At 23.6% G+C, this 72,089-nt stretch overlaps 1 protein-coding gene across 1 annotated transcript; it reads left to right on the plus strand.

Annotated features, from left to right (window-relative positions):
• The first annotated feature begins 3,637 nt into the window (after window positions 1–3,637).
• Window positions 3,638–42,978, plus strand: LOC105359161 (lipoma HMGIC fusion partner). The gene is made up of 5 exons (XM_011495664.1): window positions 3,638–3,882; window positions 21,643–21,761; window positions 31,291–31,466; window positions 37,258–37,356; window positions 42,666–42,978. The coding sequence occupies exons 1-5, from the start codon at window positions 3,793–3,795 to the stop codon at window positions 42,797–42,799; spliced, it is 618 nt and encodes a 205-aa protein (XP_011493966.1). The 5' UTR covers window positions 3,638–3,792; the 3' UTR covers window positions 42,800–42,978.
• Window positions 42,979–72,089: the final 29,111 nt, after the last annotated feature.

Genomic DNA, 72,089 nt, shown 5'->3' on the forward strand with positions numbered 1-72,089 from the left:
TTTGTATTAGTCGATATTATTGAAATATCCATGCAAGTTCGACAAAAACAACAAAATTATTTGTGCTACAACCTTTAGTGGAGTTTCAGTACCATCATATGATTTATCATAAGATTTTATTATTTACTTTAATATTGAATAATTCATATATTTATATATTTACAATCATATTAAATTTTTCATCTTATACATAAGTTTATAAATTTCTATTAACTAAATTTAAGAATCAATAAAACCGAAATAGTCACTTTTTCATAGTGATAGTATAGGCTATATTTTATTACCCTTGGTTTTTTGTTCCAGTGGTTCATAAGTAACTTAAATTCAATTTTTCAATTTTATTTCTTGTAATATTTTCAAATCATATATATTTGGTATGATTTTTATAAAATATATAAATTAACATTTTATTGATTTCATAGTTTATTTTAATGATATTTGTAATTTACTTTATTTTCTTTATATTCATACTATTGTTTGAACAATTTTTACTATAAATATTATTTTCATATTACAAAAATCATTTAATGTAATATATGCTGTTAAATGGATAGAAATATAGTAAATACCAACATGTTTTTTTTTTTTTTATAAGAGTAGCCTGTACTTATTTAGTTCATTTAAAATTTATTTATTTCTGAGACTCAAATTTCTCTTCTTCAATCACACAAAATATATTTATATTTTTTAACTTTAATAAGTCTTTATTATATCTTTACTTTAAAAATTATTTCTTTATTATGTCTATTATTTTTAATTTCAAAATCCTTACTAACATTACCCTTATAAGCTTCATTTGGTAGGTTTTATTTACGTATAGTCAGTTCTAAAGTAGAATTTAAAAAGTTCTTTAATTTATTTTTAATTCATAATTGTACAATTACATTAATGAACTTTTTTTTTAAAAATTAAATAAATATACTACCTTGACATAGTTATTATAACTTGCTTTAATAAATACAAATCTACTCAATTTAAGAATTGAAATATGAATTTTATTTTTAAAAAAGAATGTATATTTGTAATTGTCAACGTCATATATATATATATATATATATATATATATAATAAAAATTAAGCATTCTATTCCGTAGTTTATATATTGTATTTCATTGTATTTCATGCGATTTTGGATGCAAGTAAAAATATTAACTTTATTTCGAGAAAATTGGTGGCATCATGATTTTATATGGTAAAAGAAATGTATCTTCTAAAGCTTATTTTATATTATTATCATTATGTTCTTTTGTAATAATGAATTTCAATGTGTGATATATTTACACTTTATAATTAATTTATTCTCTCAGAAAATGCTTAATTTCCTTTAAAATGTAAATAATCTATTTATATTTTATTAAAAGAAATTTATAAACAAATAGACATTATTAGCAAAATTACGAAATTTGTAACGTTATATTTAATGATTCTTTTTCATTACGTTCCCTTTGATGACTACTTGGAAGTCTCTGTAGCTCTTGGAAACTTTTGATAGAAATAATTTCATAAGAAAACAGTAAATTTAAAAATCTAGCTACTAAAAATCAGTCAAAAATACTATAGAAGAATGAAAGGATTTGATAAATCGGAGTTTGTTAAAACTATTTATTTCACATAAATTATATGTAATAGTAGTGTAGAAATGAAAAAATCGATCTCTATGAAGAATTTACAATGTTTGTTCATTTTACTGCAAACAGTATTGTTAAACGTTTAATGAATATTGCTAATTGATTTTGATGAAAATATAATAAATGCCCAAATTATAACAGACCATTTGTCAATAATCGTCGATTTTAGAACAAAGAACGGTGTTAAGTATCAGCCAATAAATAGTTCATCGTATAACAGGTTAAAATTAACGTATCAGATATTATTACATTTAAGCTGAGACACTTGGACAATTGTGACGAGTAAAAAAAAAGAGTTGGAGTACAAGTACTGAAGAGTGAGAAACAGAAAACGAATTGCGGGTGGGCTCGCGCATGTTCACCAGATGTGGCGCCCAGCGTTGGCTTTGCGTGAATCGCCGTTGTGCCACCGCCACCGCCGCCGCCGCCGCCGCCGCCGCCGCCGCTGCATGTATGTAGTACTTCTCCACCCCCGCCCCATCATCGTCCGCCGCCACCGCCGCTACCGTCTCCCCAAGTGCCAAGTCGCCCGGTTCAGTTGCCGTCCCGACGCGGTATCGCGCACGTCCAATATATATATATGTATATATATATATATATATATATATATGTATGTATGTATACATACATCTTCGCTTGAGCACAAACAGCCGATTCTTCAGCTTGAGTCCACGAGCTCTTGCAATCTGCATGCGGGTAACCATGCACAATGTCATGTGGTGCGGCAGCTTCGAGTGGAAAGAAAGAGAAATTTTTTAGAACGTTCAGTGGCCGAAAATGAATAGGAAAGAAAAAGAAACTACCGAGTTGTAAGTGCGAGAGTGGTAAAATTATTGTCGAGATACGAGTACTTTTGGGACGATTTCTATTTTTAATCGATGTATATAAAACACACAAGGGTTAAGTGCAATTTGCTCTACACTCGACGATATTTCCACGACGAGCATTCAAACTGCGATATTATAATTTTCCTCCACGTGCAGAGTATTGGTTCATCGACACAGTAGGCTTCGCGGTCTTCATTTATCGAAGAAAGGAATAACGTCAGGCGTACGCACTTGAGTTAAAAACACAAATGCGCAAACACGTACATGTATGAGCGAGTGTAGCATTGAGGCGGTCGTTTCGTTCCCCATCCAAGAAGTTTATTTTCGTCTTTCCCCACGATTCCCAAAGTGTATAGCTGTGTACGCACGCGACTCTGCGGATGTGCATCTAGCTCGACTTCTTTTAGTGAACCAAAGTCTTTAAACGTGAAGAATCGTGCTTTGAAGTGAACTTACCGAGTGCTCGTTTATACTTTTTCATTTCGTAAAAAAAAGTCATTATTATTATTATTATTATTATTATTATTATTATTATTATTATTATTATTATTATTATTAGTGGTAGGGATTCTAAGCGTGAACAATATTTTTATTTACATTTTGAAACATTTTTATAGTTTTAATACCTAATGGTAATTCATTATTATAATTTGTATTTATAAATTATATAACTATACGATGGATTGTGCATACCAATTTTTTTAGAACATGATTTATTAATTACATATTTTAGATTTGAGAATGAAATTATCGGTGCTTATAATATTTAATTTTTGCTAAGATATTATAAAGACATGTAGAAATGTACAACAAATTTTCATTAAATTTGTCAATCTATCATTTGAATAAAAGTTAATAATATATATATATATATATATATAGACATCAAAATTTAAGATTCTGATGTAAATTAAATTTGTAACTTTAAGAATTTTGTAAGGCCATATATAATGAGATGTTATTACTAAAAACCCTTAAGTACTCATTAACATTTATATAAATTCCTTCAATTAGAATCACTTGTATTTATATTTATCATCTTTGTTAAAGTCTCAAATTAGTTCTTACAAGCATGTAAATTATTTACACTATATAATTATATTTCATTTTGTATGTATCGATATAAAAATAGTTTTATTATATATCAATTTTTCTTACTCATATTTTATTTCTTAGTGAAATTTAAACGGATTAGAAGAAAGTAACGATGGGACAATGTTTAAAAAAAAATGGAATCCGAATAGTTACTAATAGCGCGAATAAAAAATGTATCTGAATATAAAAGGGGCGTAAGAAGAAAATCAGAGTTGCACATTAAGAGCGACAAAGTCGATGAAATGTCAGGGCTGTGCATCGTTTGGGTTATCCTATCCACTCTGGCATCGATACTCGCCTGCACTGGTTTTTATTTGCCTTACTGGATCCAGGTGAGATATTCATAACATTTCAATTCACTTTATTTATAAACAAAATCTATTTCTGATATCGTGAAATATACGTATATGCTCTTTCTTGATTACGATTTGAAGAAACTCTGAGTATATTTATTGTAAAATACATGTACAAAATATTGTAAAAAATTTTTCCAGTTTCAAATAAACAGAAATATAAATATTGCACGTAATCTGAATAATATGCTAATGACAATTCATTAATATTTTTTTTTAGAATTAATCAAATATTTTTATATGTGTCATTACTAGAATGATTGCTACTGTTCAATAATTTCTTCTTCAATTTATTCAATACTTATAATTTATTCTACAGTACAGTCGATTATTAAAAATTTGTATGCCTTGTAATGAATATATAAGATACTAAAGCAGACAACGTTATCTCTCGCTAACAGTTACATTGTAGCCATGAACTTTATTGTAAATATATTCCCTTATTTTAATGGATATGCAGCCCTGATATAAATTCAATAAATTATTAAATAAATAATCCATAAATAAGTGCTAAAAAATATCTGTAATACATAATAGAAATGAAATCAAGCAATAACAGAATAACTAAAAACATGAAAAATATGAAATATGAGGCTTAATAACTTTTAAATATTTCATTAAAACTTTGTATCTTCTATGAGTTATAAAGATTTTTAGTAATAAAATTCATAATAAATAGGAATATAATAACATTTACATAAAATTCAATCTAAAAAGTTAAAAGTTTGCAAAAATGAGTTAATTTTCAATTTCGTCTGTAATACAAAGATTTTTCATCGTGTACAAGTTGATCTGAGCTTATTTTAATTTTTCTTAATACTTGTTCAAAAATTATTTTAATTTATTACTTTTTACTAAACTGCCATTATAATTCTATTTTACCTTCTAGGCTGTCCAAATATCTAATTAACTTTTTATAACAATTTTTAATTTACCGAAAAGTACACCAAGGTTTCATGAAATAGTAGTAATTCCCTTTTTTTCATTAAAAACTACGTGTTTTAATAGTTTCTTCAACCAAAACGTAATATTTTTAATTGATTTTTTATACAAATATTTATAAAATTATCATAAAATTATTTCTGAAATTATTTTTGAAATCGCTAAGGTCAAATGAGTTAGTCGTAAAGATATTAATTAATTTTATCATATTTATTAATTAACATAAATATTTGTTTATGATTCAATATATTAATATAGATAATATTAATATATTAATAATATTTATAAGTCTTAACTATAAGTTAGCTAAGAGGTTGATTTACTTAATAACTAATATTAACCATGTTATTATTAATTGGGAAAACAGTGCTTGCATGTATGATTCGATGTTATATAAAAAATAAATAAATATAAAATTTACATTGACTAACTAAATTCTACGAAATATTATTTATTTTTAAATTAATTTATTTGTAAATAGGAATTTATTGTTTTTACTAATGTTATTGGAACATGCTTTTAATTTCAGTAATTTAATATTTAAAGAACTAAAATTTTACAGTTTATTAGTTCTTTAATTTATAAACATCAAATTGACCAATATAAAATGAATTGTAATTTTTATATTTATAAACTGAAATATACGAGCAAAATATTTGTAAAATTACTTAATAATTAGCTAAGATTGTACCGTGTAGCATTAATAAATCTAATTTTCAGGAATCAATACAGGAAATTTATTTATTAAAAATGCATATTGTTATAAGTTTTATAAAGTCATATTTTGAGTAATGAGAATTAATATATTAATGTAATATTTTTTTGATATATATTTTAAAAGTATATATATAATTGTAAAAAATGTGAGTAGAACATTATTATTATTATTATTATTATTATTATTATTATTATTATTATTATATACAGCTGTAAGTGTAAATTTTGAAATTGTGCATACTTTAGTATGTTAATATTTATAATATTGATATTCTTTTAATTTTTGTTATAATCTTATTAGTAGATATTAATTGTGGAATCCAAGGCCTTTAATTTCAAATATTGATGTACAAATTATAAATAATAATTTAAATGATAATTTTCAATGAAGAATATGGAAACCTTTACTATTTCAATTGATAAAATTAAATTTTTTATGTATTATTTAAACAATTTTTTGTTGAAATATATACTTAATATATATTTAATTTTTTCATGTAAAATTTTTTAAGGAAATTTCGTGTTTTAGAAAGTATAAGATATTATATTAGCAGATTAATACTTATTTAAACAGAAAAATCTGCGAATAACGGAATAGAAGAAAAATATAATAAAATTCATTCATTCAACATCCGTCAATCGGAAAATAATAAATTATTTACTATTTATAAATAAAAATATATTTAATTTTCATTCATTGTTGTTTTATAGGATACTAATTGTTTGTAAAAAATACATTTTTTTTTTGCAATTATAATGAATATTAATTTGATATTCATCGAGTTTTGAGGTAATCGTGATAATAAAATTTGGATTTAATATCATATCGTATAATAAACGTATAGTCTTTAAACTTAAAAGTTCATAAGTAATTTGTAGGAATGATAATTTATGTGTATGACATACAATATTTATACTTTACTAACATGCATTACATGATAATTATTTACAATTTAAAGAATAATCTACCTGCAAGACTATAATACTCGATTTTAGTATTAAGAATAAAATACATAAATAAAAATTAAGCTAATTTCATGATTTTTTTTTAAATTTGTAAATGATTCCATTTTGAATAATAAATTGCAGATATTTGCAAATATGCTTGTTCTATTTATTCAGCATTTTTATATTTCTGTTTAAAAATGTACATGTCTCTAAGAAAGTTATTTTACCAATTCCAACGAAAATATTTCCAATATATACCAAAACTTTGATCCTTTTATCATGTTAAAGTTAAAAATATGCTGCTAAACTTCTCGAATATAATGTGAAACTGTATTTGCATGCATATATGTAATAAAAGTCCATCTGACAATTCCGTCAGTATCAAGTTTTAGTGCGGGCATGAGTTTTGTGTGAACTATCGCTGTAGAACGCTTGTACTTTTCTTAATATTTTGCAAAATAACGAAATGTGATATAAACTTTATATGAAATAAAAATGCGAAATTATTTCTTACAAAGTATATACTACTAATATAGATGTTCTTTTAATAAATTAAAAGATAAAAAATTAGAAACAGGACAAAATTTTATTAAAAAATGAACTGCATAAGTAATTTAATAATGATCCAATACTATATTATGTAATAATTTAGAATATTTAGTTTCTCGTAAATTTTAATAGTAAATTTATGATTTAATATACGTCTTTTAAAATATCATATATATAATCAAAATTATATCTATTTAAATAAATAAAATAAAAATTTTCTTTACTATTGTATTTATACCCTCCCATTTCTTATATCAGTAAATTTTAAATTGATTAAATATTCTTTTGCAAGTCACATTTATTTATTATAATAATGTTTGTATAATAAACAAAATCATAATTTTTGCATCAATAAGTATTTATTTATTTTTTATAATTTATTAATTATTCAGTATTAATTTTTAATAAAGTATTATATATTTGTCTTTATTTACGTACTGTACTGTGAATAATTACTAATTTTCTTTTTCACTTGTATGTATGTGCAGGTATTTTATCATTAATTAAAATAAATTCAAACATATACTTTAAATTGAAATAATTATTTTTTTATGCTTTTTTATTCTTTTCATGCATCATGCAAATGTGTAATACATATTTCAATAGATGCATACACATAAAGAGATACAATTCTATACAACAGTAATATATATATTTATAAAAAAATGATTATATAAAATCTAAATAAATAAATTTATGAAAAGTGTGCGTAATTCTACGTTTATAAATCTTTTGAAATAATACTAATTTAATTCACGAATTAAGAAGAACACTTTTGTACATTTTAAAAGATACTACATTTACATGAATATAAAATATAATATAGGATAATATAACATATAATATGTGACTTGGATTATTTAATGCTATTATTCTATTATAATTATCTTCTTTAATAAGCTCTAGAATTATAGGAGATATTTAACTGACTACATTTAACTCGATTTAACTCAATCTCTAAATTTTTATAGACGATATATGCTTATATATGCTCTGTTAATATATTTATAAAATACATCAAAATATATTATATTTCAAATCTTATGTACTAATATTATTTTCATCCATTTTAATACAATTTTTATTATGAATTCTATTTATATGAAATATTGTATTGCGGTAAATATGAGATTAATAAATTAAATATGGATAGAAAAATATCGAAATAAAGTATAATTAAATACTAGAATAATATAAATACTTAATAATTTCGGTGTAATGCAATTAATAAATTTTACTTAAGAAATATATTTCAATCAATTATTTTTATTTATTTTTTTTTTTTTATATTCTATTATCATTTTATTATTACTTCATTAATATATTTCATTAATATATTAATCATTTATATTCTATATTCAAAATGAATATGTTTTATATTATTAAGTTCCTCTAATAATTTAATTAAGTAATTTTTCTAATTTAATTTTTAATAAAATTTTTATTTTTACAGCATCCGAAACAATTAGCAAAATATATTGAAAATTTAGATATACCATAAGAAGGCTAATAAAAGATTTTTTATATTAAATTCAGATATTAAAATAACAAATAAACAATAATAATCAATAAAAACAGTTATAAATGTAGCCTACCATATTTTTGTTTTGTTTTTTGTGAAATTAAATTATCAATACATAATATTTCAATAAATAAAATAAAAATTGTATTATCAGAAATTGATTAGACAATGCGATATATTTTCAAATAAAATAGTGTTAAATTAATGTATTGCAATTAATTAGGTGGATATATCAGCAGGATTTTTGTACAATTGTAAAAAATATAATAATTGTAATTATTGCTGCAATTTATTATTTATTATAAACGTTTTTTTTTTTTTTTGTAATGCCGAGTAGTTCACTTTTATTACATATCAATTAATTATTAATCATTAAGATCGTAAAAATAAGTCGAGTAATTAATTAAAATGTAATTATATTACACATATTTTGATATTGTAAAATATACTTATATTTCTGTTCAATAATAATATTTGTTACTATTAAATATTAAATTATTTTAGTTATATAATTACGTATTATTGCGTGTAAAATAAAACCGAACATATATTATCGTTTTGTAAGTATAAAGCTAATAAGTATAATTAGCTTTAATCGAAATATTTTCATATGAAAATTACACTGTAAATGTGAAAAATTTCTAGAATAAACCTAAAATTTATTAACAAATCTACAGATCTGTATGTAATTACCGTTTCATCGGAAAAATTATCTATATATAAAATTACGATCTATGGTATTTGTGGCTTTTAATAAAGAAGATGAAAGATCAATTGAACTTACATTAAATAGTGATTTTCCTACTCAATACTAGGAGATAAATTACGTGCTCTCATATACGAGATGACCAAATTGATTGAATTTAATGATGCTTTAAATCTAGTTTGAGTAATTAATCCCGACTATGTCATGCGAAGCGATAAGTGCAAATTAATGATCTCATTAATTACAAAGTCCGAGTATATAATTTAATGGAAAACAATCTAGGGTTAATATATACTTATTCTTTTATATCATCGTGTCTTCAATATTAACTGGGCCAATTTAAAGATATAATATAATACATATAACGTTTTAATCTCTCATCTTATTTGTCATTTTTATAATTTATTAGTTTTCATATTTATAAATACAACAATTGTATCACATGATAGTAGCTTTATCGATTGCAATTGTACTTGTTCAACTAAAGTTTGATAAAAAGTATATTTTATTATCAGCCCCAATTAAGAGACAAGTAACATTAATACACTTTTAATTTGTTCTTTATTAATTATTACATTAATAATTTTAAAAATTCGTTATTTGGTTCCATTTGCTAAATTACATTTGGCTTCCCATAAGGTAAGAAGAGCTTTTAAGAATACTTTAAGCGCGACAATCTAGCCTACAAACTTATAATTTCCTTTGCAAATCCTGCACTTAAGAACTCGAGAAATAATCCTAAATAAAGGGGAAGAGTCACACTATCGTAAAACTCCATCTTAGGGGAATACAAAATTCTGTCTAATTTTTCAGGGTATATAGCTAGGGTACGCATGTAGTATCACGATATTCTGAAACTCAACGTCCCAAATAAATGGTTATTAGCTATGGTGCAGAAACACAAATGAGAGTAGGAGGAGGCGCGTATAAGCTCTTCAGTCGGCGCACGCAACGTTATGCAAATTTTCAGGAGGCTGTTACAGTAAAGCCCAAGACATCATTCGTAATTAATATGTTCTTCGGCCTCCGGCTTAAACGAAGCTCGTATGCGCAAGCGTGATCGTTCAGTTTGCAGCTCACATGCCGCTACTGCAACCGCTGCGCCGCGTATAAGGATAACAGATGGCAGAGCGCAAGTATTTGCGAATTTTCACATCTCTGGAATAGAGCCGCTAAGGCTAAGATGCTGTCTGCGCTATGTATCTTGGATATTATTATGGTAATGAAGTTTTCATTGTTCGAAATTACGTAATTTTTTTCTCTTTCTTAACTCTTGAGCTTGAATTCGACTCAATCTTACGAGTACATTGTTGAGTATATATTATTGGTGCGAAAGAAATATTTGTAAGTACGTGTAATTTAAATTATGTGATTTTTTAGTCATTTGAATGAAATAATAATAACTAATCACTATATAGATAAGCAATATATAGATTAACACAATATAGATTACGAGCAGTAATATTCGTACTAATTATTGTACGTACTAGCAATATTAAAAGCTTGTTCATTTCTCTTTATGATCGTTAATATATACATATTAAAATATATTGTATCTTATATTTTTTATTTCTTTGAATTGAAGCCTTATACAATGGTAAGGGCAGAAAAAGAGAGGGGGAAAAAGGAAGAAAGAATAAAGAGGCGAGATATTAGGAAGGAAAGGCAGAACGAAGAGATTTCTACCGATTAGCTCAGCCTCGCATTGTACGTAAAAATATGAAGAAGCGTAATGAGCTTGTAAAATTGGATGATAAATTTGGTCTTGAATTAGGAATACTTGAATTAAGATTAAACAATTAGGAAGTAGTGATAGCAATAAAGCAATGGAGTAGCCGATAGAACTACTCATATAGTCATAGAAAAAAGCCTTTTACGGAACAACTACTACTACCTAAATGCCACAATAATTTTTTTTTAAATTCTCTAATGTTAAAATTATTATTATTTTAAAATTATAAATAAGTTTTTCAGTTTTCGAACTAATTAGAAGAAATATTATAAAAATCAAAACCAGCCATATACATTCTAAGCTACTTACGGTTATATACGATCATTAAACAAATAGATTAAGTTGCTTGTAGCAAAAGTACAAGCAACCAACGTATGATAATGTCTTCCATTTGCTACATAAACATTAGTTATCTCTTTAGTAGTATCTCTTTACAAGTGCGTCAAGTTATAATCAGATTTTGTCAGTAAGGATGAAGACAGGCCTAATGTAGCAATTGCGACGTGACGAGTCATTATAAGGTCGAAGAAAGCGATGTACTTGATTTAGTAACTTATTACGAATATTGCCATGTGCGTAACAAGCATGACCTCTTATGAATATAAGAAGTTTGCATCATTTGTCTTATTCAATGATCAAGTTCGTTTCAATTCAAAATGTATTTGCAGAATATTCTTATACACTTATTCTGATATTTTTGTTCGATCTTTCCGAAATCTGTAGTCAAGCACGTAAACTCTGTAACTGCATCAGGCGTCATCGACAACGCGTCATCCATACTCAACTGACGTTAACCGTACTCAAGCAATCTCATTACACGTATTAAACTAGATACAGCACTATCGCGATACTAGAATTGAATTTTATTACATAGCAACCCCAATGTTTTTCAAATTATTGACGAAACAACGTCATTCATATTTTTATAAAAATAATTTTAACCTTACTTAAATAAAGAGCATTTAAAGTATTCTATTCTAGAATTTGAGTTAAATATATGAGATAATTTTATGTTGTACAACTATTGAATAAATCTATAATAAATTATATTTTTTAATCATAATCAAATAAAAGCCGCTATTCTTTTATGTATAATTAAATAAAAAGTCTAATTATCATAGGTGACACTAATAATTTGTATTAGTAACATCAAAATGTAATGCACACTAATCAATTATAAAATACTACATTATGATATTATATTGAGTTCCTTAATATTGAAAGATATTCGCTCTCTCGCTCTCATTTTTTTTTCAGTTCTTTCAAACGCTATATAAAAAGACGACATAATACGGTGAATTAAGCTTAGGCGTTGTAACTAAAAATTCTAAAACAATATTGTTTTAGGATAAGAATATAGGCTTCAATTTACTATTTTTTTTTTTTTTTTTTTTGTAAAACTAAAAATTATTGTAATTCTATTTAATATTCACATTTGAAACTGACATATTTATATAGTAACTACTAAACAGTCAACAATTTTTTTGTTTTTGCTTTATGTATACTTAGTATATAAAGTAATTATGTTATACGTATTCTTATCTAAAAAAAAAATGTTATGTCTAATGTCAAACTACCAGTATCATCAAATATAAATTACAATAAAATTATTAATTTATTTAATTTTAATCTCCACCTATAGACAAGGGGTGTATTATACTACTAAAGCTTTCTTCGTTAACCTACATTTTAATATAAATATATTAAACTAAACTTGAATAACCTTTTGTTTTATTTTATTAAGTAATAAAAAAATATAGGAGTTTTATATGTCGTTTGTTATGGTTAGTATTCTTTTATTTGAAATATTTTAGTATCTCATCACAATGCAATTTAATCGAGAAAATTCTAAATTTTTAATTTATATGATATTTCTAAACATATATTCTATTAAAAATTCATCGTTTATTTATTTTTAAAATATAGATAGCATTTTGTTAAAAAAATATGCATTAATAATAATTATCAATAGTATTAAATACTAATTTAAATTAACATTAATTATTGCTAAATGACGTATGATGATTGACGAAATATTTTATTGTCACTTTCAGACAAATACAATATTTATGAATTGTATACATATTTATTCATAAAATGTGTATGTTTGTATTCTGAAATTATAAATATATATATGTGCATATAAATAATTTCAGCTTCCAACTTTATAAAAACGAAAAATAAACATTCAATTTTAGTAACTAAAATTCATCAAGGTCTGTCTTAGTTTTTCCGAAAGAATATATTTAAATTTTTTTTTACGAAAGTCAATTTAGTTTAGAAAATTTATTAATAGAATTAATGAGATCTCAATAAGAGACTCATAATTAGGTATACTAAATTTTCAATAGCTTTTATCTCTAGTCATGAGAAAATTTGTCTGACATAATTATTCGAAAATTGTTAAAGATGAGACAAAGAAATTTCAAGAAACTCAACAGCACTCATAACTGAGCAGGAAGCTAATGAAGATTCATAGAAACAGTAGAAATTGCAGAAATCAGAGGAAGTGAATCAAACTTGACAATAATTCCATGACAAGAGAGAAAATATAGATTAAAATTTATGGAAAGACGTAAATATGATGCAAACGTGAACAAAATTTTAAAAGTATTAACTTAATAACATTACTTTGAACAAACATGAGAAGTTTCAAGATTATTGTAAAACTCATACTGTATATAATATATTATATCTGGATGATTATTTGCATATTGACTCATAATTCTAGAAATAATATTTTTCAATACATAAATTTAAAAAAAAAAACTAATTATTTTATCCTATGAATAAATTTTTTTTTTTAATTATGAAATTACATTTTACTTGGGAATATAGTTTGAATTCCAAATTCTATAAAATAATATTCAGATATAAGTTTGCATCAATATCGCATAACAATATAATTTAATACAATATGAATATAATATTAATAATATAACGTAAAATCGAAATATTATGATAACAATATTTTAATGATTGCAATAAATAAAATATATTGCGATTAAATTTGTTTATAATACAATCAAATTTATAGTTCCGTTTACAATTTATGTTTATATTTAAAGCTACGGAACAAAAAAATAATAGAACTAAATGAAATGCAATATTGTCTCGGTTCAAAATAATATAAATTGATGTAAAATTAATATGACATGAAATATAATACATATAATATTAATACATATCATGAATTAAAAAAATTGTTTTAGTGATTGTTTTACTTTTCATGATTCCTGATCATTTTATGTTAAATGAGCTTCATATGTAATATTATAATTATAAGATTATTGTTTAATTAATGAATTGTGTATGCCTTTATTATGTAAATTTAATAGACAAATAACTTCATGCAATTTTATGTGAACATTAAAAAAAATAAAAATATTTTTTAAGTAAGCAAAAAGAGAAAAAAAATCATAGACATGAATTGAATGAGTTAATATGTTCATAAACCTCAATATACAATAAAAAGAAACAAGAAAGTTGCATGTAAGTGATATAAAATTAATTATGAGACGTAAACCAACGTGAAAAGAAGGAAATACAAGATTCATTATATTTGTTTTTTCACATTAATTTTAATGCTGATAAGAAATACTAAAGTCTCAGATTTTTCGAAACTATGAATAAAATCTATAAAAATAAAGTATCTATTACATACATATGACATATTAAAACAGAATTTTTGGGTTTTGTGTCGTTATTTACTTAAAGTTGTGTAATAGAAGATAATAACAATTATCTACAGAGTGTAAAAATCTTAAGATATTACAAATACAGTTTTCATTATAAAAGTCTTAAAAATTATAAGAATGTTAAAGATAATGCTGCAATAATATGATAATATCAACAATAAATACGTCATAAGTATGAATAAGTAAAATAAATTGTCAGCAACTGTTATATTTTAATATATATTATTTAAAAATAAAATTAAAGTAAAAAAAAAATTTCAAAACTTTTCACAGGCTTATAATAATAATAATATTATTATTAAGGACAAAATTAATGATTTGTATTTTATTATTACTTTTTGTGCTCTTTTTTTTATTGGATTCTTAATTAATTATACTTCTAACATATTTGTAAAATTAATGAACTTGTCTATTGATTAATTTTTTTATTTAAATTTTTTTCATTATATATTGGTTTATTTAATTTTTCTAATAACGGAATTAAAATATACAAGTAATAACAATTATAAATATAAAACTATTTGCATTCTATACTCATCATAAGTTATAAATCATAAGTTAGCGATATTTCAATAACTTAATTCAAAATTACAAGTTTGCAAAATAAAGGGCACGTAATACTTTTTATTCGACCTTGTACTAAGATATTTAAAGAGAGTCGCAAGGGTTTCCATAGACATTGGATTGGGGCCAAATCCAACATCGTTCAATAATTTTTATACTATTCTATATGAAAAATAAAAAAATATTGAATATTAAAGCTAAAATTGAAATTTATTAGTCTCAGCTATATATCAAAATTAACTATATATCATCCATCGACAATTTTTTAAAATATAATTTATATAAATATAATTTACTTATCTTAATTCGCAATACTGCACTACTAACTGCATATAAAATGCTATATTCTGTCTAAAGTAAAATCTATACATTTTTAAGAGATCTTTTATCTATCTATTGAAATCTCAGATATGAAACTGAAATAAGTTATTTATAAAAAATTTTATTTTTATTTAGCAGTATTTATGACATAAATACTATTTTTATTTATTAACTGAATAGAAAAGCAGAAATATATATATATATATATATATATATATATATATATATAGAGAGAGAGAGAGAGAGAGAGAGAGAGAGAGAGAGAGAAAGAGAGAATATTATAATTGTATGAAGAAAAAAAGAACCCTGTAGTAGTAGCTCTTCTACTTTTCTTAATTTACACCTAAGAATGTATACTTAAATTATAATTATAAATTATTTTGATATATTATAAAACAGAAAATTTACATAATTATATACTTAACTATTATATATCGAATGTATTGTATTACTTAATAAAGATAATAATGAATCAACAGAATAACACAAAAAGAGATAATATCCATGATTCAAAACTATATATCACTAATTATAAACTATATGAAAATATTAAAAAATATTTCAAAACCCAAATGAATGTCTTAAAATAAATGTAATTTTATAAGTAATATAATATTTTTTATTATTCCTTAAAATCAATGTATAATGATGAATTATATATTATCATACTATTGTTAATGCATCTTAAAATTTGAAAGCCATTAAAATATATATTATATAATGACTTATTGTATAATGGGTAATGAAAAAAATTATTATTTGCTTAAGGGTTAAGCATGAATATAATGAAGTTTTTCGCTTATTGATTGTTCAAAATTAATTTTCAATCCATATTTAAATTGAAATTTCCTTCATAAATTATTCTAAATGATAAAAATATTGTTACTTAAATTGTTACTTGAATCTATGCATTAACTATTATTGTATACGACTCGTATATGATTTGTAATTCAATTCTTTTAGTGCGTTAGCAATTGATGTTTAAAAATGTATTAAAATATTTATTATGTTTAAGAAAGAAATTTATGTATTGTATTCATAAGTAAATTAAATTTCATGTAAGGCAATAATATGAAATTATCCCAGTAATTTTTCATTAATTAAAGAATTAGTTTCTACAATTTCAAAATAACTTTAGAATTTTCATCATACGTGTTTAAATACAGATATATCTTAATTCCTCAAACTACAATTATATTATTCACTAAGCATTCCATGAAAAAGGTAAAACATGTTATAGTGTAATGAAAATATTACAATCATTACATTGAACATATTAAAATATATTAATTTAGGCAGAATAGATTATTATTATTATAATATATTTCAATGTGTTTTATAATATAGAAATTATTAACAAAATGTTGTGTAAGGAAATAATTTATATATTTTTTTTTACTGAAAATGGATAGGTATTAATTTATAGTAATTCTTAAAGTATGTATATATATATATATATATATATATATATATATATATATATATATATATATATATATACATCAATATTGACACAAATAGTGTTTGTACATTTATAAGAATATTCATTAATTTTATCATTTATATTTTTATTTTTTTTAATTTTTATATTTTTTATTATGTTATCAAGTAGTTTTATTTACAATTTATTTGAAATTATTCGTTAAAATATATTTTAAGATAAATAATAACCATTATAATAAATTATGATTGAAATAATAATAAAAATTAATTTATATAAATTTTTAACCTTTATACTTTTTTTCAGTATGCAAAAAATTTTATAACAATTCTATCTGTATTATAAGCGTTAGATGTGACAGATAAAATTTTTTTAAAAAGTACACATTGAACAAGTTTATCGTGCCTTTTTATACAATACAATAACAAACTAAAAATGTTTATATTTATTATCATACAAATGTATGTAAAAATTATGGTACTGGACAAAAATAATACTTTTAATAATACAAAATCCTTTGTTATGATTATTTATCATAAAAATTGCGCACATATATAATTAAAAATATAATTACCATATAGATTTATCAAAACAAAAATTTGATTAAATGTATAAACGAAAATTGAATATTTTTCAAATATAAGGATTTTCTTCTCTATAATTGTATTATGATTAAAAATCAATTTTTAAAAAGTATTACATTATATTGTAGTCCTATATTATAGAGCTTAATTTTTATTTTCAAATTAATAATAGTTATTTTAAATAAATTACAATTTTTAATCTATTTTACTTCGTTAATACTTAGTTTTAACAATTGAAAAGATTTCATTCTAACTTCTTGGAAATGATAAGATCTTTCATTTATACTTATCGTGTAACGGATGAAATAAATGAAATACTTAACTATAAATATAAATTTTAGTGTTAACGTTGATATTAAAAATGAATTTGTAATTTAATGTTAAAATAAACGTAGTTTTTTAATAAGTTTCTTATGTACTGAGCAGAGAATCGATTCAGAAAACATCTGAAAAAAAATCTAGCAGAAAAATCAAAAGAGAATCATAAAAGAAAACAAATTTAAAATTTTACATTTATATACGAATCTACATTTCTCTTTACAATTTCTTCACTAAGAAATAGAAAGAAATGAATGTATAAGCATGAAATTTACATTCTTCTTACCTTGCTGCACTATAAGAAATCGACTCATCCTTTCTTCTCGATCTTTATATACGCCTGCTTTTTCTTCATTTTTCTAACTTTTCTTGCTTTCTCTTGCTCTCAGGACTTTTAGTATTAATTGAAAATCTGATATATGCAATTGCCGACAATTATTGATATGAAAGCAAATAAACTAAATCACTTTATGAGAAATAGACAAAGACAAAGCATGTCAACATAGTCATAAACATAAAAGGTTTGACTCTGTTAGCATTCAATTTTTTATTCTATATATTTCATTTTCCCATTTTCATTCTATCGGCTTTCTTTCGTTCTCATTCTTTCTTCTTCACTACCTACTAACCACACTTCCTTCCTTTTTTATATATTCATTCTACCTTATTATACGTTGCATCAATTTGTTATTTAGATGCACAAGTTTTCAATAAAAAAGAACACAACTAAGTAAAAAAAAGTAAAGAAAATAGATTTTTAACTAAAAGAGAATTATTAATTAAGTCATATAAAGTATGAAGCGAAACAATATCTTTAATCAGTAGGTCAATGGGATGCAAATATTTGATTCAACGATTAATTTCACCTCAAAATTAATTATGTAAAATAATTCTTTTCATTCTTGAAAACATAATAATTAAAAAATAATTTATTAAATATTCCGATAGATTCAATAAGAAATAAATTAAAATTTAAAATACGAAATCTTATAGTGATTTACAATTTTAAATTACCTTCTGTGAAAAAATGCTAAATCAGTCATAAACGATCCAGAAAATAATAATAATAAAATTAATGGTGAACTCAAAATATCAATATTTTAAATGTTTGTTTAATATATCTTCTTTCACTTTCATTTAACACAATCGAATACAGCGTTTAATTATAAATGATAAGATAATGTTTAAACTTAATTTTAAGCGGTGACATTTAACGTTTCACTTAATTTTTTCTTAATTATGTGGAGTTAAAGTGTTATTATATTTATGTATTTGTAAGAATTTCATTAATTTAATTCGCTGGTATTATACCGAATAAAGTTTGACACATGTTAACAATTAGCAATTAACAATACAACACAAATGAATTCATAAAATGAATAAAAGATACACAGTCAGATTTACTCAGCTACAAAAACGAAAGCCCTAGTTAGATATAATAGAATATCGTATTACTTAGAGGATTTATTAGAAATTTGAACGAAATAAGTTTTTAGCTATTTATAAATAAGATATTAAATGAAGATAAATAATAAATTACGCTCTTGTGTTAAAACCACTTATTAAGATTCTATACGTGGATATACATTTTCTATATTAAAGAATAATATTAAAATAAGTTTTTCTCTAACTATGCAGTAAATGTACAATAAAAGATGACAAGTAATTCAATAGTATAGAAATAAACGATATCCATATACTCTAATAAAGTTTTATTGTATTAATAGGAAAGATACACAAAAATAATATATTTAAAATTTAGGACTACGAAATGCGTACGAATAAAATAATAATAAATTTAGATTGAAAGCAAATTAATAAATTGATGTTTGTAGGAGTTTGTTTTACTTTTAATAATGAATCTTACATCTAATAATGAATTTGACTTTCAGTAGACAGTTTAGTAGTGACTTTATGCGTGTAGTTGTGTATTTTAGTTTTCATAATTAGTTTAGTGATGAGTTGTAATAATAAATTTAGTAGTAGGTTTTGGTTTGAGTAGTGCTGTAGTAATTTAAAATTTAAATTTAACAAGCAGATGTATTGGTAGTGAATATATGGTATAAGGAACAATTTTATTTAACCGCGCAGTATAAGTTAACGAAATTATAATATAAAATAATTGTCAATTCATAAAATATATATATATATATATATATATATATATATATATATATATACAGAGGAAATTTGATATAAATCAATGCAAATGTTAAATAAGAAAACAATGCAATATAATTATATGTGAATTACTTTAGACAATTCTCGAAAAGAAAAAAAATTATTTACAAATAGGATAAAAATAAAGACATTGAAATTTCAGGCTTTGGATAATAAATAAGGAGACTATGATAATTGAATTTAAAGAATAACTATCATATATACTTTAATGAAACTAAAAAGTATTGTTTAAGAGGTTGGGAGGTATGAGTACTCCATTACATGAAGAATAAATCGATAATAAAATTTCTGATAGTTTATTATTACTTAAATCGGCAGTCTATCCATTCTAGTCTGTACTATAACGAAATTATTGAAAATTTGGATGCACTACAGCAGAAAACAAAAGTCTACTTATATTTGGTACATGGAGTATCATCATGACTAAGTTCATAAATATTGATATATAAATTATGCCAAAGTAGTGAATCTTGTCTAATATAGCAACGGCAGCATTGTAATTAACTGATTTAGAAGACGGTGGCTGCGTGAGTATTTGATTTTTTAATATCATTTTAATTAATTAATGCGAGAAAAAAATGCGTCTTGAGCCTGATCGCAGTTTTATAATTCGCGCATTTAACAGACAAGTTGCTCTTATGTTGAGGTATGAGCTTCAGTCTGGAAGTACTTTATTCATTTATAATACAGGTTAATCGTTTTGAAAATTTTGTTTGTTTTTTTTTAACACTATTTTGAATATATTCACAGAATAAGTTATTCCAACTTAAAAAGTAAAAAGATCTGTAACATAAAAAGTACAATTAATTTTGAGAAATTTGAAATCTAAATGGAAATATCATTAATTCTATTGTATATGTTATCTATAAATATTTAGCAATAAATATTATAAATTATGAAAATTTATCAATAGGTTATCGTTTACGTATTTAAATTTGATTAAAAATCTATATTAACCTTATTATTAAAAATGATTAAATAATTTAGTAAATAATAAAAAATTAGTAAAAATTATAAATAGTGCTAACAATTATCAATAAAGTCTTTTCTTTTACAAATTTATTTCACAATATAGAGCATTAATTTTTATATAATTTCAATATAACGAGTATTTTTTCATAATATATTAAATTGAATTATTTTTAAATTATAAGACGATGAATTATAACATGATGAAATATTTATTTTCACCTATCAGATATAAATTCTTCATTATGTCAACTTAACATATATGAAAATAGAAATAACATTTGCAACAATATTATATTTGATTATCATATAGAGAACTGAAATATTGCTTATTATATTAACGAATTGGTATAGAATACGTAACCTGCTTATAGTAACCGCACTGCGGTACTACCACAATCGCATTAGAATTTACGTATCCTCTCCTATCACTGCGTTTTAGCATAGCTCAATTACGACCAAGTGTGTATGAATGTTTGAAACTATTCGCGTAGACGTACGTAAATGTATAAAATATTAAACATCTCTTTATATTTCTGTATTGTAGGGAAGACTTCTCGGCAAAGCAGATGCATACTTTAGTTCCTTTCGACGCTGTAATTATCCAAGAATCAGGACACCCCATAATGCGCCGGAGATAGTTTACCAATGCGCTAGGTACTCTAGGTAAGTTTCATTTTATTTTAATAAAATTGCTTTATTGACTACGTTGATTGCTTACCGATCTTCCTCCTTCTCAATAAAAATGAAAAATATATAATTATGACTATTTATTTATCATTATACAATTTGCCAAATACGTATCTATAACCATCTGTATATACATGCAGCAACACACAACCTAAGGAAACTGCGCTTGTTCATTCACATTTTTTATTTTGTACATACGTATTCAATTACATTCAACTATACTTGACTGAGAAAAAGAGATAATCTTTTTAGATTTTCGAACTTTAACCTGTTATTTAATAGTCTGTAATTATGAATAAACAAAAATGTAAAAGTATATTTATTTACAATACTACTTTGAAATAATTTTTTAAGCAACTGTCTATATTAAAATAAAACTTGCCTTTCGAAATTTTAAATTTTAATCAAGATATATTCATACACAGAAAATTCACTATTATATACCAGCAATACATAGATAATATATTACTTTCATACAAAGCAAAAATATTAAAATTTTCGATCATACGCGGATATGTATCGATCAAAATTAATAATAATAATAATTAATCACAAAATCAACAAAATATCTAGTTCGTACGCTACCTCATTGCATTCTGATTATTTTTTAACTTCTATTCAACTCAAAATAATCTAATCAGTTAAATGTTTAATAAGGAATATGTATGACTGAATTTATGCCCATTTACGCATACATACACATATATAATGATCTAAAATACAACTTGTAATTGTATAATTCAAACGAAATAATTGTTTGACAGGGTAAAATTAGAAGAAGAAAAAATAGTATAAATATCAAATTTTTAGAAATATTAGAAAGCTATTAGAAAGCCAATCTGAAAAATGTGACTGCTAACGAGGTTTGCAAAATATAATGTGCATCCTTTAATAAGCAATCATGTACATATTTGGTAGTGACGAATAAATAAACTTATTCGTAAACATTATATTGTAATTTTAATAGTATAAAATTGACTAAACAATGCTTTAATAATAATAATAATAATAATCAATAATAATAATAATCAATAATAATAATAATCAATAATAATAATAATCATCAATAATAATAATAAAAAATAATAATAATAATAATAATAATAAATACATTTGTGTTCTAAATGTAATAACGTTTCCGGTATTACTCAAATGAATACAAAAAAAAATATGAAAAATACTGGCATCATGCGAATACACATATTTATTAACAACGATTTGTATATTATATACTTTTGACAGTATAAGTTAATGAATGATAACTTTGCTAACGATAGCTTGAAAAAGTTAGTTAAATAATATCTATCTCGATGCAACAAAGAGGGCTTTCAATAACCACTTCGTCTCTTGAACACGGGGTGTGCGCTTGTATCCGGTTACAGAATTTCTTTCTATCCCTATAGATTTAGTGTCTCATTTTTCGGTCGTCGTGCATTCCAAGCGAGATTCTCCAACGATAAATCGTTTATTGTTGTCGTTCGTGGCGCTATTTATGCTCCTTTTCTCACACAAATCCAATCTTCTACTTCCCCCCCCCCGCCCCACCACACACACACAAACACACGCGCAAGCACACGCGCAAGCACACGCACAAGCGCACGCACAAACAAACGTACTCACACATCTTTCCCCATCACGTTCTACGCATTTTCTCTTGATTCTTTTCTTTATACACATAATAATTCTTTTTGATTAATATACATATCATGATTACACTGAACAGAATGTCTCAGTGATCATGAAAATTCGTCAGTCAATGATTTTAAACGTCTGTAGAATCGATTTATAATATATGATCTTCTTTTTTTGCAATATCTAGATAGTTTCTTATTATTATGACGCATCACTCAAATCTTACTATTCTTTTTCTAAAATAAGTAATAGTAGAGTATTATAATTAAATTTTATTTTTTCATGAATTAATTTACAATACACTTTTAAAATCATCGTCCATATATTACAAATAATTTTCATTGTAATTTGTAGTTTAATAATACTTATAGTATAATAAGAATAAGACATGAAACACTTGGGCTTATTAGAAATTTCCAATTAAATATTATAATTAACTCGTAAAAAAAACCACCAAATATCAGCGTACAGAGCTTCTCAATAGATATATATTCTCAAGTCATTTAATCGGTCGAATTTGTTCAGTCTATCCTTCAATCGCTGTGGAATTGAGGTAAAAGGATCAGTGCTTCTGATAGACTCTCCACTCGGAAAATGACTGACGAGCAGCAACCGCTATTTCAGACAAAAATAAAAACAGACGAATCGTCACGAGGGGGAAAAAGCTATGCGACTTTGGTTTCCGAAATGGTTGGCTGAAAAGCTTCGCTGCTGATAAATTGCTTGCATCTGTCAGGAAACAATACCGCTCATCTGAATTTAACCATAATTTTTTCAATATTATTTCATCTTTACTATATTCTCATCCTTACTACAATTAATGTATTAACTCCATTTAATATAATATTTTGAATAAATAAATACTTATGTAATGCATTAAATTATGTTATGATAATGAAACAGATACAAATACATAAGATTTTTAAACAAGTACACAGTTAAATTTTATTGATGAACAGTATCATCGCATTCGTTTATTCATAAGAAAAACTAATATGTGATTTATTTCCAATAATTTCATTACATGTGTTAAAATAATATAAAGTAATCTAATCATTTAATAAATAATATTTAATTCAATTTATTTTCCTTAAATGAAAGAAAATTGAAATTTTTTTTGATAAAATACATCATTTAATGTTTAATGAAATGTAATCTCTTAATTCTTCAAATTATTAGAAATAGTTCACTTTTAAAATACTATATAAATATCTATTAAAATTACTTATTTTATGACGCTTTGTTTATATATAATTTTTTTAATAGAGTATATGGTCGTAAAATCAATTCTTTACTCGAAAAAAAAAATCTTTTTTTTTATTACAGTAACGTTCAAATCATAGCTATATGCATATATTTTTTATATTTTCTACAAAAACCTCAAAGTGCTTTTCAAAGAAAAATATAAAAAAATTCATTTCTACCGTAAAAAAATTTGTAATTAGTGAATATTGTAATAAAGTTGTATAATAAAAATGTCACTTTTAACCAAAAATTCAGTTCTTATATATCAATAAAATTACTTAAATTTTATATTTTATTTTTTTTTCACAATCACTAGGCAAAACAACTGAACAATTAAATACAATAAAAAGAATGTATGACTTAATATCATATAAATATAATTATTTTATTTTTTAAATAACCTTCATGGGCATAAATATTTCATACGAATATGCTCATCATTAAAAATACTTCTTAGTTGAAATTGAATCGAAATAAAAATTTTCCACAAAATCCACTGCTTCATAATTTAATTGTTGAAACGACACAAAGCAGTGAATCCATATCACCGCCTTGAGCATTCACTACTCTTATTAGCTACGATCGGGCTGTTCGGAAGTAGTTCAGCAATCGCATTTAGACGGGTACATTGATGCCCAGGCCATATAGTTACCACGTTTTGTTTTTGTCGAAAAAACGGACTTTTTTTTCTGTGCTGCGACAGTCGATCGAAGTCCTCTGCAATCGTATTCTTTACAGCGAAAATTTTATGAACGCCATGCATCCCAATTTTTTTTCTTTTGATTTTTCTTTTGATAAAAGCAGAGTGTATCGATAGAAATACGCATTATTTTCTTCCTTTGGTATCACACGTGGCTGTAGCTGTAAGTATATAGACAGCTAAGAAAAAAAAAAACTCACATTGAAACACTCTGCATATATTTATCTAATGCATATCTTTCTTTTTTCCCTTATTACTGGCACACATTATTATTATTACTATTATTAAATACAAAATTGAATTTAAGACTTTTTTTTTCTGTTATCATTTTGGTATCGCTTAAATATGTATTTCTTAAAAAATATATGTCAATACAGAAATTAATGCTCAATAGAATTTTCAATAGAATGATAATAATTAATTTTAATTTATCAGTTACTAACCGTTTTTCATTCTGTGTCTCACTCTCACTCTCACTCTCTCTCTCTCTCTCTCTCTCCCTCTCTCTCTCTCGCTCTCTCTCTCGCTCTCTCTCTTTCGCTTTGTCTTTCAGCCTTTTTTTCGCTTTCCCTATTATCCTTTTTTGTCTTTTAATCTTTAAACACGTAATTATCGATCCTCTATATTTAAAATTTCTTGATGTTTTTACATTACATTTTTCTAAAAGAATTATTACAGTATTTCCCCATATCAATATATAATTAAGTAATACATTATATTAAATTAAACGAGTATATATGAATTGCACATAATATTTAAATCATTAATCAGTGGGCCTATGATTTTGTTTAATATGAGAATTTACATTTCCAGTAGTGAAAGGTTCGTAGGAAATTGATTAAATAAAAATATTTTTATTGAATTACTTTTATAATTAAAAGTACGTTTTACGCTATAATGAACATAATTTTTTACTATTTCATTTCGTTACTTTATTTATATATTTCTTATATTTAATAAAGTATAATCAAAATATTTAATAAAAATCACTTTAAAAATCAAGTGATATCACTGAAAATTTTAACTTTAAAAAAAATATACTTATTTACGTTAGGAATTTAACCAGATTTCCAAATTAATTGTAATATGCCATGCATTGGACTTGTCGAATATTTTCGTTGCGTATAATAATTATTTTTAAAACGATAAATATATCGTTACGAATAATTTCGTATATTATATCGTTTATAAAAAAATGTAAAATATTTTAATCGAGAGAAGTGGCACCAAGTAAAACTATATCTCGATAGAACAAGTCGTATACTACAATTTACTTTTCCTGCAATAATGCTACAGAATTGAATACGTTGAATTGATGCGTGTGAGGCAGAGACGAGACTTTCATATTTAACCGCAGTCTCCTTTAAAATCAAGTTGCTTGCGTGTGTAAGATATTATTTGTCCTGTCCCTGTCATACGTGTGTACACTGCTGAACGTTTAAGGACCGTTAAGGATTGTTAACCGCGGGGGTCCGTTCGGTCTAGGCACTACGAGCTCGACAAGTACTTTCAGATTTCCGAAATTCGTCATTAGTGTCTACATTAAGCAATTTAATCCAAATAAATCGATTTATATTATGAATTAATTATTAAAAACATCGTAACATTATATATATATATATATATATATATATATATTTATTTATTTATTTGTTATATTATATTATATTATATTATATTATATCCATGAAGACATGATGACATTTATTTCTTATTTAAAATTAAAAATATTAATTAGTCAAAACACTTGATAAAATTTTCAAGTTAAAATTTCCTTGTGTCTCTCAAATGCATAATATCATTATTATATCATTATATATATGAAATTTTTTTCATTTTCGAGTCTGCATGTGCCCATCAGTACGGCTGACGGAGAAGGGGATGGGGCGTAGAGCTCAAGGATAGGCTAGTACGTTAATATTAAATTAACACGTGGAGAATTAAAGGGGAAATGAAAAGCAGTTTTCGACCGAATGAAATTGCACAAGTTTACGATCAATCAGGCAAAATACTTCTTCTCTTAACTTCCCCTTTATATCTTTGGAGCGTGTCCTGCATGAGTCATCATGATGGAATTTGAGCACTGCTTGAATTTAACCAAAGTCGGAGTAGATGAGCGATGATTAGCGGTGGCAAGGGTATTGCTTAGATGAAGGTGCGCATTACCGATTGTATCTGGCGTAAAGCAGCATATCTGAGTTAGCGGAAGGTTCGGTACAAGCTTGACCAATGAAGCCCCAGCTTCGATTTAATTGAAATGGAGTGTCATCCAGCGTCATAGATAAGTGGATATACAAGAGATGGCTGAACCCATTGAAATTTGAGTGGACCAAGTGCTGATGATTGAGTGGCTATTTTCTGGTAGGACCATGTTAAGCCGTTCGACAGAAGGGATCGCGTTGTCTTGAGTAGTTAAGCACGATCGAGCTTTCTGCTATTTCAGGATAGCTATTGCATGAAGTAAAGAGAGAATATGTGTGCGTCACTTGCAGAATATATTTCGACATTATATAGGTAAAAAAAAAACATGATATAAATCAATATGATTAATGGAACAATTTTATCTGTCGCAAATTCAATAGAAATTTAACTGTTTTACAAAAATTAATGTAACACACAGTTTTCTCACATTATTAAAGAAGTCATTTTTTATTCTTGTTAACCTTTGCATTTACACTAGGAAGTATTTGCAGGAGCTTGTATCGAGTTAACTAGATGCTATATGTGTACAAACATTCTGAATTTATAATATTATATGTAAAATTAACACCCATCATTTTAAAATTTTGTCAAGAATTGAATATCAACCGGACACGTACATTATGTATAAAGGCACTATCCATTTTAAAAACAGTAACCATCTGAATTAAATAAGTTTAAATAATTTTTAATTTAAAGTCTTAATCAAATACTTGATAACATAATGCTAGTATAAATATTTGTGGTTAAATCAATTAATAATCCATGGAAACAAAAGTACATTATAAAACATTCGTTACATTCAAATTACTTTGTATTATAGACACCATTAAATTTAATAAATGTTTGGTAAAAGTTACATATATGAAAGATATAATTCGTTTCGTCAAATAGAAATTATAGAAAACCAAGTTTAAAATTTAATCTCAACCTTACAAAATTTTAATGAATTTTACTTGTAAGATTAAAGACAAATAATGTTTCATTTTAATAAATTATATAAATTTTATTTCCATAATTATAGACATAAATTGAAAAATCATAATTGTATGAAAACTTATTTTAACGGTAATTTCTCTGATCTAGTACGTCAATTATTTATTAATACATGGCTCAGAATTAAAAAACGATAATAGCGTTTTGAACAATCTGCCTTAATTAATTTATTTTAAATAATTGAAGTACTATACTTCAATGATATAATATAGAATATATTTTACATTATTGATAAATATTAAATATATTGATAAATATTATCAGCATTTATATTTCTTGTTAATATATTTAAAAGCATTTATGACAGCATCACTCTAAGCATTTATTAATTTTTCTATAAATTACTTATTGAATTTTTTATATTTATTATTCATTACTATTTACATAGTAATAGGCTCTTAGTAGATATTTCTATACTTAATTACATTAATAAACACATACTTCGCGTAACTGCCTAATCCAAGATTTATGCAGCAATCTTATTTCATTAAAGTTTTCTTAAAAGTTATACATTTTTCATGATAATTACCTACTATATTTCAGATCTATTAGTCTTTTTTTGAATTATTAGATTGGGCCGTTAAAATAAATTGATACTTTGTAGAATTGGCTAAACAGTTAACATTTCTTTTAAATTTTGTTTCAAATGTACAAGAGTACAACGTTTTCAAATTTTATTTATTAGTTAAAAAAAAATACGGTTTTTAAATTTCCACACAGATAAAAAACATAGTCTTTCAATAAATAGTATTTATATGAAAATTTGACAATTTCTATCAAATTATATCATCGCGTCTTGTTATCGTCTAAAACAAAAATGTATGTAGAATGTGCAAATAATTGATATTGACTGCAAACAAAAAGCTTTTCCCACAATATTAACTTTTTTCAATTTACAAACTATATATAAACATTTTTCTTATTAAACCCATTTGGAAACGAATATGGCTATCGACTTTTGAAAGCCTATACATAGAATAATGTTCTTTGTAAAAATTGCACTGTCATGAAACCTTTGTGAATATAAAAATATCGCGGACAAGCGTTGAGTTTCGAGCTGAAAAACTCAACTGTGCACCGTCCATTGCAACTTCAAAAGTAGACAGAATTGCCGACGAAAAATACGATAACATGATGAATAACAGTCGGACTAGTAAAGGTGCGAACGCGAAAGTCTATTATTCTTATATGTTTTTTTGGTGTCATTTCTATATTCCATTAGACACGTATTTTTTAAGAAATTTTGTATACTTATTTTTTTATCCTTTACAATACCACAATTCACGTTATAAAAGTATTAGTTTATAAATATTTTAATGATATTTAGTAGTTACGAATTCATATTTAAAATCAATTTTTATTATTTAAATTCAATATTTAAATGTGAGCTCATAACTGTACATTGAAATATGTGAAAATTCACTGTGTTACTAGATTGTAATGTGGTTTTGATTTAAATTACTTTTATCACGGTTCTTGAGCTCAATAAGTTATTAAATTTTTTATTCCCTCGTCACATTCAAATTGAAATTGTAAAAAAAAAAGAATTTTCTATAATCTAGGATACTAAAATAATTATCCAATATATATATATATATATATATTAATAACATTAAGTAAAATTAATTTTTCTTTATAAGTTTTCCTTATTTTTCTGAAAATGGGAAAATCCAATATTAGTAGAACTCTAGAAAACCCGAAACTTTGTACAAAAGTAATATAATATTATATTTATTATGTTTTATATAAATATTTGTTAAAATAAATTTTAGAATAAAATTTTATTTATAAATGATTCACTTAGCAGTGTTCTTACGTTTGTAACTTTTAAACTAATGGTTCAAATATTATTTCAAATATTTTCAAATTTTTATATAATTAGTACATCTATAAATGAAATCGTATTGCATGGTATATAATAATTTCAAAATAATTTCAAGAAAAATGTATTAATAGAAATAAACCGCAAAATATCATTCAATACTAGTCATAATCTTCAACAATATTCATAACAGCAGGTAAAATGATGTTAAATTTTAATTTTTTTTTTTTTTTTTTTTTTTTTTTTTTTTTTTGTTAATTTTAATTAGAAATTTAAAATGTAACAATTAAATTGATAATTAATATAAAAATCCATGTACAATATGTATTATAAGACAAGAGTTAAAGTTAATCAAAGTGGCAAATATTTACACGAATATATATATATATATATATATATTGCGCCATTATAATTAGAAAGTGTGATGTATCGAGAAAGATGAAAAAAAATACCAATATACATATATATTACAATTTGAAGGTCGATAGTGCCTCATCTATGAGGTAACAATTGAATTCTCATCGCTGATCGTCAAAACGAGCCTCGCATACGACATTCGCAATAGCGAACGCGTATAATAAAAGAGCGCGTCTTCCTCGTGTCCTCGTACCTGCCTCTCAAAGTAATTGGAATCGTCGTGTCGTCTGCGCACTTGTGTCAGCTGTCAAAGATATCAGAATCTTTGCACGCGTATAAGCATGTGCTTTCGATTTTCTTTGCCTCGTTGAAAGACAGGGAAGATGGCTAGAGGGATACCGGACGACTGCACAGAAAAATTCGAGCCACTCGTACGCGTGTCAAAAGAGTTGGCTGGGGAGTGGAAGGTGACAAAACGACGGGAGGGGTTGATAAGGAGCGGGTTAGGTAGAAAGAGAGATACGTTTGTAAAATGCCGACAATCGGAATTGCAGCTTTTGGGACATCCCAAGTCCCTGGTGGCAGGCGAGCACAGTAACTATCAGCTTCGGTCTCACCATCACCGTGATTGGAACACTCACGCTTCTCGCCGCCGCTACGTCTTTCCTGCCTCACGTACTCAAAACGCCCAAGCACACGAGGATTCTTGGCTCGCTTCAACTTCTTGCCGGTGAGTACAGTTTTTTTTTCTCTCTTTTATATCTTTTGATGGCCTTTTCATCTTCTTCTCTATAACGTCCGCAATCGAACCTACACTCTTCTCCTGTCTATTTTCTTTCTACTTCTGCGCCACTTTTACAGAGTCTATTTCTATCGTCACTTTATTGCTTAAGAGATTCGGTAAAATTATAATGCACCTCGCTTCTGCATTTTGCAGTTTCTTTTTTGTTGAATAATGTACTACTTTCATTTTTCATTTATCTAAACGTTGATGGTATATTTTATTTACCAGTAACATTATTCTTACATATTTTCTAATATATAATGGAATTCAAATTACCTTTGCTTACAATTTATAGTTTATGCGAAATAGCTCTGCGCATTCTTAAAAAGTTTATTTAATCTGACACTTTTATTCGAGAGGAATTTTGTTATTATAATTTTTGTTATATATGTGCAAGTATATAAGATTAATTTATACATATATTAAATAGATTTAGTTGTAATTTTTCGTTTTAATAACGTAACTACAAGTACGAAATTTAAATAAATTCTTTTAATATATATTGCATAAAACTGTATTTATTTATTTTAATGCATAAGCTAAAATGAGCAATAGAATCTTATGATATTTTGAGTCGAAATTATTTTGTTGATTGGAAATAAATTTATTTAAAATACATGCATTTAAGAAAGAAAATTTTCAACTTCATATTATTAGTAAAATTATTATGAATTTTCAAATAGAACTATATATCTATAAATAGTAAATTATAAAATCAAGTTTATAATTCTGTCGATTAATTATAAATTATATTTTATCTACAATATAAATAAATAACTCAAGGTGAAATTATACAAGAAGAAATTCAAAAATTAATATTAAAATACGAAAATTAAATTCAATATAGTAATAAGATTTAATAATGATTACAACATTCTTATTAATAATATAGAAATAAATTGACTAAAACATTACATTAAAAAAGAATCACTTTAATGCCTTAAAAACATTAAAATAATGTACATTATTAACTTAACATTTTCATTATATATTTCCAATAATTTCCTACTTCTTCAAGATATTAACTTTTATTTATATAAAATCGAATGAACCAATACATTAAAAAATACTTTTAATTTACCATGTAAACTTTCAATTTTCATGTTTAGTAAAAGTAACGAAAATGTATCGAGCTAGTTGAATTATTTTATGAAACGTTACAGAGACGAAATTTTTCTTAGAACCATACACAGAGTTTCTGTAAAAGATATATTTTAAGAATAAAAGTTATAGTTACTCCGAAAATTTTATTTATGAAAAAATTATTGCAATTACAACAAAAAATGAGAGTAAGATTTAATTGAAACTTAATGATTTTTTATTTTACAACTTACAAAATTATTATCTTATTAATAATATTATAGTATAACTGATGCTTTTCTTATTAGCTATAACATTGAAAAAAATTGAATTGACCTACGCATACTTGCTCATAACAGTATAAATTCATTATTAATTTTCCTTATCGTCATCTACAAGTGAAATTAGTTTTACTTGCTGGGACTTTAAATAAATATTATTTACTGACTCTAGATTTTCTAAGATTCACTGTATCTCTCTTTTCCACTATTATAATTTTCACTAGCCAGCATTTGTAGGTGCTTATTTATAATTTATGTATAATAATGTATTCATCTTCATCATATGTGACCCGTCTAAATTCTAGACATCCGTGTCTTTATCAATGTATATTTACTCTCGAAAACATTCCGTTTCCGAGTTATAAACTTAGGATTCTATTATATGCTTGTGTATGCATATTTATCAGTTATAATAACATTTTATTATTCTTATTACATAATTTATTTTTAATATACAATAAGATAACAGTTTTACCACAAATTATAGAAAGAATAGTATAAACTTAATAATAGTACAGTAACAAAATTAATTTTCTATTTATTTAAAGTAAAACGAATTATTTAACCATATAATTAAACGAATTTAAATATATAATTGTATAAGTAATAATGAATATATTCTAATGTTATAAATGTACATATTAAAAGTCCTGCTCATTATTAACATAACTGTCGAAATAAATATTATTATCATTCTTATTATTACTTAATAATAATTGAATAACAGTACATGAATATAGAAAATGTATTTAAAGATAGTGAAAGATTATTTCAATATTTTCTGTGCAAATAGATAATTAATTGTATGTTGAATACATGATTGTATATTCGAATAATAAATTTATTAAAAGCTCAATTTATTATTAGTTATTATTATCTAATCATATGTATAATAATTTCATTAGCTGATAAATTAATAACTTGTTATATATTTTTTATATATCTATCCATTCAATTAATACTTTTATTTCTTCTATTATTTATAATTCTTTTGATACATCTACGAACATTGTTATTGTACTTCTTCTTAAATTTTTAAAATCTTTGAAAACGTGTTTGTTAATATCCAAGTTTTATACGTATTCTCGTAAATTTAAGATAATTGTTGTATGTACAATATTATTCGGTCTATATGTTACACATTTTTGTAGTTAATACTTAAGATTTATAATGTTGTTATTTTTACATTATAAACTTCTTATTATTTGCGTCTAAAATGGATAATTTTATAATTAATAACAATATTTATTTCTATTAAAATAATTATTAAAATTATTAACACCAATATGTGCTCTATACATCATGTGTTATTATTTATTTTTAAGATTTTTGTTGTTGTTTTGATCGTCAATTTGATCGGAATTCTCTTGCATTAATATTTATTAATAGTTATCTATAATAAATATTAATTATTAGTATTAGTTTGTATTACATTTATTATCATTTATTAGTATTACATTTATTATCGATATTATTATTCATCTATTTTCTAAATTTCCATTATGTCTATATATTACTTACAAATTGACTAATACTTAAGAATCATATCAAATTATAATTCTAAGTCTCTTTACGAAATGTAGTTTTCACATGTAACATTAGTCCGTATATTTAATTTGTAGATTATTGATATCTGAATAAGAATGTACATTTAGATAATTGGTATAATTATATTACGAGTTATGATAATACATTTTTACATATTTATTATATAATATTTTATTATACAATATTTTATAATCAAAATTTAATTACTTTTTTCCTACGTATCATTGTTATTTTCTTTCACCAATTGAATTTATTATTAATACGATTCGTAATGTTATTTTTAATCAATATTAATATTTGTGTCATCGTAAATAAACCATTTTATTCGTTTTTTAAATTCATTGTTGCATTTCACTTCAAGTGCAGCCCATAAACAAGCAGAATCATAAATGTATTAAAAATATTTTATAGTATTATTATTTTATAAATTAAAAATTCATATTAACTCAACAATTACTTAATTTTAGTTTATAGATTTAGTATACGTGTATTTCTTTCCTCATTTAATATTCATTTGTACCAAATGGTATCATAATTTATTTGTTTACCTGTATTTTGTTATTCTTAGTTTTACCATTTTTTTTTCATTCATTTGTACAATATCATTATAATTGATGATGTACTTAAAATTAATATATTATTTATTTATTTTTCTAGAATTATTTAATACTCATACATACAATTACATTTTATTTTTATAGTCTATTTATTTATAATTTCATGTGTATTTGAACGTTTTTAAAACTATTATTTTAAATTGATGATAATAAAAATTATTATTATTAATAATTATGTGCAAATGTTTTAATAAGTACATCATTGATTATGTTACTATACTTTTTTAAGACCATTTCATCATTATTCAAATACTCCAGTACATATAGTATTTTTATCTGCCTTTTTATTATAACAATAAATGTAATGTGGTTGATTTTTTATTATTATACAATTTACTTTTCCTTTGTTTCTTAGTCTATGATATAATATATACATTTTTTTTAATAAAACTACTGTATATATCCTTTAATTTATGTCCTTGACTATATACCCTATCTCTTTTTTGTTACTTCGTTACTATTTCATATTTTTATACACCTTCGATCTGTTTATCATACTTGATTTTTCATAATATTTTGTGTGTCATTAGAGTAAATTTAGAACTGTCATATATTGTATTATACCAATTTTTAAAATAAACAATTTTATTTTTCACTTTTCATTTTATTAACAAGATTCTCTTTGCATTTATATTAATATACTATACATAAACAAATTATTACGAATTTTATTAGTAATTCCTATTTTTATTTTCTTTACTTGTCTGTATAAAATATTATAATTACTATATTTTCTACTTTTAATATCTATATTATTGATGATGTTCAATTTTTACTTTTATTTATGCTGAACTTTTAATTTATTTAACCATGAAATTTATTGAAATTACTTCTAACAGCCATTACTGTTATAATTTGTGAAATTTTTTTTTAGATTTGTATTACCTTACTTCTTTGATTTTAGTCACATTTTTTTGTTAACTTATCTTTCAATGAATATTGATTTCTCTCTCTCTCTCTCTCTCTCTCTCTCTCTCTCTCTCTTTCTCTCTCTCTCTCTCTCTCCATCTATCTATCTATATACCTATCTATTAATCTATTTCATTATGCATTTAGGAATATTTTATTTCTTTTATCCCTGTACACACACACACATATATATATATATATATATGCCTATGCATGCCACTTCTAGTTTTCTAACTCCTTTTCATCCACTGTTTACTTTTTGTTCGAGTGTAAATCACCTTGTACAAATTGCCTCAATATTTTGAGATTAATAACTTATTATTATGTGTATATTTTAACAGAAGATTCTATTTATATATAGTCAATATATTTAGTTAATATATATTGATTTATTTTCTTAAAATTATCTTATTGTTCTATAGTATTTTAATATTTAAAAATTATAATCCTCAAATTTTTATGAAACTGCACTCGGATGGAATAATTAATAGCTTCTCATTATTTTTTTTTTATGTAATCCATTGCTAAATATTATTTATTATACAATAAAAAATATAAATACCATGGATTTATTATTCATATTTTTTTAAATCGTGTTGTCCCACTTCATTACTATCTGAAATAAGAATAATTAATAATTATCTATCATTCACAAAGAAATATAGAATAAACCTTTTATTATTTAATCAAAATTGAAGTATAATATATTAAGATTTCATTGATCAATCTACAGTTGGTACTTCTGATTTGCATTTCATCATATTAACATTTCATCATAGTGAACCTTCAGAACACTATTAGGTAATTTATAAATATTCTTCAAAATTTCGTATCATAAGTACTTTCAGAACACGACAAAGTGAGTTAACGCTTCACCTTTAAATACATAGAGCGGACGTATATTTGTATTTCAATGTGCATCTTACATTTCGATAATTTTAATTACATTTGGAATGTGGAGATCATTCTTTTTTTGAATTTAGAAACCTGAATATTGTAATAAGTTAAATGAGTTTTATTAAACCAATATGCGAATAATCTTCTTTTATACCACAATCCAGAAATGTTTTGAAAATTTGAATGGTCGCGTCTTGAAATTTTCTCGTAGCTTTATTCTCTGAATAAAGTAATTCGACTATGCGCGAGTAAAGCGCATTTATTCTCAAGAGCACCATTATGAACAATTACGAGCTCTATCAGGGTTTTACATGCAGCCAACCTGCAAACACTTTTGCAGCTTTATGTAAATGCATTTCTATTTCTTGCATTGTTTAATATACGTAATAATCTTTTTCTGTATAGCGACGATGATCTGCGGGGGTTTGATAATGTATCCTATCGGTTGGGACAATCGTGAAGTGCGAGAGTCCTGCGGAAAGGGTGCAAATGTCTACAATCTTGGTGAGTTACGAATCTTTCTGAAATAACACTTTTTATAAGTTTTATTTATGAATTTTTGGTATACTTATAAAAGAAAACGTTATAAGTTATCTAAAACATTTGTAGATTTAGCCATTAATAATATTATTATAAATTTAATTTCTTATATATGATATTATTTGAAGTTATGATAAATAAATAAGAAAATTAATAAATAACTCAGAACTTGTAAAAAATTCAATTTAAAAACTATATCTGTAATATTTTTAAAGAAATATCATATGTATATATATTTATTTATTTATTTCTTTATTTGTAACCTTTATATACATTTACTTAATTACATAAAGTTAGTTAAAATAAAATGTTAAGAAGAAAGCCAAACACATATTATCGGTTTTAATACTTCAAAAGCCCAATTTAAAGTTTCTTCCTTTTCTCAATTATATTTCAAGTATACAGAATTAGAATATTAACTTCTACATATAGGATGTCAGTTTGTTAATATTTCTTATCTACAAAACTTATATAACTTAAAAAGATACTGAAAAGGTTAATACTTTGAATGTAAAATTAATTAAAAATATTCGAAAAAATAAAATTTTTGGAAATTGCATACATTAGCATTATTTCAAGTAAGTCTTTATCCAGTTTAAATAAGCGGTTATGTGTATAGTTAATAGTTTTCATTAATAGATGCCATATAACTAATTAAATTTCCTTTTAATTTACTTTTTATATAAAATTTTATTCCAATTGTATAACTGGTAAAATTAGAATATTATGACTATTCCATCAATTATATAATAAATTTAAGTATTTTTAAAATAATTTTGAAAGTATGAAAAACATTTAAGTTTATCATAATTGAATAATTTTAACTAATATTATCTAATAGATGAAATTATTATTTTAAATATTTATTATCTTTTAAATATATAAATCTAGTATACAAGGATAAACGAAAATAAAAAAAAAATTGTAGAAATGTACAAACGTATTAAAGAAATAATTGAAATAATTAAGCTAAAAAATTAACAATAATAGTAATAATGACAAAGACGATCAAAAATTAATTTATAAATAGAAATAGAATTGATAATTTATAAGTAGTAACAATGTCAAACAATAAAACGAACAATTTTTCACTTTGAAATTTATACAGAATAAAATACAAACAACATCTTGTAAATTACAATAATCTACAAAAAGTTTAGAAGGAAATTAAATATTCTGTTAGTTAAATTGAATTAATACAAGAATATCCTATTATAGTATCAAATTATATAAAGATAATATCAATGATGGTAACAAGAAATATTCTTGTATATAATTTTATACTTCTTTACTAAATGTATGAGAAATACCATAATATAATTTGTTTTAAATATAAAGCAATTTTTTTATTTATATTGATAATCTTAAATAAAAGATAACGTAAAAATTATGATTCGAATTTTAGAAATTAAATTAATTCAAGTTAACACGTAATTTGCAGTAAAAAATAATCATTAATAATATAAAGGGATAAAATAAATGCTAACAAATGCGCTAACGTTGTAGTTGTAATAAAAAAATAATCATAATATCAATAATTAAAAATATTAGTCATAATTTTATAAGTACATAAACTATGCATTTTCAAATAATACAATATAAAATAAAAGAGTAATTATAATAGTGTGCTGTGTAATATAAATAAAAAATACAAGAAGTTACATGGTTATAAAATGTCATGAAAATATATATCATCTAATATTTTAAAATTCATGAAGTCCATCCATATCCTTCTATTATACGGAGCTTAATAGTTACCACAATATAAACTAAAAGATTTATATTTATTAAAATAAGTCAATAAAAGTTCATTATATATGTGACAAATAATAAATCGTCAAGTTTCTCAAATCGATTTGTACTAAAATGCAAGTGATGTATTTCTCATGCAAGTAATAAAACGAAGTCTGAACAGAAATTAAACTCTATTATATTTATATTATTTATAGTTAAATGTATTTAAAATATATTTATTTTAACGATTACTTTGTAAAAAAATTAGATAAATTTTTTCGCTTGACTATTGTCTAAAGTAGAATGTAATTTTATCAATACTTAAAAAAATTGTACAGTTCAATATCAGAAATACACTAATTTATGTTAATATGTTAAATACAAAAAATATTATTATATGTTAAAAGTTTAGTTGAAAAGAATTACAGAAACAACTCTCAAACTTAAATAAACGTATTTTAAGGGTTAAAAAATCTGTCCAATTACTATTGCTAATTTAAAAAAGCACAAAAGTGAAGTCAAAAAAAAAAGGTTAAGATACATAGTCATTACAACGTTCTATATTAGACATTAACAGTATTATATCTATATTTTTGGCTTTTTAAGTAAACATGAATTTTTCTTACAACTAAATTAAATACACTGTTCCTATAATTGAGAAAAAATCTTTAGATTAAATGAACTCCGCTATTCCTATAAGCGAAGCAAAATGTTTTATTTATAAATATTTGTTTGCTTCATTAAATTCTTCTTCAATTTGGGAAATAATATCTAGTATATTTATATTAATACAAAAATAATGTAGAAATATTAACGATAATAATAACTATTATATACAATTAATAGACTGATTGATCCTCAATATAAAACTTCGAATTCATGTTTATATTAAAATTCTTATTTCATTCAATTACATATATGTGTATATATGTATATCTTATTTTAAAACTGAATTTTTTAAATAATAATAATAAAAAATCAGCTTTACTAATTTTCATGTATTATATAAGTATTTAAAATTTATTGCACAAAGGAAAAACTTTAAAACTAAATTTATAGAATAACAAAAATAAAAATACGATAAAACTTATGGTTATCACTGCAAAATCTGATTTTAGAAAGTTCTTTTTACGATAATGAGGAAAACTGCTTTCATTTAGTTGTTGCATTAAACGTTTGAAATGAGATAATAATGACATTATTATAATGCTTGTCTTTCTTATGAAAATATTTATTGAAAATAAATGTGAATTATTCCCATAAAGAAGTATATATAAATTTTATTTCCTATTATTGCATAAATATTATAAATTAAGAAAATGAAAACATGAAATTTAGTAAATTATATTATCAACCTAAGGTATGTGAATTATTGATATAACATTATTGCTGATGAATATATATTGTCTTATTGTCTTATAAATTTAGTGATAACATTTATACAGAATTATAATATGTATTTTATATGTGGGATAATTTTATTTTTTCCATTAATTTCCACATTGAGTATAGCACAAACTAAATAAATGTGCAAGACTCATAATTTTTATAAATATTACATACAAATGATTAGCATAATTTTACATAATCTTATTTAATTATAGTAATTCATTTAATATAAGAAAATTAAAATGAACATAATTATTTCATTGAATAATATTAAGTGTTTATAAATTAAATATATAGCCAAATATAGCCTGAAACAGATAAAACTGCACAAACTAAGTATACATATACTTCAAATATTTTAGTAGTTTGTGTTCGAGGAGATAATTTAAAAAAAAATACAAATAAATTGTAGAATATAATAATTAGTGAAAAAAATAATAATAATAATAATAATATAGTGAATAACGACTAAACAATTATAAGGACAGATTCTAATTATTTATTTTTATACAATGAAGCACTTAAGTGACTCAAGAAATCGGTAAAACTCATAAAACTAAAACAAACATTGAATATTTTTGAGGATTTAATAATTTCATTAAACTTGATCTGGAAATATTTTCATCCATCATGTATTATGTTATAAGCCCTCAAGAAATATTGAGAAAATAAAATGAAAGAAAAAAATTGAATATTTTCTCTTTATATCCATCTTGCTTATATTGACAGAATAATATAAAGTAAAAACAGGATAAGCTCTTTTCAAATAATGAATTTTATTACTTATTCCATACAATATTTTAAAAGTAAAACATAAATTAAAATTTTTTGAGAAAATGGAATATTTCATTATTGTCACTAATTGATCTATTGGTATAAGCTTTACGATGTACATGTATAAAATTATAAGTAATGTGAGTCAGTAAATCTCAAAATACAAGTCTAAAATAATAAATAACACCGGAAACTAAAAATAAATGTCAAATTAAAAATATAAATAAAACGACAAGAGGAAACATTTTGTAAATTCAATGCCCTGCTAAAATTTATATAAAATACCATAAAAACTGAAAATATTAATTCACAAAATAAATAAAGTCACAGATTATTTTCTAAATTCTATATTTAAAGTTATGGATTTCAGGGCAAATTTTAATTTGTATACCAGGTAAAAGTATGTTTATTTGTGTAATTGTATTTATTAGCAGTATAATTACAATTGTAATAAAACAACAGATGTAGCCTGCAATAAGCACGAGTACATAATAATGTATAATATGAATTAGGAAATGATTAAGTTATATAGTAAAATAATAATTTTTTTAATTAATTTTTACTCTCAGAGAATTATTTACACGGTTTTGATAGCGGAAATAATGAAGCAATTTGCACTGCTAAGTATGTTGTATATGCGTATTCTTAGTTATATCTACGAAAAGTAATTTTACCATACGAATATATAATTGTCAGTATTATATTGTGATTTAGTATACTAAAACTATTGCATATATTGCTATGATAATAAAACAACAACTACCAATATTACTTATATAACAACACTACCACTATTACAAGTTTATTTGTATAGAATAATAATAACAACAACAATAATAATAATAATAATAATAATAATAATAATAATATTACTACCGTCTTGTTATTTTCATATGAATATAAATTTTTTTTAAATTTTTTATACTACTAAATTTATCCTATTTTGATACTAAATTAATTTTTTAATTATTAAACTCATGATTTACGTATAAAATTAGCAAACCACAATAATATAATTCTAAATTATAATAATTTCCAGTTTCCACATTATATTACATTGTATCGTAGCCATTTACGCGAGTAAACTATTTCAAAATAGTTTGAATGAATTTCTTTTGCATTAAAATTTTGTGAAGAATTATGTTTCGCATGCATAAAGTTTAAGATTTTATATTTAAAATTTTGTCACCATTACATACCTAATGAAAATAAATCATCCATTTACCATGAATAAGCCAATTTTTAATTACGTAATATGCCATTTAATTACCAAGATATCAAAATGAATGCAGTTGGTGAAAGCTCACCACTTCACTATCGGCTATTTCATACATATTTCCCCGCTAAATAGAGAATTCCTTGCTGTTTGCTCGCAGGTAGATGTTCGATATCGTGGTCGAGTTACCTGTTAGTCGGTGCGGTGGTACTGCTCATGTTGTGCTTTGGGCTGAGCTTCTGCGCGGCGCGACACAAGCCGAACCATGGACCCAATGACCCTCTGCGCATTTGACAATCGAGGAAATCGATCGACGCCTACTCGACGGCGCCAAAGGAGACGACTAAGCTGTCAATCGTCACGGTTTGTTGATCCCGTGGCGCTCGCGCGACATGACCGATCGCGCGGCGCCTTCGCACCCTCTTCCGTTCGTACGCCTTCAAGTTGCTGCTGCTGTTGTTGATGATGATGATGATGATGATGACGATATCCCCTTCTCGCACCCCGCGAACCGTGCCCATACTTTATCTACATATTAGACGAGCTGATATAGGCCAGATCTACTTAAACATCTGGTATTCTTCGACTGTTAATAGGATCCTACCTATCTATGATTTATGATTTACTAATCACAGCCGTTGCCTCTAAATCTGTATTCTTTTTTTTTTCTGTTTGGGCGAATTAAATAGTTCCATTTTAAATACTTATGAGAGAAAATTTGTGGTATTTACTGCTGTTGGAGTTAAAGCTGAGTACAGAGAAGAATGTGTATATTCAAAATACGAGTCGAAAATAATGCAAAGTTAAAAATTACGATTAGTGTTACGTATTGTATTGTATATATGACTTTTTGTGTAATTGTACGAAATCAAAATATTGTTTACAGCTCGCTAAGCATATGATAGTACTTTTTTCCATGTGTCAGCAGAATACGTTTTATGTATATCTATAAATATACATTGCATCTAGAAATGATTGTAATATGAAACATTCATTTACGAAAATAAGTATGTCCTTATATTTCACTATCCCTTTATCAAATATTTAACAATAATGAAATATTAAAGATGGCACTAAATACGTGAATTATTATACTGGAAATAAAACCATGGATATAAATTAAATTATTAGTTGGAAAATTGCACTGACAAAGTTTCTAATATAAAAACACAATATATATACAAATATTAAATCAAAAAGTGTTAAAAACATAAAAATTCAGTGTCAAAATAAAATATTTTCAATCCACTATTTGATATGAATATCCAAGTAAATGTTTAAAATTGTATATAATTAATGTGTGTGTTTGTGTGTTTGTGTGTGTGTTTGTGTGCGTGCGTGCGTGCGTGCGTGCGTGCGTGCGTGTGTGTGTGTGTGTGTATTATGTGTGTGCGCGTGTGCGTGTGTCGTAATAAATTAATACAATCGATTGATTTTAATTTAAATTTTCATAAAATATCTCAACATCTAGAAATTGAAAATATTTGAAAAAAAATTGAAAAAGGTCATGGGCAGTTCTTATTTTAAAATATGTTTAATGTATTCAATAAGTATATGTTAACTAACGATATATATGATATCTAAAGAATATGATTCAATTTCGAAGTCAATGCATATTTCTAATAAATTGTAAAAATCATTTTAAAAAATAGTTCCATTACAAAAATTATTTAATTTTTAGAATTATTTAATTAAAAATTAAGAAAATCATTCATTAATTATACAGTTATTTTTCCAAGATATTTACTGCTAAATTCAATTATAAATGATATTTAAATTGCAATGTTTCGGTCTATTCAGTCTCTAATCAAACGAATAAAATACTAAATATTTTAAGCAATACAATGGGTAGATTCGCAAGTATAACTACTTGATATTTTTCCTTTTATATATCTTTGTATAAAAAAAAAAAAAAAATAAATATCCTGGTTAAAAGGTTTACTGCATTAATATATGTAAATTCACTGAAAAAGGGCATTAAAACTACTAATTATAGTGAAAGTCAGTAAACAATTACCTGATATACAAGAAATATCTAATAATGATAAATTACATGATAGATATTATACATTAATGGACAATATTTTCAGAACTTTGAAATTTGTTAAAAATAATAAATTAATAAAAAGCATTAACTGTAACAATTCATTGCATATATAGATGTATCACTTTTATTTTAAACCATTATATAAGTTAAAATAAATTTGTTTGAAAAATAATTAAGGATTACAACGAACATCATTTAATTATGCTTTATCATTCAATTTGATATTTTATCCATATTTAATCATTTACTAGTACATTTTCATGATTTTGACACCAATAAGGAATTTTCAATGCTTAGTGATCCTTTCTGATCTCAAATTAATATTTTTCTAAAACTACCTATCAAATACGAGATAATTTCTGTTAAAATTTTGTATTTGTTTTGAATGATTTGGCTTCAAATCGTGTCAATTATCAAAGAAAAATGCATTTTTATTTACATTTGATTTAACCATTAACAATTAATTAAATGTTAATAATGCTAATTATATTTATAATCCTGATTTGTTTTAAATATCATTTAAATTCAGTCTATTATGTATGTAGATAATAATTATGAAAGTAAATATATTGCAATAACATAAGGTAATTGTTAAAAATACTTATTGTCCATTTAACTGCTTATGGCCAATTATTAATAAAATAATTTGAAAAATATTAGCTTTTTGTTTAATTAACCTAATAATTAAACCAAAACAATAAATAATATTTATTTCATGATTACTCTAACGCAATGACCTTTTAGAGAAATCAATTTTAAATTATTCTTCCATTCTATCAGTTATTATTATTATTATTACTATGTTCACATCTTTCTCTCTCATATTAAATATTGTTATAATATATACATGAAAATTTTTTAAACTAAATTATTTACTCAGTGCAATTTTCGAGAAGATTTTATAACTTACAAATAATGTATTTTATTATAGCGATTAATTTATATAAAGAAATATTACTTAATCTTTTTTTACTTTTTTATAAAATACAAAAATTTATAAATATAAATTATATGTTAAAATATATATACAATAGTATTGTAAAAAATATATAGACTATATTTTTGAAATTATTGATAAGTTATAAAAACTTCCATAGCAAAGATTTAAAGATGTTAAATGGAGTTTCAGCTGAAGCCAAGAGTAAAAAACAATCTTATAAATCATAAAAAAAAAATTTGATCGATTTTAAAAATCAAAAAATTAGATAAAAGTTGTAAAAGTTTGCAAGATTTTTTTCACATGTTTTAGTAATTCAGTTAGATGAAAAATGTTACATTTTTGACAATATCAAATTTGTCATAATTGCATAAAAGCTATGACTTGAATATATAGAAAAACATTCTTTTACGATTTTTTTATTAAGACGAGTTTATTATATTTAATCTAAAACAAATTATTTTATGATATATAATTATATTATATAATTTTATAAAAAATAAACATACGTAAATATAAATTATAATATGTGTTTTAGTGTGAATATTTTTATATTAAAAAAAAAAAATAAACATTTTTTACATAGTATATAAATTTTATTATACGTCAATGTATTAATATTATTTTTTTAAATTACTTGTTGATATATGTTAGTGACTCTGGTTACTACAAAACGGCTAGTAGCTTGGGTATATATTTCAATCATGTTGAAAGGTTTAGTTGGAAATTCAAATATTTAAAGCAAAATCTATTATTAAAATATATAAAATATTCACTTGTTTGAAATTTATGTTTTTCAAAATACTAATTTTTAGAATTTTTGGTATCATAATAAATATGATTATTCTTTGAAATTGATTGATGTATCTGTTCACTTATCCTTATTTATATTGTTAATTCAATAATGTTAATTCAATGAAAGTATTGTTAACTTCAAAAATTAAATACTATGAGAAACCATTGAATGTGAAAGTCATTGCGAACTTATTAATTTTAGGATTAATTACAGATTAAAAGTTTATTTAAACAACAAACTCCATTTTATTATTATAATGAATGGATGAAATTTTTAGAAAAGCTATTAAAATATTTATATTTATTATTAATGAAGTGTATATTAAATATAAACACTTATACTTATATGGATGAATTATTTGTAGTTTAATTGTTTTTTAATAAAAATTTTATATTTTTATCAATTTTTGAACAATCGAAAAATATTATATTATTCGTCTTAAAAAGTTTGTAGACTTTCTGTCAGATTAAATAAAATATTAATACATTTTATATATTAAGCCTTTTTTTTTATTAATAAAATATTGTAAAACTCTCCTGCATGAATTTGTGAACGTAGAATTATAAAATACACTACTAATTTATAAACAGTATCATCAAATTTCAGTAAAATGTTAATTATATAAAGGCAGTTATTCACTTAATATCGTATATTATTTTTATTGAAAATTTTTATTATTAAACTATTCACAAGTTTGCATATTTTTATAAATATTTATTTTTTTGCTGCACTAATATATTGAAATGCTATTTAACAAGATCGATTATTTGTTATTACAATAATTTAATAACACCTACAATAAAATATTTTTTTAAATACAAATACTATATTACCTACATCAATTTTGCTTATTTAATTTCACATGATGATTGGTTTATTGAATTTAGTTCTTATATAGTGTGTTGAGTATATTGTATAAAGAATGCGAAAATGCCATTTTCTTTTGCAATGGATTTAAAAAAAGAAACTTGACATTTGAAATATATGATTCATATATCACATTTCTAAATTAATTTTAAGAAGTAAAACTACAAATTTTTTAAAGAAGCTTTCAATCAAGGTAATATTGATTTTTACTTTAAAACTCTTATAATTTTTAAGAAAACAGTTAATGCATATAGAATTTATTATATAAATAATAATATTGAATTTTTATTCATAAAATGTGTATATAATTCATTTGAATGAGATCCCGAAGTAATATTTTCTTTCGTAAGTCACTTAAGTTTTATATAGTACAGTACAAATCTTATACTATATACTGCAAATTATATTTAAAAAATATTATTTCGTATTGTTTAGTATTATACCATTATCTTATTAGTTAAACAGTAAGTATATATAACGCCAGGTTTAGTAAATAAATGAAGAAATTATAATTTCATTCACATTAAAACAAAAATAAGGATAAAAATTGTAATAGCTGAGAACTTTTAAAATTGTTCGTGCATTAAAATATCAGTTTAAAATAATGTAATTATTTAAAAATTATATGAATAGTTAATAAATTTTTTAATATAATTATCATTTTATTATCAATTTATTAAAAATATTAGTTAATTAATTCTTTCATAAAATACTATAAAAAGTTTTTAAAAAATATAAAACATTTATTGTAAAACATGATTACAAATCGTATATACATCTATTAAAAATATATGTTTAATTTAATTATCAAATACAGAATTTTTAAAAATTATAATTATTTATCAAATATATATATATATATATATATATGGATATATATTTTTCATAAATAAGATAAATTAGTCTTGTTGATGTAGATGTTGAAGACTTTTATAAAATTCCACACTTTATCATTCTAAATTAATCGATTTTAGAAAAAAGTTTCATGATATCAGTTTATGATATTGTTATGTAACATGTCTAAATGCAATAATGACTGAAAAATTGTATTTTATCTACCTACCCAACATAAATTCATTTTATTTCAGCTGTTTTATATGCAGGCATGCTTATTACTAATTTACTTATTACTATTCAATCGCTTAACCTATGTAGCGTTATATGGATAATCTATATGAAATTCTATTTGTAATTAAATATGATTATAAAAATATTACGATACTATAAAACGATTTATAAGTGTTATATTTATTGTTTATATAATTAATCAATTATATAAATAAAATAAATACTAATTATTATATCATCCTGCATTAACCGTGAATAATATAGGAATTCAAATAAAATTTTCAGACTGTTAATCATTATTCAGCTATTCATTTATAAAATTATTAACATAAGAAACTTACCTTTTACCTTCTTGCCTTTTGTAATGTAACTACATCAAATGTATATATTTATAAATTGAAATATAGATCAATTACAAATTTCATTGAAAAAAATCACAAATAATATTAAAGCTCTTCTTGAAACGATTTCATTTAAAATTTTATATAAATCTCAAAGTAAAATTTAATTTACAAATTTTAATTTCTTGATAACAGTATTAATGGCACTGAAATTTTTAAATTTATTAAATATTGAACAAGATAGTATTAAGCATCATAAGACACGAAATATTATTATTATGTTCTTATAAATTATAGAATTTATTCGAAGAATTTCAATTGAATATATTCCTTCACATTATATGTTTTCAGTTAACGATAAATTATTTTAATATATTGGTATATAATATTCGATAAGCCACCTGATACATTAGAAGATTATAGGAAATAAGTTTTTAATCAATGCAAATTTATATGTAAAAAAATCCATTTATTCATAATGTTTTATTATGTACTAGTAATCATTAATTTTCATTAACTAATCATTATATTTTTATTTTAAGTATTCAATTTGAAATTTTATATATTACATTTGTATCTTATTTAATATTATATTTTATTGTGTATTTTTTTATTTATTTATTTTTTTTTTTTTTTTTGTATTAAATATTTTATTATATATTTTATTTCATTTCATTATATTTTATTCCACACAGTCAATGTTGTTAGCCAAATTGTCACCCAATTTAAATTGATGGAATCCGATTTAATGAAAACTTTGTGCCATCAATAAATATCTAGCATTTTAATATGTAACAAAGTGAATTTATCGATAAGAAAACAAAAATATTAAGATCTATTGCTAATCAACTTTAACAAGTATTATATTATTTATGCTATATAATTATATTACATAATAATTAAAAATAAACTTGTATTTTTTACATGAAGATTAATGTTGAACAACGAAATGCTATGATAAAAAGATAGATTAAATATCAATTGATAAATCCATTTTAAGTATAATTTTACTCTTAAATAAAACAAAAATTGTATTTATTAAATATATAATAAATACAAAATATTAATCGGTAACTACAATAATTTAATTGTACTACAAATTTTTAACAAAATAATTAGAAAATATCGATTTCAAATGTATTGAATTTAAACGTGTTGAATTAATTATATATAAATATAAATGTACGTGTACGTATGCATGCGTCTGTATGCATATATATACCTTAACTTATAATTGGAAGAAATTTAATACAGTTACTCGAAAACAGATTGAATTTTAGGTTAAAAAGAAATGTTATGTTAATGTACAAATATCAATTATGATGAAATTTCACCCTCGTGAAAGTTGGCACACATGGTAACATGAATAGGCACACTGATTTATCCTAACTTCATTGAAATTCATTCACTCTCATTCTTACAAAAAAAAAAAAAAAAAAAATCAAGTGAACAAAAAAACCCGACGTTCTCGTAGTTGAATTGACGGAATGGTTGAGTGAGATTCCATAGATGAAGAAAAAGGGAAAATATGAGAAGAAATGAGAAAAGTAAGAGAGGTAAAAGAAGACTGAAAAAGCGAATGGTAGCCCCAAGTACCAACGATGCAATTTCTCTGCACGATTGGCATCAGTTGCCTGCGGTCACGTAGGATTTTAATAAATCCCACTAGCACATGCAGCAAGCGAACATCGAACGAACGGATAGATAAAAAAGAAATGTAATGGAAAGAGAGAAAGGAAGAAAGGTAAACCGTTATAGTTAAGTAAAGAAAAATCAGTCTAGTCGTTGTATAACAAATAATTAATGTATATTTATTATTTGCGTTATTTATAGATTAGATAATATTTATAATAATTATTAGTATTTCAATATTCCATTATAACGAATAATGTTATTAAATAGTTAAGTATTTTGATTGCATTTTATTATGTTTATAGTAGCAGCAATGAATATCAAGGGTGTAATAAAATTTAAAACGCTTTTTATTCATAATTAGTAATTATTTAATCTTAATTATATAATGCAGTTTTATTTTTTACTTTTATTATTGCTATTAATATATAATTTAATTTACAATAAATCCGGCCACACTTCGTTAAATTAAAGTACATACGTTTTCTTAAATTACCGTTATACTATTTAATTATGCTAATAAATGTTAATTTTATAAACCAGCCTGTATAGCATGTAACTTAATTAGTTAAATTGTATAAAATATCATAATTAATATTGTTGAATAAATCAAAAGTAATTAGAAAATTGAAATAAAAATGTACGAATAGAAGAGATCTTATTACTTTTACAAATCAAAGGGCCTAATACATATGATTTATAAAATTTTTATAAAAAGATATTTTAACAAGCAGATAAAAATTTCACAAAATACTAATGTAATAAACCATTAAATAGTATTTCGTTCACCGTTCTTCTCAGTTAAAATAAAATATTTGATACATTCTTGTATTAGTTTTAAAAAATATATTTTTGCTTTTTAATCTATCGCTTCTTTCATTCAAACCCTTACAATATTACTAACAATATAAATAAATCAATTTCGAGTAGTTATGCCTGCATACGTGAGCATGATAAGGCTCCTTAATTTATCCGTCAGTGGGAAATCCAATATAAACCACGCGCAATACGAACGATCTTAAAATCAAGATGCGCCATATTAACCTCGATCTCACTGGTCTCCCATATCATGTTGCTCCACTGTGTCAAAATCATATCCTCGCCACTTGGCCAAATCGAAAGCTCAGCCGTGCTTGCTTGGTTCTTGATTCATGACAGAGGAATAGCTATGCCATAAGAGTCAATGTGCTGGAAGCTCATTCAACTAGTCACTGTCTCTCTCGAAACCCCACCGGCTCAATGTCGTTTCCGAGTTAACTCCCGGTGTTGCCGGCTCGACCTCTTAACCTCAAGGCGAACTTATATTTTACACCCTGTGAAACCGCCTTCTTGCCTTCCTCTATGCTCGACTGCTCATGGACGCTGTACGGCTGAAAATTCTTGCAGCTGATACACTAGTTGGAGATCTATATATATATTAAAGCGATATCTAAGCTCTTCTTGTTCAATGATTACGCTCATCCGAGTTTGGCAACTAGAGAAATTTTGTTTGAAATACAAGTCCTGTCTGATTTGAAGTTTGAAATAAATCGTTCTTTCTAGCATTTATCGATTAATTACGTCAGCCCGATCATTCATATTATTAATATGCATAATGATTTCGTCATATCGGAATGCAGCCAATTTGCATTTTTTACACAATAAGAATATCAACATAATATTAATAAATGTTACTTAATGCAGTATAAATGTAAAACGATTTCTATAGTATTTGTAGACTAAAAATATAATAAAGTATACTAATTAGTAATATTATATTAACATATGCATAAGAATGCGTAAAGAAATATTATACACAAAATAAAAATACAAAATAGAAACGAAGAAAGAAGAATAGAAGCGACTGGCTCTATTTCTTGTGCGTCTGGTTTCATGGATTATCTTACATATTTTTACATAATGATGAAATTAAAACTTTTATATTTCAGCTTCACTTTAATTCCCGTGTAATATTAAATACAAATATAATAGATCGTTAGTTGTTTCAGATACCATTTAGTAAATAAATAAAATATAAATGTGTTATTAGTTAATATGCCTGGTAAAGCACAATATATTTTTATTCTGTCTATTTTATTGAATATATCTCATTTTTATGTGCCAATGCAAAATATATCACATTTATGCTCGTATTTATTATTGTAATATATTGTAATTTTTAATAAACAATGTGAATATAATGCTCAAATTAAATACAATAACGAAACATAAAATTGACGTCAATATTCGCATTAAAAAATAAATAAAGTAGCACCTAATATAATGGTAAATAGTATGAGAATAGTATGAGAATACATGAATGATTTTTGTTATTATTCTTAACGAATAATTTATTATAGTTATTAGTTTCATTATACTTATTATATTTTATTAGTTTTATTATAACTAGGAAGTAGTGAATTATAACATTTTTAAAGTAATCGTATATAGATTACTATTGAGAATCTACATAAAATTTATACTAATTGTTATATAACCGCCTATTGCCTAAACAAATTAACATATAAATAAAAAAAAAAAAATTAATTTCCATAAAGTAAGTTTACATAAAAATTTAATATAGAAATAAAAATAAAAATAATTTTACGTTAATTATTAATGAACAAATATTATAAAAGAATAAATATAATGAAAATTAGAAATACTATATCATGTACATAATAATTTCTATTAGGTTGCCAAAAATTAAATTAAAATTTATATTCCAGATTTAATGCCACGAAAATATTGATGATTTTGACCAAAAAATTATTTTATATTAAGAATCGAAAGTGAATAATTTTATTTTATTTTAATACCAATCAACTGTTCTATAAATAATTACAATGAAATTATTTAACATTAGATTTGTTTAAAAATATATAATTACATTTTATCTATGAGTGTGTGGAAATACGCGAATGATAGATAATTGAGATTTAAATGCAAATATGTGTAAAAGTGTCGTTTCCTAAAGGCTTATATAACTCATAAAGTTGTCTGTTTCTCTCTTATTGATCAATGAAGTGTTCAATCAATTTGTTCTTACATACCAATAGCCACGAGTTCTCGAATAAAATAAATATCCACAATGAAAAATCCTTTGGGAAAGTGCTTTGAATCGAAGCATCCGGTAAAAACTAATTAATAGTGATTGTGTTTTACACGCGTAAACATCAACTAAAAATATAAAATAAAATACAAAGGTGGAAGTGACAATAACACCATTGATTAATATGACTTACACTTAATTAACCGAAATGAATCTGAAAGCTAAATCCTAATAAGCAGATGATCATAATGGCTTAATACATACTGTTGCTCGCCATTTATAAATTTAAAGGAAGTAAAGCGGCTTCGCACATCCATAGTGTTGGACAATCGGTCATTCGGTCGATCCACCAGCCACCTTATTCTCCACAACCGAGCTTCCAAATTCCTCAACCGAATCAAGGATGGGGAAAAGGTGAGATGATGTTGCCTGGATGAAGTTCTACCCTATGGCTATGTACGCAATCTGCTATTACATCACTAAGGCTTCCGACACCTTTCTACTCCTTTTGTAGCTTTACCTTGAACTCGTTAATCGTCCCTTCACGTTTCACCAGCTCCTCGTTCTCCCTCCGTCATCAGTCCCCAGGTGCACCGAAACATAGGAATCTTCACCCCATACCACATTTATTAGCGCCATTATTCAGCATTTCTTTGTACTTATATAAGCCACAATATATAAAGGTAGGCCGGTTCAGCCTCAAATTGGACTAACTGAAAATGTAAATAAATGCATTTTCTCTCATATATGAACATAAAGTAATTAACCATTCTCGCGTCTTTTCCAACTGCAACATTACGAATTCTGTTAGCGACTAAGAGGTATCATGGCATCAGCGAGGATTGTGCGAAATCATCGTATTACGAAGCGCACCCTCGCAACATAACATAATATAATATACAGACAAACATGTTGAATACATTTCGCAAACCACCCGATAGTTATCTCAACATTACTCGCTTCTCGCTCGTATTTAGTCTCCCCCACCCCACCCCCGCCCTTCCAACCTCTTATTCCATATGCATCCTAATTACTAAATGCACTAATATCCGCCCCTTATATTATTAAAACGTGGTAGTTATAGAATCCTTGATGGGCGAGAAATTTTTTCAATACAAATATATTGTAAATATTCCGATAAAAAAATCATTCGTTTGTTTGTCTTATGTAGTATTTAATAAAAGTAATGATTAATCTTTTCAATTTAAAATATTTAAGAAAAATGAATAGAAATATTCGACGCACAGTTTCTATTTGGAAACTGCGTTAAATTGACCAGTTTTTTTAATGTAATGAAAATTTTCTGGTTATATTTGCAATAATTAAAAATAAAAGGACGATGATCAATTACTTTCGTATATGTAAACTTGGTCGTAATTTTCCATAAAGATGAAGAAATTCCATTTAAAAAACCATTACATATAAGATATTTAAAAACAATCATATTTATTTGACTCGCTATATACACACACACACATAAATATATATATATATATATATATATATATATATATATATATGCAATTTGAGGCTCCTTGATTCCAATAAGTTATTCGAAAATTTCTCTTACTATTATAAACGTTTATTCCAAATTAAAATCCCTAAAATTATAATGATCAGTCAAGTACTATTTTCAATTATTTAAATGTATAAAAAATTATTTTTATATTTTATTTTCTCATTTCATTTTTTCCGAAAACCTGAATTTTTTTTATGTACTTAATGATTTAGATTATTATATAAATATAGATCGCTATAAATTAACGAAACAAAATTATAAAAAATATATATTTTGATGCTATCAATATACAATTTTAAAAATTCAAATATAACCAGACCAAGTCTCATACTTGTAATTTCCCAAATTATAAGTATATTTATAAATATTCTTATACTTTTGCAGACTATAATGCGGCATTGCATACTATGAGATAAAAAAAAAATGTAGCTTAAAGTATCTAAAGGAATAAGCAATAATAGACCGTGTATACTTAAGTCATAATTCTACTCATCCCTATTCATCCTGAGCTTGAGCTTCACTTGCAATCGCTAAGCTTATAAAACCAGTAGATCAAAAGATAACTATTTAGGTTTAATAAATACATAAATAAATGATATAAATAAACAAAATAATAAAAAATTTGTTTAAATTAAAAATAAAAAATAAATTTTATTTATATATAAATATATGAATTTCTAAAAAAATAAAATTACATATTTTATAAACCAATTATTTACATGCATAATTTGACTAAAGCTTTTGAAAAATTTTGTTTTAAATTGTGATAACAATTATTGTACTTGATAGACATTAAAATTACAATTGAAATAGGAATCGATGTATTACGAATGTAATATATACCGACGTATTATTTAGAAAGAAAATTTTTTGGTATTCCATGTTCAACATATATCGAAAATCTACAACAAAATTTTAGTACATTATAAAATAATTACAATTTATTCTTAAAAAGATAAAATTCATAATATTATCACACAAATGTCATAAACGACAGTCCTGTGAAATAAATTAATTCGACTTGGCCCTTAAATCGAAATTTTTTTTCTTAATGAATCCTGTAATATTTTTTAATAAAAGAAGATAATAATATAAAATATAAATATTATAAATCTGAACTTGATTAGATATGTTGAAAAATTTATTAACCCTTTTATTAAGAACAACTTTAGTAAAGTTTATTCGTACTAATAAGAAAAAATGAAGAATAAAAAAGGTTATTACAAAAAATATGAAGCCTTCAATCAATTAAATTATTATACAATTCCCATATAAATAAATATATTAAAAAATAACACTTGGGTATTGTAAATTTTGTAATATTATAGATATTCTACGATAGTATAGTAATAAAAAAATAGATATATTAAAACTATATAAATGTTAAACTAAAACGTCTCTAAAATTTTTTAGTAAAATAAGAAATATTTTTTTTTATATGTTATTCTATCAACTAATTAAAGTTATTATTATTTTTATTTAAGTACGTTGAAAATGATATGAGACATTAATATGAAATTTAACAAATTAGTATAAGATATTTTAGGCGTTAAATGTGAAAAAAAAATTCAGGTAAAATGTGTAAAAAATTTAACGCCATTCTTAAAATCTCGACTTTCTATATCGGATTAAAATTTTCAGACTTTTAGTGTAGTATGAAAAAATATTGTCGATAGAGATAGTTGAAGCTTCTAATTATTTTAAAGATAAAATTTTAGAAAACTTATTTGTAAAATTTAAAAAATTTGACTGCGTATTTAATGTACATATTCATTTATCGTAGAATTAAATTAAATAGAAAAAAATTTTAATCTAATATTTTGAACAGAAAATATTTTTATAGAATTTATTTAAGTTTGTACGTTACTATTTAAGCATATTGCCTTCAAATTCTTCTATAAAATAATTCTACAAAAAGGTTTTAAAATTCATAAGTTAACATACAATGTTCCTTTAGAGTATGTAGTAAGACTAATGAACAGTCTATTAATGAATAGTGAGCTCACATGATTTTATATTATTTTATCTTAGTTTTCACTGTACTGTGATACATGTCCACCACATATAACCCTAATAGTCATTAAATACACTCGGTCACATGCTTATACTCTGGACACTAGAGAAGGCGTGAAAAAGCCTTGTGCGCAATGATGTGGGTGGCGGAAGGACGGAAAGCTGCCCCAAACATCCTTGTTAGAAGAGCAGTCGAACTGCCAGTAAAAATTTTCAATCATTGACAAAGAGCAAGATAATATAAACTTATATAAACAATAAATATACTAATTACTCTGGTATTCATACATTATAATCGATCTTTTAGAAATACAATGAATAAACATCATATCAAACAAATTTCTGTTGGTTCAAGATAATTTTGCATATCATTCATGTACACATGCAGTTCCCAATTACTGCACATATAATTTTTTCTCTCTCACTCTCACACTCTCTCACTCTTTCTCTCTCTCTCTCTCTCTCTCTCTCTCTAAACTCTTAATTCTAATACATGATAATCTATTATTTCGTGGAAATTATTAAAAGGTTTTTCTTTTACTTTCAAATTTTTACTTTTGTATTTACCATATATCTGTAATAAAAAGCATTTTCTAATTTATATTCTAATTGTATAAACAGAAATATTTTTTCATATAAATATTGTTTGATATATTATTCAACAGAGATATAATTTTCAATATTTATGAAACATGTTTGCCAATATTCTCTTAAATGTCAATATTTTTAACCATCAGATAAACATTGATTATATGATTGATTTAAAAGATTAAAGTTATTTTATTATATTGAAATTATATCCATAGTATTTCCCAGATTTTATACACTTTTTTTCATATTTAGGACATCTATAATTATCTATTTCATCTTAACTTCTATATATTTTTATGCAGCTAAGACGTTGACAAGTCATTGAATCCTATCATTATATTGTCCACGTTCGTCTTTCTTATAAAAATCTCATATTTTTAAGTAATAAATAGAATTTTTCATATATTTAAATATTTTATTAGCAGTATATATTATTAGAACAACATTTATTATAAATTATCTAATTAGTATTATCTAACAACATCGTATTTAATTATTATATAGATAAAAGCTCAATTGAATACAACCTTGGTCGTTGTTTTAAGCACAAACGTATGGTTCATTTTTTGAATAAAGAAAGTGCAGCTGCATGTCGCTTGTATATGTAAATAAAAGCTTGAATTTAAAAAAGTCGATAACTTGCAATAAATTTGATAATACAACAAACAAAAAACTTTAAAAAGTTATAAAAGATGTTTGATCGATCCAATTATTTCAACTATATTTGAGAATTGATCCGTTTAAACTTTGTCGGCATGAAGTTTCATTGGAACCTTATCGACTGTAGTTTATCATTCAAAATGTGGAACCAATTGCAAAACTTGCATACTGACACAAAAAAAATACTAAACAAACTATTTGAGAACAATTTTATATGCTTTGCATAAACGTCGAAGAATATAGTTGAACGATTACATAATTTAAAATATTTTCTATTGTTTAAATTACAAAATTCAACGACTATAGAATATTAAAATATTGTATATATTTATTTATATATTAATCATCGTAAAATATATTTATATAAATATTATTTATAAAACTATAGGCCATTTACAAAATTAAAATTTTTAATAATGCACACTATTATTATAGAACAATAATTAACTGTGATTGCATTAATTGACATTTAAAATTAAGTTCAATCGACATATTATTTGTTATTTCCAATAATTTAATGTTGCAATAAAATTTATCTATTTCAAATTAAATATTTGAAATCATTACTTACTCTGTTAATTTATAATCCAATTACTTATTTTATTTTATATTTATTCATTACCGAGATTATATAGCTTTTTTCATTGTCAATATAAAAATATAAATGTTAGTAAAATATGTTTTGACATAACATTTGATATATATTTAATTTTGAACTCCTAAAATTTAAAAATATCATTTGCACAAGATTAAAAAATAGTATTTTATAGGTGTTAGTAGTTTGCCGAAAAATTATTGAGTTTGAAAACGTAGGGTCAAGATTATCAAATATTCCCAAATTATTATTATGAATTATTAAAATTAAGGGATGTTTGTACAATTACTAATTATGTACAACTATAGAATCAGATTTACTTATTTACAAACATTGATTTATAATATAATTTATAATCTATTAACAGACTTCAAAAGTATGAGTGAATATAATTAGAATAGAAATTTGTCTCATTGAAAGCTTTGGTAAAAATGTTTATAATTGAAGAAATATTTGGATAATTTTGATATGTTTTTAAAGTATCTACTTTGTAAAATAGTAATAAATTTGATATTTAAGATCATACAATTATGTTATATTTATGCAATTATGAATTGGATTACTATCGCTTACTAACATTTACAATTATATTTTAACTTTAATATTATTAACATAACTTCAAATGCTTATGTAAAACATTAATTCATATAAATTCAATTATTCTATACAACAACATTTAATTTACTTAATAAATAATAATTTTCCAATTCGTGTATTCCAGGAAATTATAGACATATGTATTATATTTAATAATTATATATAATCGATCTGCATTGATACAAATTTTCTTTTAATTGTTAACAGTTATAATATTTATACAAATCAATCTGTTTCAAATTTTATACGCCTTAATTTAAACGAATTTAAAGTATTTAGCATATAGCAATATTTATTTAGTTTAAATGAATTTAAAAGATATATATTATCAACTTAAATTCTTACATCTAATGTAATATTAATATAATATATTATTCCTATTATAATATTAAATTCTGTTGAAATATCTAGTAATAGAACATTAACAATCGCAATTTTTCTTGGCATCACGATATGGCAAAAGAAATTTCTATTGAATGGGTCAGTTTATTTTGCATGTTATTCACACAATTTATTTACAATTTCTCGTTAAAGTATGCATGTAATCGATGCGAATGTATAAGATAATATTTTATTAAAAAACTTAAATCTCGTAATTTTAATTTGACTTTATGTTTATATATATATAATTTCACGCATATTTACATTTAATATGTCATGCATATAATGAATTCATTTGTATATGAATGTTCAAATTAATGGCATTATTTCTTTATATGAAATAATGAATTTGAATATGCATTGCCCCTTTTTTTCTATATCCACTATTGTATTTTTTGTTTTATATTTATTATAATACTAAAAACAATATGAAAATATTGCAAATCTGAAATAGTAAAAGCCAAATGACAATTTTTTTGGACTCATAAAATATACAAATTTTTTTTTTTAATTTTTATTTATTTATTGAATAGTGAAATTAAAATTAATATAAATTAATTAATATTAACATTTTTAAATGTTTTAAATGTATTTAAGAACATGAGAAATCAAAATTATGACGTAATTATGTATGCTGATGATTAATCAGTGTATATTAATTAAATATTAACATATCCATATTTTATATTGATGTAAAAGATGATAATATTATACACATAAATGAGGAGAATCAGAATTCTAAGATAAAAATTGTTTACGCGACTTTATTCTGAGTTTGAAATCAATATTTTTATTTGAGCCCACAATATTCAATTATCATTAACATGTTGAAAGTTATCATTATTAGGCTTTGAGCATACACTCAAATAATAGTACTTTGATTTGCATTATTTAAGTCCCTATTATAAAATTAACTTAGTTACAGTGATTTGGCTTTAAATATTTAACGATTTATTCTAAAATACGATATGTTTTATGTGTACAAAACATTAAAATACTAATAGATAAATAAACAAAAGATAGAAAAATTTAAAAAATTGAAACATTTTATTTATTATTTAAAAAATTTAATATTTTATTATTACAAAAAATGTATTTATATAAAATATTTTATTTAAATTCGGACTTGTATCATTAATATATTATTATTTAATATATTGTATTGGTATTTTATTTCTTTTATTATTAAATATTAATTACTAGGAATGGCGAAGCACTCATTTATGTAATTTATGTAATTATTAATGTTTAAAATATCAATTTCGATTATTTTAATGTATATTTTAAAATATATCACATCTGTGTTTTCTGAAAAATAAATCTATAAAAAATCACAATGTTACTTTTTCATGCTAAAAAGAAAACATACAGAGTTTAAAAATATAAAAATAGCGAAGTAAAGTTACGAAATAAGATCAGTCTCATGAAATCACCATCAAAGATTTAAATCTAACTTTGTATTATCGAATCAATTTCTTTCCAGGATATGATCATATTTTCTGCGTTCCACTCACATGGATAAACATGGAGAGAACTTATGTCCCATGAACATAGCTATTTTCTTCAATTCCCTTCATTCGTTTAAGCGCTTTAGCTATATAATAGACTAAGGAACTTTAAATGCTCGTTTCTATGTAATTGAATGCAACTGAAATGTCACTAGTTCCTGCGACACTTCCTAAAGTTGCTTCATTCGCACTAATCACATCTCTAAAATTTTCTGCAGAAATTTTATACTTGTTTTTAAATTGTATAAATTATATTATATACTTCTTCATATGGAATGTAATATAATCACAAAGTAGAGCGATGAAGTTTTAAATATTCATACGTAAACTCTTCATTATTATAAAGTCATTATCTTCATTTTTATTATCTTTATCTTCATAAATGTTTTATTAATTAAATTAATATCTAAAATAATCGAGTATGAATAGTTTAGATATTAACGTAATAAGTTATTAAGAGATAACAAATATTAAAATAGTTTATTAAAAAGCTTATCAATAAAAATATGTATATACATATGTTATAACAAGTGTCTAACAAAATTTATAATTATTAAACAAAGATTCATAATTATTAAAATAAATAAAATATAATGTTCATTTGAAATCTGAATGACAAAATTGTGTTTAGATATAAAATTGAAATTCTATACAAGATTTAGTCATTAATAAATACAAAATACATGACTTCAATTTATAATAAATTTTTTATAATGACTAATCAATAATTTAATTATCTTAAATATATTCACTATTTTTCTTTGATTATATCTATTTATTTGCCAAACATAGAAAAATCTTATTTAAATAAGGGTGTATTTTTGTGCTATTTGAAAGTATTTTTACATTAAATGATTATTGGTTTAAATTATTTATTTTAAAAAATTGATTGAATATAAGTTTTTGAATGATTTAGCAAATTTATTATTGAAATTATAATTTATCCTATAATTTATTATATACTCTTAGCTACAGCTACAGAAATGTATTGTTAAGTTGCTTATAAATTATATTCATTGAATTATAGTGAATTGATTTTAGTGCACTGAAAAGATGTTTAAAATGGTCATTCAATGTTTCGTTGTACCATTATACCCTACAAATAATAAATTAAATGTGTATGTGCATAGATATTGTCATATATATATATATATATATATAAATTGCTATCATAAAAAAGTAGTCGATTATTTAATTCGATAAGTTCATAAACTTTTTAAATTTTATTTATTATATAGCAAACAAGGTATAGAAAATTCTATTATAAGAAATTAATTAGATTTTCTAGTTTCGTTCTTTATATTTCGAATGCAAAGTGAAAAGGAGATACAGTGAAATGAATGCTTTGTACAATTGGAACAAACGACACTTGGATAGCCTAATTATTAATATTCTTATTAGCATATTCTATCATTAAATACATAGCTTATAAAATATATATTATTAAACATATATTAAATATATATTATTAAACATATATTAAATATATATATATATATATATATATGTGTGTGTGTGTGTGTGTGTGTGTGTGTGTGTGTGTGTGTGTGTATGCATCATTGAGTTGCTTTAAATAGCCACAAATTTTGAAAGCATTTTAAAAGTATGTTTGAAAGATAGTTTATAAAAACTAATAAAAAAATATTTGTACTCGCCAAAGTAAGCAGATTCTAAACATTAAAAATACTTTATGTAACTAAATATGGAGAGATAGGCGCAGAGGAAAGGGAAATATTAACATAAATAATCGTTGGCAGTGAGTATGTGTGCATATGCGTAAGCGAAGCATGAAGTCATAAATAGCGTTTGTATGCATACTGAAGAGAGACTGGAAGAAGGAATAATAGAGCGTTGATAGTGGAGGTTACGTACAGCGAGAGACACTCTGCATTTATTATAATTAAGCAAAAGCAAAAGTCACCTGTTACCGACTAAATATATTATTACGTAAAATATTGTAACTTTTTATAAACATTAAATACTTATACGAGGATTGTTATAGAAGACAAATTAACTATTATAATTATATAAATTGTATTAGCTGGTAATGATTATGTTGTATTATCACTAAATATACATTATTATGGTAATTTTCATTAAACTCTTTAATATAAATGTTTGAATATTATTAAATTCTATTTTTTATATAAAAATATATTTATTTTAGATATTGAATATAATATTATAGTTGTCTCAGTATAGTTTGAAAATGTTTTAGCTTTTTTGTTTTATATTTGGAGATTAGACATATTTTAGATATAACCAGTCACTTAGAAGTTTATCCATCTACATCGTTTAATATTTAAAAGAAAAAATCTCGAATATAATATCCATTAAAATTATTATATTACTTTCTTAATATAAAATGCACATTTCTCGGTAGGATTCTAAATGAATAATATATCATTAATTGTTGACGCTAAATTAATATAATATTTATTTAAGCATTTGTTATATTAAATTAATTGTTATTTATAATTACAATTATTATTCCATTTGATAAATACATCAATTTTGTTGATTAAGAAATAATCTTTAATGAGAACTACTGCTTTCAAACTTCTATTATCGGACACATAATAATAATATTCTTCAATTTCCTGTATTTAAGAATTAATAATGTTAACTTCAATTTCATTACTGCATAAATATATTATTATTATAAAACAAAAGCAACTTTTTAAACATTTCGTAAGGAAATAATCAATGTAAGATCGAAAAATCAAATTTATTTCCACATAGTCACTTCATTCTATTTTAGAATTATTATAAATTTACTATGTTGAAATAATAGTATAAAATGGTTATCTTAGCATTTATTACATTAACTTGATCATTTATATATTAAAAATGGACAAATTCAATATAATTAAAATATGAATAATTTAATATAATTTTCTTGATTTTATTTTTTAGTTTTAATGTTTGTAATTCTTCCCTTCTCAATTTACGAAAATACATAGTATTAGCTTATGATATTATATTCTTATTGTGTAATATTATCTCAATACATTAAAGGTGTATTTCAAAATTATGATTTTCTGAGCGATATCACTTTCACGTTTCTTAGAGATTTAACTTATAAGATGCTGAAATACTATTCTTCTTAAATGTCATTAAGAAACTAAATGTACAGTATGTATATGACTATTTAAATATTTGATTTAAATTAAAATACATTTTTAAAATATTTAAAATTAAATATTCACTAAATAAAATATATTTCATTTTCTATAAACAATTAGTAGTAATACATAATACCAAATAATTAATTTTGCTTTAAGCGGTAGTATTTTTGCCCATTAATTATATTTAACAATTTAAATACAAATCATAATAGAACTAATAACTAATATATTTTTATTTTCATTTTTAATACAATTAAATTTCATATGATTAAATTAAAGAATATTTTTCATAAATTTTAGTTAGTTTCGATTATATGAATGTTATATAAGTAGAATATTAACGGAGGTTATTTCAGAATTTGAACTGATAAATATGTTATTGTACATTTTTCAATAACCTGCATTATTTAAAATTATTTGTACGTTATGACTTCAAAAACCAATGCTTGTTTACCTGTTAACTATTTATTATTCTTCTATTTTAATACTCGACGCTTTAATTACGTAATTTTCAACACCTGAAAAATCAATTATACAAATTTCCATTACATTTTTAATGTATATGAATATTTAATGTATATTCCAAGGTCTATATTTTCCAGCTGTAAAATTAGTCATCCGAATATTTTTTTTTTTAATTATTTTCACTTTATTCATTTCGATGCCTATGACATGACATAGTTCTCAAGGGAGAGAGAGAAAAAGTGTGTGTGACGGATAGGAAAGAGAAGTTAAATGGAAAAAATACAGGTAAAACATACATGAGAAATACTTGAAAAAGTTCTCCCGATTGACACGTTGTTATTAAATAGAAAATTATGAAAATGCATAATAAGTATTAAGAAATAATGATCAACTTTAACCACAAACAGGTTCATAATTACAAAATCGATACCACAGCAGTCGGGAAAGCAACTTGTCAGAAACAATATACCATCAGCGTTGGTTTATTATAATCAAGAAGCTGTCGCCAGAAAGTGCTACCACAATTCAACAATTCGATAACAGCTTTTATCTAACATATTTTTCTTCTATCATTAAAATTAATATCTGCCTCTATCAAGATGTAGCTAATTGCAAATTTTTATCACTTATTTAAGCAACGTGATAACTATAAAGAATATCTATAATTTTCCATTCTTGTCCATTTCAATACATTGAAGTTAAACTTTCTATAAATAAAATGTTTTAATAGTGAAATATAAATAGATAAAATTATAAAGATTTTATGTTCAAAATATATCCAAAATATAAACAATTCACAACAATTTCATTTTTCGTTTGTATTAGTTTTTAAGTTTATTTTATTTATCTGCTGTAGAATAATTATTACTAAACTTTAGAATACTTATTTAATTCTGCAAATTCTTTTGTTAAATTCTAACGGATTGTATATTTTACAAATGTATTTTCATAACATATTTCTCATTATTTTAAAAAATGGACTCGTGTATAATAAATATTTATATTCCGAAGAGTATATTAAAAGAGTGATTCATTTGTTGTAAATAAAGTAGTTCAATGAAATGCATGTACTATAAAAATATTTTATAGTTAGGTGAAAAGATGTTGGATATTCATAGAACCGATAGAGGAAAACTATCTAGAATATTATATGCTTGAATCAGAAGAGACCGAACTCTTATTGATCGTTATCACTGCTTTTAAAAGTACCACAAATTCATTAAAAGATGCACATTTATGTATTGAAAACAATAAATAGAAAACGACAAAATGCAAGTAGACAAATAATTCTTCATTGTCATTTAAAATTAGAAAAGCATCTGTGATATCTATGAGTGAATTCATGATATTTTACGAATGAAAAGTTTAAATTTTCATCGGCGTATTCATTTAAATTTATTCACACTGTTAAAATAACAAAACAATTGCATTATATCAATCCTTAACTACAAATATATTTATTGATTAATATTCATTTTACATTTATATTAATATTTATATTATATTTATATTAATATACAAAACTATATTTACAACATTAAAACTAACGGCAATCCTTATGAAAATTAAATATCACATACACTATTTACTTTTTAACATTACTATTGATATATATATATATATATATATATATATATACATATACATTTGTTATAACTTTAATTATTAATTTAATTATTTAATTGTAATAATTGACAATTGATTAATTTGAAATAGATAAATTTTACTAATACACGATCATAACTCAAAGTCAATTTTAAATGGCAAGATAGGGAAAGTAAAATAGTACAATCAATATAGCATTTCAAATTTGTGTTGCTTTTATAATTGAAATCAATCTATAGAAATATAAATTAAAAGATATATAACATTGAAACAGCTTCTATATTTCAATGACATAATGACATAAGAGTATTTTAGCGTACGTGCCTATTGAAATTCCATGGCTTCAACCGCAATACCGTAAGGAGATGCTCTAATCCCATATGAGCTAAGAACCACTACCACTACTATAATGCAAAACCAAATCCTTATGGACCAATGCTCATCTTGACATTCTTCAAGTCCGTCGTATCATTTTTAATGTGATTTCTTTTTTTTTTCAAATCTACTTAAAGAAAAATCTTTAAATAGCAAAATTTATTGCATCTTAAGAACAACGCCTTAATCAAGTATACTTTTTAGAAATAACTTTTCAACATTGATAATAAAAATATAAAATTTTATCATATATTAAAATTATATAATCGACGCACATACAGTCTTATACATACATACGATTCAAAATTATTCAATTATTATGCAATGAAAGTTATTGCTCTTAATATATTATATTAATATTATCTTTGATAACTAGCATATTGAAGATATTTAAAGAAATTTTAACATTATACTTGTTCATTGAAATATTTTGATTCTTTCATTAAATTATAGCTTCCTACAACCTATATTATTTCTATATTATCGGAATTAAACAGGGTTAATTTAAAAAATAGTCTCTTATAGTTTGAAGGTACTGCACACCAATTAGAAGAAAAAAATTACATAATACTGAAAAACGAATATTGATATTGTCCTTAATGTAGAAATAAAATTATTTTTATCGATATCTACTATGAAAGTTCATAGTAACACATAATATAATAATTGTAGTATAATAATATAATTTCAAAGGAGAGGGTAATTTTACGTTCCAGATAATTACCTTATAGCATATACAGACAAAAATTTAAAACTAATATGAATTAAATATTAATATAAATTATTACAATAAATTAATCCTTTTATAAAATTTATTTTAATAATGCATCATTATTAATTACTTTGTAGCTTAACCTAATATCTGTGTAACGTAAAAGCAAAAATTTAAAAAGTTTTATATAAATAATCAAATTAGAATTCATATTGACAAATATAAAATAAAATTAAGAAAAATTTAATTCTATTTATTTTTAGAAGTTGATCTATTCATCGATTAAATATAGTTGATAAGATATAAATGAATTTATCGATTACTATGATAACTCCGCTTTAAGAAGAAAATTTTTATAAAGCTCATCATTTGCTCTCAACTACTATGTCATATTTTTGACTATTTTAATGATACATCTCGTGAGATAAAAAATAAATCAATAAGTGAGTATCTCTTTGTAGAAGGGAATTCATTATTTATTAGTTATCCTCATAGAATGCAGCGAAAGTAACAAATAATTTAGCATCAATATGGTAATGCTTATACTTATTCTTTATACATTATTTTGTCTATATCTTTCTTCATTTTATGAGAAGCACTTCAATAAACTATAACATGATGAATTTAAAAAAATTATTGTTCCTATAAACATAATTTAATTATTATGCATATTAACTATGGATGATCTCAATTATTTTAAATTTTATAATCAATGTATAAAACATTAAAATTATTTGCTTTAAAGTTCTCATTGAGAATAAAGAATAATATAACTTTTTTATAACGTTTTTTTTTTTTTTTTTTTCTTAACGAATACATACCGAATAATATTTTATATGCTTTTCATATATATTTTGGGATTGGGACGTGCGCGTGCTAAGAAAGATATATGTAACCCGAAGGGATTAGCAGTCTTCTGTAAGCAGTAGAAAGGTGTTATGGTTGTTATATAAGAGCGCGTCTCCTGTATTACGTTTTAGGGTGTATGGTACGAATAAGGTACGGTCGCCCTAAATAATTTTACTTACAAATCCACTAGGTCAACGCGTAAAGAACATATTTTCATTCAATTCTATCTAAAATTATTTATTCACTGGCATACATTCTACATTATATAATATACAATATTATATATAATATACAATATACAATATCGATCGTGCCGAATGTCTTATTGTAAATTTGTATAGTATAAAATAACAACTATTAAGTGCTTAAATTAGCTGAAATGAGGCGAACGTAAAAGTAGTTTCTGAATTTTAATTAAAGATATTCAATTCTATAAATATTATAAATAATAATAATACATGATAAGGTATTTTTTAAGAAAAACTTTAATATACTGTATTAACTAGTTATTATTTTAATTAGACTTCATTATAATTTTAAAATAATGAAAAATTTTTAATAGCATATTTTTATACAAAATCTGAAATAATATTATATAAATTACATTATATATATATATATATATATATATATATGTTGCGTACTTTTTTCATTCATAATTTAAAATCTATTATTAAAGATTGTTATAAAATAAAAAGATATATATATATATAAATATATATGTGTGTGAATTTACATTTATCTTTATATGTAAAACATACTCTATACATTTCTAAATGTAGTACATATTTACATACATAATGTAATAAATTTCTAATTGCATAAAAGTTTTATAAAAATATTTGTATTTCAATTTCTTCTAACCATAAGGATTCTTTTTTTTGTCCATGTCATTTCTTTAATAGTATGTAAAAAAAAATGATTAAAAGAATATATTTTGTTTTCTTTTATAATTACATTAAATTCTGTAATTCACAAATAGTAATAAGAATTACATTTTAAAAATAAGTACTACTAATATATTTTAATTAAAAACTTTATTACTTTCTTCTTTACTTAATTTATCTTGCAGTATTTATTAGATTTTGATTAATTACTTTTAATTTTAAGCTGAGATAGAGCTCAAATGATATAATCTATTATTATATCATTATAATCTACTATCAATCGTTTATCATTAAAATACCATCTTTTTTAATAAACAAAAATCTCTGTATTTTTACATTTACATATTACAGAATTTATCAACTCGGTATATTTATCAATCACATTTAAATTTCCGTATGAAAAGGACATAAAATATTTTGAAAAATCTTGTCATAATAATATATTATTAACTGTCATTTAACAAATTATTACGTGATATTATGTGAATGCTTTCCGTTCTCCGCTGTTTTATTATTTATACCTATCAAGTAGGTAAATTAATAAAAATATCTACATGTAATTTAAATAAAGAATAGATTCGAATCTTGTAATTCCAAAATTATTGACAGAAAAAATATTTGAGGTAAATATTATAATATTGTAAGATAAATATTATATACTGAACTATAATAAATCAACGCTGATGAGTATCGACTTCACTATTAATTAATTTATTATAAAAATACAAAAATATACTTATGTATATGTAATTTAAAATTATATAAGAATTTTAATTATATATTAACGCACATTATATTATATACATTATTATAAGTTATGTTATAAATGAAATTGCAATTAGCATAAGCTAATATAATAACTAATGATTAGTGTAATTAAGTATTATTTAAAGTCCCTTATTTAAAGTAAATGTAATTGAATAAATGAAATTAATGTATGTTATATAAAAGCAACTGAAACTAAGATATAATAATATAATGAGAGAGAGAGAGAGAGAGAGAGAGAGATAGTGATTCTCGGGTTACAGTGAGAGCGTGCATTAATGATAATAAAAGTTAAATTAATGCAAGACTAAAATATATGGAAGGGTCAGAAATTTAAGTTCTCGTTATTCATTTGAAATGGTTTCACACAAGACTCTAGAGTATTAACAATGGAAAATCCGGTGTTGGTTCCATGTAAACAAGCTTTATCCCTTTCTCTTTCTTACTCCTTGCCTTCACAGATTTGACAGTTTAATTGTGTCTCTTCGCTCACATGCGCTCAAACTCCCTTCTTTTTTATGTTCTCTCTCTCTCTCTCTCTTTCTCTCTCTCTCTCTATCTCTATAATTCATACATAAATCCATACAAATGCATAAAAGTACACAGGCAGACATGCACGCGTGCATACACTTACACACGCTTATAGACTTTCCCTTTCCTTCGACGTTCCTGATTTCCATTGAAAGGCTGAAAAGCCCCACAAAGTACTTGGTCAAAAGAGTGGTACTTACCTTACATATATATATATATATATATATATATATATACGATAGCCTCTTTTAATGCACTCTTTATTACGGCTGTTGTACAAGCAGACTGAATATTTGATTGGCAATTTCGCTGGTCCACAAAAGATGAACTGTAGTCGTTAGTGCGATCTAGAATCAAGCTTATGTAACCCGCTCCTTCTGTGTTTCGCTATCACTCTTCTCTTTCTTTACTCTATCTTTTCCCATGAATGTGTCTGCATCTTCTTTCACGCAAGTATTGATCCTGTTTTTGTCACAAATTTGCCTTTGGATAGCAGACTTTTTTTCTTCTTTGTTTTTTCATCTCTCGCCTCATCACGACTGAAGGGTGTCATTTGTAAAAGAACTTTACGACAAAGCTTTCCCACCGGTCTGTCTTTCTTTCCGGTATTCTTTCTTTGTGGTAACTAATTGTTTAGTTTTTACTTCAACCGTTCACGCATGCACTTTGTCTTCTTATGATGAATGAAGTGTATGTACACACGGATATAAGAATTCGTGCAATGTTTAATATACGAGTAAGATGGAAGATTAGCGTTGATTCTAGAAAATTATTTTTGGCTAATAAATACGTTTTTATGATTATATTTTATTTTTGTAATTCCATTAGATGAAACATACTATTGTTTAAATTGTTAATGAGCATAATAATATTATATACAAATTGTTTGATATATTTATTTATACGTACATTATTATATTATGATGATATGTGCACGTTAAATATAAAATATTTAATATAATAAATAGTCTTTAATATAATAGTTTCTCAAATAAAATAGATTTTCTTAATGATGACTAGTACTTTTCATGCAAATATTCTTTTTTAATCATTGTGTTCAAGCTTGACAATTCTTAATAACATATAAACAATTTCTAAAATATTCTTTTACAAAGATGTTGATTATATTACAAGTGAAAAACTAGATGTACGAATATAAGAAGTAAGAACGTCCGAGTAGAGAAAATAGATATGTCATTTAACACAAAGATAATACGAGTGTTAGATGTTTTCCTAGTCATTCCATACTGTGGCTTGGAAATGAGCTCTGTTTTTAATTAAACTGAAGGGCCATAATTTTCTTCGTCTTTGAAAAAAAGTAGTATGAAGGTTGTTGTAAACGAAAAGAAAACGCAAAGTTCTGATACGTTGAGTTGTATCTTTTTTCACTTTAATTTCTCATTAAAGACGTGAGCAATTCCGCAGATAATAGTTTTCATTATTTTTTATACTGTAATTAAAATTTAAATTAAAATATTTTATAAAACTTAAGACATAATCAAATTAAATTTGTATAATATAATGAAATTTCACATCACATTTTAGCAACTTTAAGCTTCAAAAAAAATTTTTCGTCGTGTTTATTCCATTTTGAAACAGTAGGAATAATAATAATTTTAATTGTATTTTCGTCGGTATAAATCAATAGTAAATATGAAAGAAAATAATGACTGTTGCAAAAATA

The sequence above is a fragment of the Ceratosolen solmsi genome, unplaced genomic scaffold (assembly GCF_000503995.2).
Source record: "Ceratosolen solmsi marchali unplaced genomic scaffold, CerSol_1.0 scaffold11, whole genome shotgun sequence".
Classification (NCBI taxonomy): domain Eukaryota; kingdom Metazoa; phylum Arthropoda; class Insecta; order Hymenoptera; family Agaonidae; genus Ceratosolen; species Ceratosolen solmsi.

Coding starts and splice junctions, on each gene's coding strand:
- LOC105359161 (XM_011495664.1), top strand. CDS start 3,793: ATGTCAGGGCTGTGCATCGTTTGGGTTATCCTATCCACTCTGGCATCG. Junction 31,467..37,257: donor CTCGCTTCAACTTCTTGCCG/GTGAGTACAGTT, acceptor TTTTCTGTATAG/CGACGATGATCTGCGGGGGT. Junction 37,357..42,665: donor TGCAAATGTCTACAATCTTG/GTGAGTTACGAA, acceptor GTTTGCTCGCAG/GTAGATGTTCGATATCGTGG.